The sequence below is a fragment of the Pezoporus flaviventris genome, unplaced genomic scaffold (genome assembly GCF_033815535.1).
Source record: "Pezoporus flaviventris isolate CSIRO_AGI_PZ_B2104156 unplaced genomic scaffold, CSIRO_AGI_Pfla_v1 ptg000022l, whole genome shotgun sequence".
In the NCBI taxonomy this organism is placed as follows: Eukaryota; Metazoa; Chordata; class Aves; order Psittaciformes; family Psittacidae; genus Pezoporus; species Pezoporus flaviventris.
This window is the reverse complement of record NW_026892570.1, coordinates 7,400,704-7,472,792: the sequence shown is the minus strand read 5'-3', so window position 1 is coordinate 7,472,792 and position 72,089 is coordinate 7,400,704. Positions and strand designations below refer to the sequence as shown.

General features: G+C 39.4%; 1 protein-coding gene across 1 annotated transcript; it reads left to right on the top strand.

The window, feature by feature from the left end:
• Positions 1-24,166: 24,166 nt before the first annotated feature.
• SPTLC1 (serine palmitoyltransferase long chain base subunit 1) lies at positions 24,167-62,080 on the top strand. The gene is given in 16 exon segments (XM_061456368.1): positions 24,167-24,244; positions 27,242-27,319; positions 27,321-27,350; positions 35,565-35,659; positions 39,455-39,548; positions 40,003-40,075; positions 44,128-44,260; positions 45,961-46,090; positions 47,761-47,850; positions 48,893-49,000; positions 50,384-50,479; positions 50,578-50,674; positions 55,236-55,290; positions 59,157-59,274; positions 60,164-60,237; positions 60,684-62,080. Coding segments are annotated over 16 exon segments (1,428 nt in total). The 5' UTR covers positions 24,167-24,181; the 3' UTR covers positions 60,778-62,080.
• Positions 62,081-72,089: the final 10,009 nt, after the last annotated feature.

The following is a 72,089-nucleotide window of genomic DNA, read 5'->3' as shown; positions in this document are numbered from 1 at the left end:
GCACTCTTTGTACCTCAATACCGTAGTCACATTGAAAACATCATATTCATCATTTGTATGCAAAACTATACTGTGACCCTACATATAAATCTCATGTATGCACAGAATGTAAGTAATAATTAGGACTGAAGTTGAACACCTGCAGTCTCTTATACCATTCTGCAGCAATACCTCCAGCTGTATGCAAATTATGCCAATGGACCTGGAGGAGTAGTCCTCTTAAACCATTGCCTGCATAAGTTTTGCTGCTAACATGGTGCCAGCTCCATACATTTTAAGAAGTTCTCCCCTGCCCTTAAACAGAGAATCAGCTAGCTTTCTAATGAAGACTGGTTCAGGTTCAGAAAAGGCCTTTGTAGATATGTAATCTGACAGCTTGCATAAACACAGTCCATTGAACTTCCATTCATTAGGTCCTGCATTGAATTTACTAGGAAAAAAAAAAAGACACACAATCTTATTGTTAACATTGCTACAACTTCTTGAGACAGTCAATTGCCTAGAAAGTCCATGTGAGCAGTGTGTGTTGAGTTTTTTTTTCACAGGGAAGGGAAGTAATAGAAAAATTTTCACCTGAGCCAATGAAGTGCTTAAGTAAAACTTATTTTTAGGAGAAAGTCATTAATATATTATGTGATGAATTCTGTCCTTTTTCATCAATCAGCATCCTTCAGGTGTTGTAACTGAGGCAAAAAACGGGTCCTGCTACTTACCTCTTTTATATATTTGTAGCAGGCAACTAAGGGAACTATTCTGCTCTATCAAGAATTCTCCCACTTTCTGTTTCCACTTCCCACAAACACTGCAGTAAAAAAAAAAAATAGTAAGTAGGCCAGATTTCCATCTATTAAAACATGGTTTATCTGGAATGTCTCCCTAGTGGCTGACATAAACCTTTTGGGTTTGCAGACTTCTTACCAAGGTCAGCAGCTGGCTGATAGCCTCAGAGTTTTTGAGATGCTGAAACCTGAAGTCACAAGAGTTGGGGCAACTAAAATACCTAGTGTTTTGCTTAACATCTTGGGAGACTGGCAAAACCAAACAAAAAAAAAAACAAGGAAAAATCTGGGGGAGACAAGTAGTTGCATCGCTCCTCTTTCCTCCTGCCTCCCACTATAATTTCTGGACAATCCATGTCACTTTCTATTGCTAACTTACAATTTGGGGAACTATTTCACCATTAAAAATTCTGAGTCATCTTTGCTGAAACAGGGCTATAACATAATAGTGACACACTTTGGGAATAACTTGATGTAGCATTTAACCCACAATTTCATGTGGTTTGGGTAGGATAAATAAGGGATAGAAGACAGCCTTTACAGTATTTTAGGCTCTGGATTGTACATAAAACAGTACTTACAATACTACGCACTGCTCGTGGGAAAGGACATGTGTGGTTTAGCTAATCATCCTGACTTCATTCTGTTTAGGAAAAGAGCTTGACTCATCAGTACAAGATGTTCAAGACTGAGATGGTTTTAATAGTTACTGCCTATGTAGACTTGCTAGAAATAATGAGTTTCTCACAGATTTTTTAACAAAATTCACAGTATTCTGATGGCATATTTTGTGAGGTCCATGCAGTAATTGCTTGCAAAAACAGAGATAACAGACTCACCGACAAATTTTAATTTTCATCTCAGAGGTACAAAGGCTAATTAAATGCTGCTGTGAGACAAGATTCAATTTCAGCCAAGTATCCTTTCAAAACCAATATAGGATGGAAGGCTGCCAAACAAAATGCATGTATTTGGCACCCAAGAAAGGAGGAGGTCCTCCAGGTTAACAATGCAGTAAAACCATACTTTCTCAAAGGAATAGGCTAGAGGATGCAAGAACGATGGTATCACTTTTTCTGTAATAGCTGACAAGCTACTAAAAACCAAGACAACCAGTCCCGCTCTAATCAGTTCTTAGTTCCTCTGGTAGACATGAAGGCTCTAACATGTCTTCAAGTTCACTCTGTCCTTCACAGACCAATTTAACATTAAAACCTGATTTTGGACCATACATTTCTAAAAATCAAAAAACCACCAACAAACCAAAACCAGAGCCTGGAAACAGAAACCATAATCCAGGGCTTCTCACAATCATTTTTAGATAAGAGTCATAATCCTTCTTGTGCTTTCTTTTGGTAAGAAAACAATTTTTCTTCTTGCTTAATGGAGTACCAGACAAGGTGAAAGAAGCCTCTGTATTTGCTTGTCCTGGTTATTTTGACCTTCCAGGAACTATAGAGATGGATTTGGTCCTGAATCTCTTATTTCTTCATGACAGCTTTCACTAACACCCCATTCTAGTGAGGGCAAGCAGCACCAGCAACCTATAGCAGTTTCACTGCTATTGAGTTGGCAGACTCACAAAATCATAGAATCACAGAATAGTTTGGGTTGGAAGGGACCGTCAAAAGTCACCTAGTTCAACCCCCCTGACATCTTCAACTAGATCAAGTTGCCCAGAACCACATCCAGCCTGGCCTTGAATGTCTTCAGGGATGGGGCATCCACCACCTCTCTGGCAACCTGTTTCAGTATTTTACCGTCCTCATTTTAAAGAATCTTCTCCTCACATCCAGCCTGAATCTCCCCTCTTTTAGTTTAAAATTATTACCCTTGTCCTATCGCAACAGGCCCTGCTGTAAAGTTTCTCTCCATCTTTCTTATAGAACCCTTGTAAGTGGTAAAAGTCTTCCCAGAGTCTTCTCCAAACTGAACAACCCCAACTTCCTCAGCCTTTCAATCCGCTTCCCCACTGATGGCCACAATGTATGTCCTGGTTTGGTGTATACTTCAGGGCTTGTTGCTATGCTTGGCTTCATGCATTTGCTGCCTGTTCTTACCATAGGAGGTAAATAAGACTAGGAAGATGTAGGTTTTTTACAGTTATGAAGTTCTGAGGGGTGTGGACCTCACCATCGCCATGGTAGAAGACATGCCTGCATTCAGCAGGGCTGACCCTCGTTTGCCATAAACTGTTAAATAATCTCAAAGCAGGTGTAACACACCAGGTTCACTTCAACACACCACCTGAGCCATTGGGACTGGTGCATTTCTTGAATATATGTTCTAATTTTAAACCACTCGACTGTGACAGCATCCAAGTGAGGGTGCCTTTTCACTTACACAGCATTCAGACGAAGCAGGCTCTGGATTTTAGTGTTAATTGTACTTAAGACTTATTTTAAATGTAATAAAGAGCTAAGGAATATAGCCATGGATTCTCAAAATAGCCCTAAAACTTCAACTCTCTGGTTCAAGTGAGCTCAATTCTAACGGAATAAGGATTTTTCTTCTTTTCCCAGGTTTGTATGAATGAAACATAATCATGAATTATTTACACTGCATAAGTATAAATCATTTTATTAGTAAAGGACATTAACACTTTTTTGATTTTTTCTTTTTAACCTTTAGGGCCTAAGCACAAGTTTATCATGACTTTTCTGTCACTGAACTGTGTAGGGGATTGCCCTTCCTCTGACGTCTCTTCTGGATCAGGACACCCAGGAAAGGCAAAGCAGAACTGGCCCTGAGACATGTAGAGGTAAGGGAGGTGTCTAGAAGAAGAAAAAACCTTTCAACTTCTGAAGTTATGAGTGAACAGCAGTAGGCAGAAGGGGTTTTATTTCATGCAGTCTTTTACTACTTTTAAAAATGTTACGCATTTCTTCAAAAGCACCATTACACAATACTAGATACTGTAAATCATGTGTATTTAACAAGTGATAAAAAGAACAGAGAGGTTCTATAGACAAATTAGACTGGAATTGTTTGAAGGGAAGTTCACAGCACTTTTTAAGTATCTCACTGGATTAAAAATAAATCTTCTATTAGGTTCAAAGGAAAAAGACATGATAAGTTCATTAGCTCTACATGGAGTACCAAATAACTTCAACACTATGCAATTGTTTAAGATGCATGAAAAAACAATGGGCTAGATTCTATTTTCAGCAAAGAATGTGTATCATTTTAAGCTCACATAAACAAGTAAATGGTGAAGTGTGCTAAGAATATGACTGCTGGTAATGACAGATAACACTACTTATTTAAGTCTATTTGAAACTATCCCAGATGGAAATATTTTAGAAATATTGCCTAGCAAGCCTGCTGTTAATCTTGAAAAAAAAACACTGTAAAAATATACCGGTATGTCAGATAAAGAAAACTACAATTTTCTTTTTGTATGCTATGAATACAAGAAAGTTTGCAGAAAATCTGTCATCTGTGGGGATTTTTCTTCTCACCCTTAAAAAAAAAGAGGTTTATTTCAACGTACTTAAACATCTATGATGTAAAGAGAGAATAATGATCTTTCTTCTGCTAGCTCTTTAAATCGCAGAATTCAAATATTGTGTAGTCAATGTTGAATATCTGTGCTGCTTCTTTAGCATGTGAATTCCTCCAAGTCATATGATGCATCTCCCCAGAGAAGTAAAATTACCTGCATTTCTCTGAGAGTTAAATGAGACTGAGACACTCAGAAGTATGTAGTTCTGCTGAGAATCAAGCCTCAGTCTCTTGAGTTCAAGGCTAATGCGTTAATAGTTCCACAGCAATTAAAAGCACTATAACATATACAACATAATTTCTATCTAAGAGCAACGTAAGGTTAAAAAACCCACCATCGTCAATACTGTATCAACATATTGCACTGTATTTATATGCATACCAACATTCTCTATGCTTGTGGACTTAAGGCCTTCAAAGAAGGGCCAGCAAAAAAGGCTAGCATCCTTACTTAAATTCCTACTGGCATCCTCCCCGGTTTAGGAGGTGACAATCTTTGACCAACCCAAAGAATCTGCATAAATCATATCAACTAAAGTCTATAAATTCTGATTAAATTTGATCATCTCCAACACATTTTTCCTAGTTAATATATTGCATTGCCAGTGTGTCTCTGTAATTTGACATTTTAACAGCAGGAATGTTTCAAGATGTCTTGGTTTAATTTTCTTAGTGTTAGTTACTGTTTGAAGATACTCCTGAAGACTACTGTTCCATGAAGAAATCCAGGGTTATAATTTTTAAATTTTGCTGTTATGAGGAGGCTCACACTATACTGTTTCACACCATGTCCTAAGTGTGTGTCCTAATCATATGTCCTAAGACAGAAGGACAAAGTCAATGTTGACATATTCCTAGAAATGTTCTGCACATAGAAAAAGCAGGGATATTAGAAAGAATCAGAAATTTTTCAAGATTGTTCTCAGCTGGAACTAGGTCACTGGATGATAGCTCTTGATTAACACTTAAAAGTTTAAAATAGCCTCTACTATTTTTTCCCTAAATCTCAAAGATAATTCTGGAATAGCAAGTGGTGGCACTACAGGAAGAAATCAGACTTTCCTGTAATGAGTAGAAGCTTATGACTACAGACTGATTTTTCCAAAATCTGTGGTTTTCTGTGCTCAGATTTCCATTCTAAGCTCATCTCAGGATGAAAAATGAACTAAGAAGGACAGACAGAAGTGGCAGATGGAGTAGAAGGAAGAGCAGAAAGAACTCCAGCTTACTTCAAAATTTACTGCACGTTTTGGTTCACTTGCCCTGAACCACTGCATCTCAGTACATAGCATCACTTTGCGTAACAACCTACCTTGGAATAAGTTGCAAACATGAATATCTAAATAGTCCGTTAGTCTAGGCTGACATTGCTCTATCAAATGGCAGGTGATGTATTTTGACTTCTGGCAGCCTTAAAAAAAAAAAAAAAAAAAAGAAGCAACATTGCACTTCACATAACAAGACTGAACCATATCCAGTGATTCATTCTTGCCTCCTTTCTGAACTGATAAAGTGAATTGGATCTCACCAGTCTGCACTGTTACACATGGTAACCTCCAACTCTACTTAAAATGCTATTAGGGTATCATGTAAGCCATGATATTTAAATAGTGTTGATAGAGTTGCTATTTCTTGCACAGCAGCCAGCAACCTCTATTTTACTGGGCAGTAGAGAGATATACCTTTTGTTCTCAGGCATCTTGTTCTCCAGTAGCAAGTGGATATCCCAAAGGCAAGAATAGAGAGGGTATGGTTTAGAATATGGATGTGGTACAGCACATCCATATATGGATGAATATATAGAATATATGCTAGAATATATGAGTTACATAACCTTTTATGGTTGAATTTTTTTCAAGGACATATATTTGAATTCTTTTTCCTAGTCATGTTTCACACATCTCAGTTTAATTTCATTTCCTATAGTAGCTTCAGCCAAAACATACAGGCAAGAATGTGGAAGAATATGTTCATCCATTTTCTTTAGTTTAATAAGATTAAGTGAAACAAATGTTTCTCTCAATGCCCTCACAGAATTTATCTGCCACATAGCTCATGGATGACTAAAATTTAACTTGAAATGTTTGTGGCTCTTACTATTCAAGCCACACCTCACAAACAGCTGCACAACGGAAATATGGGCTATGCCCTCTGTGTACTTAGAATCTATAAGACAATGATAACTGAGATCATGAGGGATTTAAAACATTCTCTGCTGGTGATACAGATATTTTTCAAATCTTCAAAGCTATAATACTGCTTTTATCAAAAGTATGTGTGTTTGTGTTGACAGAACATAAAGAAGAAACTTGAATAGAAGAACACTTCACTGCTGAAATCCCTCAAGCAGTCTGTTGTGTGTGATCACAGGATATTCAAGGACTGTTCCTAACCCAGTTAACAAACTGCACATGAAGAATATGTATTATCTGTATAGAATAATAAAGGGATACATCAATATTGACCTATGAAAACTTGGTTGCTACATTGACCATGCCTGTTTGTGTCCTTGTTCGGCAACACCTTTTTACTTTTTCCCCATGGTGTGCTAGCAAAGCAAGAAAAATACCTTGAAGTTTCTAATGCTGTTTTTGATATCTATTAACTGTCTTATTGCATTAAGGGATGCAATAGGTGTAAAAATATTTGCCTCACAGTAAAATCTGGTCTAATCTAATCAACTGGTCTAATTTGAACAACTATTGATTTTAATGTACTTTGGCTTATACCACAATTTTGTGGTGTATTTGGACAAGATACGGGGTTTCTGAGCTTCCCTTTTCTGGCTTTGCAAAGCTTTGTTCCTTTTAGATAGTCAGAAATCTCGAAACTGTAATATGAAACCTCTCCCTCCCCCCATACATACTTTGCAATACCTCAATAGCCAAGAGGTGTTTCCAGGTTGCTTCTAAATACAGCTTGATGGAATGTCCAAGTAAAGGAAGGTTGATTTAAGGGAGTGAAACATTTAGAAATGAGACATAAAGTAATTTGAGCTGGTAATTTTCCATCAGTTCATATGACATCTACCAGGGTAGTGTATTTAAAACAGTATGAATGAATGTTCTGTTCTTTCCTGAATGTCAGGTTAACATGAAGAAAGCTGCAGAGTTCTGCTGAGGTCCTCAAAAAGGTAATTTTCTGAAAGAAACAACTTATAATAATCAGGGAAGAGTCTGAAGTCCATATGAGACAGTCATACAGGCATATTACTAGGTGATTGTATTGGAAAGTTTTATCCACAGGATGCTATTTCCAGCCCTTTGACATGTCTGGTGAGGATACACTACACTTTATAGTGCAAATCTGCTCTCTAGCGGCAAAAACTTACCACACCAATTTCACAGAAAAATTCTGATGTTACGAGGTAAATTCGTTGTTCTTTTGCAAGTGTAGGTAATAAGAAAAAAAAACCAAAACACTCTTAATTAATTAAATAAAACTTTGAGTGACTGAAGCTACAAGTATGTAACTCTGTTAAGAGCTGATAATTCTACTGATAATTCTACTGATAATTTCTCTGGCAGTACCAGATCAATGTTTTGTAATATAGACTTCAAATATTCTTGAGGTAGGCTGGGTAATCATAAGATGAGATCTAACAAAAAAAAAACCCAAACTTTTACTGCTGGTGTGCAATGTGCAGTGTTTTATCAAGTTCGAATCAGCAAGCTTGAAAGCTTGCAAGACTGGGATGTCAACTCTTTATGCACATGCATGTTATTACTTGTCACTAATATTTCTTTCCCTTTGAGCTAGGAAGCTAGCCATAGAAATAGGAGATAGCAATGTCATTAGATCATTCTAATCATTTCCCTGTTACATCTTTCCTTGCATAACTTTTCAGAAGAGACTTCAAGAAAGACTGGGAAGAAATATTGCACAGTTGAATTTACAGTCTATTCATTTCACTTTGGAGACTTGTAAACCACATTTTTAGCTCCTGAAATCATGACTGTGTTTAGATTAGGCTGAATAGCACAATTCATTCTAGCCTTTCAGCTACTTCATTCTTCATTTTAGTAACTCACACATAAGCAGGTGTTCGCTTATGAACATTAGTAGATTAAACCACAGAATAGCTAAATTGGCCATTAGTCCCCTGTGTCAGTACTTGGCTGAAACACATACACGGGTTGAGGCATGAACTGCCAGTTTCCAGTCCAGGAAGTAAAAGTTACCTGAAACTGGCTATTTTAACATGCAGATGTTCAGCAGCACCTATGTGTGCATTCTCAAGCAAGGGCACAGCAAGGAGTGTGATGACCAGTTCTGCTATAGCCTCCAACATACCTGATACTTACAAATATCTTGCCAGGATAAGATCTGAGTTTTATGAAGACTTAAGAGGATTTAAGTGACTTGAGAAATATTTTGAGTTCTCCTGCCAATGCATTTGTATGATATTTGGTGGAATTCGGTAAAAGATTAAGAAGAGTGGAAAGAGAGAGGATTAACACACAAAATGAGGTTACACTTCATGAAAAACAGATCCTACTTCAAGAGTATGCTGACTTTCTTAACTGCCAGCCTTCAAACCTGGGAAGATCCTAGAATCATAGAATAGTCAGGGTTGGAAAGGACCTTAAGATCATCTAGTTCCAACTCCCCTGCCATGGGCAGGGACACCTCACACTAAACCATGTCACCCAAGGCTCTGTCCAGCCTGGCCTTGAACACTGCCAGAGATGGAGCATTCACAACTTCCTTGGGCAACCCATTCCAGTGCCTCACCACCCTCATAGTAAAGAACTTCTTCCTTATATCCAATCTAAACTTCCCCTGTTTTAAGTTCTAACCCGCTACCCTTTGTCCTATCATTACAGTCTGTAATGAAGAGGCCCTCTCCACTGCAGTGGAGGTTTTTTTGAAGTCCCAACTCTGGATTTTCAAGACAGAAGCTCATTTGGATGTGCAAATGCACACAGCTGCAGAACCTGCGCACTTGCCATGCACTTGCCAGTCAAGAGTATCTATAAATAGCTAATCCTTTAGCACTTTCCCCATGCAATGTTTTTGAACTGCAGTAGTGCACAATGATTCCTCGTTGTGAGCTGGCTCTTCTTATACTGTAACTAGGCAACAGCCCTATCTAAAATCCAGCTGACCCTTGCCCCAAACTGCTAGCAATCTAAGGGGCTGAATATAATTAAAAGAGTGTGGGAGCCAGGCAGACTACTCTGCATAAGGGAAGCCTTCACAGTGTAGCAGCTGCCTAACTCACAAAAATGTTCTACGCTGGCACAGTGCAGAGGATGATCTCCTGCAGTATTTAGAGAGGGCAATAAGGTTGTTCTGTGTTTGTATAAAGCTTCTTGCATTTCGCAGTACTTGCAGATTCCTGTTATAACCAGGTTGCTGTACAAACTTAAAGTTCTGTGCGAAGGAGACAAATATTTTGTTTTCTTTGCAGAAAAAATAAAGTAGTTATGGGAGTGCCTGGTGAAGCAAGCCTCCAGTTCTGTAAGAACAGAACACCTTGTTGCTCTGTCCCAGGCATGGCTCAGATGAGCACTTTAGAAGTTTCTATTAGTATTTCTACTCAGAGTATTACTCTACAGCATGAAAAAAAAAAAAAATATGCAGTATAAATTCAAACTTAGCTTGGCTCAAGATTATGCTACAATGTCAAGGGATACCATTTCCACTTAACTTAAATCCAGACATATTTACATCAAGACGGATGTCAAATTTGAAAACACAAGTTTTTTAGGAAGAAAAAGAAAAAAGATTATTTCCTATAAGTCAGTGCTACAAAACAAACAGTCCAGATAACTTACCTGGATTTTCCAATTGGACTACTCAGGTAGGTTAAGGTGATAAGGAAACAGGTGCACCTGCTGTTCCCTGGCTGATCTGTACGTATAGATGTGGTAAGTGTAAAGGAAATCTCATACTTTGTTCTCATAAGGCGACTATATAGCTCAATTCCAATGTCACACCACCATTTTTTTTTAAGCAAGGGCTGTTGCATCTGCTCACACATGCTGATAGTGGGCTATTACTACTTTACATTGTTCCTTTTGCACGATATTGTTCAAAAGCACTCGTATAACCATAAAAGACTTATATAAGCATAAAAGACTGTCCCTAGCTAAACCAGTCCAAAGTCAACACACTGTTAAGTCACTCCTTCACAGCTGTAGTTTCCAACAATTATGACATCATTACTGATATAACCTCATGCTTTTAGGAAGCATTACGTCAGACTTACTTGCACCATTTCTAAAAGACTTATAAAAATAGAGGCAAAGCAGTGTTGCTCAGCGCATAACTAACTGCAGAAATTGCTCAAAGCATCCTTTGCTAATGATTTGCAGAAGGTCAAAGAGAAAAGTAATTAGTGTGCTGGAAGAGATACATATATGCAAACTGAGCTTTTATCTTGAGAGCAAACTGTCATGAGACATTTGTATTAAACCTGGGAGGGTGACAGGTGATCATCAAAAAGCCGAAAAAATGAAGACTGCAGGAGGGAGGGAAGGCCTTGTGGTTAAGATAACATGGCTCACAGCAGGACAGTCAGGAATGAATTACTAGACACAGGAAGAATGTAGGGCAGCATGTCAGATACACGAATGATATTTTTCCAGTGAAATGCTGTCAGCATTTAATCCTTTCTGGCTTGTCTTTCCTCAGTTCTTTCTATTTTTTAAATGTTTACCATCTTAATAAGAAAATACAAAGTATCTTTCATAAGAATGCAAAACTGTTTTGACATGAAAACTGAGCCTCGATTTAGATGATAGCTTGATTTTCATTCTGATCTCCACTCATTACCAAAACTTAAATCTGGCAACTGCAATTTTTCCCCCCACTATTCCTCACGTAAATGATTTTTTAACTAATTTCTTAACTTGAATGTGGATCAATAGTGCTAAAAGGAAAAATATCACAACTCTACTGCTCCTGCCTCTCCCCCAAAAAAATCAATAAAACCCAAGAAAAATCTTTATATGAAATTTAAATATGTTGAAAAGCTAAGAAGTGTTTGTGGGCCAACTTCTATGACTTCAATACATTAAAATTAAAACAGGTAATGAATGGATTATTCTTCACATATTAAGCTCTCCCTTCAACAGTCTATTTCCCTACAACCTCAGCATAAAGGCTGCCTGCAACACTGATGTCTCTTTCCATTTCAGCACCTTGCAACCCCTCTCAGAAATCACCTGGAGAGGACCACCTTTCTATTGTTTGTGTGCTCTCACTCAGCACCTATCCCCACAGTGTCTACGGTCCTGCTATCACTTAAAACAGCATGGCTAACATCTGCCATATGTTGTTTGTACTCTCATCCTTCCCCCAGGGAGGAAACGTGCCATAAAGAGTTCTGTTTTCAAGAGGATTTGCTTTTTTTGTTGGGTTGGGTTGGGTTTGGGGGTTAGGCTTTTTTTTTTAATTATTTATTTTGTTTCATTTTGTTTTGTTTTGTAGCAGGTGTGGAAAATTAACTTATCTGAGCTTTGGCCCACAAAAAGGGAAATTCATTCAGACTCAGCCTGACAAACATTGCTGAGTCAGCAATGTTCCCTTTGTGGGCGGCAGAACACACCTCAAAAGCCGCCTGAGCACAACTGCAGTATTACCCTGTGCGTGGCAGATTGTCTTATCCCCACCCACAGAAGCATCAGAGATCAAACCCCAGTGCCCTGAGTTTCATGTGGAAATCCAGAGACGCAATCACCTCAGTATTACAAGTACTTGGTGACACCGCACCAAACAGTGTCATGTTCAATTTTTGAGAAGTAATAAGGTTAAGATCTATGCAGTGTTTGCAGTAGCCTTATTTTGTGGTATCTGCAACTTTGTTCAACTGAACTTACTTACAGAGGAAATTTACTTAATTAGAGCTGTCATCTAGCAAGATAAACATCTCGAGATGAGGGCCTGTGTGATGTCCTGCAGCTTCTCCTACACTGTTTTGTGTTCTGTTGGTTTTGATGTGTTTTTTTTTTTTGTTAGTTTGTTTGGTTTTTTTTTTGTTTGTTTGTTTGTTTGGGTTTTTTTTTAACAAACAACAAAAAGCCAAAACCAAACAGAGCCAGCCCCTATTGTTCAGAGCACTGGTACCATTTTCACATTTTTTCTGATCCATGTGATTATTTTATTTAACCTCTTAGCCCTCCCAAACAGCAAACACCATAAAAAAAAGATAAATATATGTCTGAAAGAAGTTTCATCGACTGACTAATGACCAACACCACAGTACAGATTTTGGAAATGGAAAACTAACATAACTGTGTCATCTGAAAACTATACAACTAATATAACTACAAAAAGAAGAGGTGCTAAGAATGAATAATGCATTGTTTTTCCAATGAAATATCACTGAACAGTCTTAAGAAAAGTTTGTCAGTATTACTATAGCCTTCTACCCATTGATATATTCACTAGGGACTGGCTCAAGACTATTAACCAATCCTATGCAAGTTGCACATACTTTAAAAATAATTTAATTGCAATGAGACCACTCCACATCAGACCCAAACTGATAACTTGTGGTCCTACTGTTTATTCGCAGTGCACAACTGTTTCATGTAGGAGATTTTTAGGGTTGGCCTAGCACCATGCTTTGCTAGATGAAAGGGCTGTCAGGACTTTTAGGGACTGCAACATAACTGTCCCTTCAAACAGCTGCTTAAGCATCTGGGGGGTGGGGGGGCAAGCCTTTCCTACAGCTCTGAGGTGAACAAATCAAGAATTAAAAAAATATTTTCCAGCTATCCCATCTGGCCTTGCTGTTTCCTAACGTGCACACACATATACACAAACAAGCACACACACACACAGAGAAATCCTCAGATCTTTCCTGGAGTCTGGCATAAATGCATAAGGTAAGTATAGCAGTCTCTGTTATTTTTACTCTCCTACAACACTATTACATGAACTGCAGCGTGAAGTGGCTTCAGTGTATTGCCTCTTGCTGGCAGCAGATGTCCCCTTGTGCCCATCACCTCGCATTTGTAAAAAGGCTAGCAGCTGCGAAATTACATGAACATCTGCTGAGCAGCAGACTTATTTTTACTTCACTTATTTCCACAAAGGTCTAGGCATATGTAAAATATGTTGCTTCTATGTTTTTGTAAATGGAAGACTGAAAGATCAAGAGAAAATATCAAAATTTTGTGAATCTTAATTCAGGTTTTAGTTTACACTTTCAAACGAAGAAAATTAGGATGATTATTCTTAGCTAAATTTGCCAGTTTAACACAAAAATCATTAGGCAGTCCATAAATACGCTCCACTGAGAATTCTTGTCTGGGACTTGAAAGTATTTCCTCTTTAACACAGAACTTGGTTTATGTAATTGAGCACCTAAATACCCATTTTCAGAGCCTGTTTTTGGCAGGTTAGAGATCTATATAAGAAAGCAAGTAAAATAATTGGATTTTTTTTTTATTTGATATCTTGTGCCTTTCTGAGGGCAGCAGAATTAATTTCTGGGTGTGCACAACTTTAAGTAAGCATAAATTCACAGCTTTGGATACTAGAACATTACAGCTCCTCTAAGCTAATGGGAACAGGAGTAATCCCCTTGAATCACTGACAGCAGACACCCACTGTTAGCTGTCAGTGCTACTTTAGTGGAGTTACAGAAACAACACCACTCATCAAGAATTTCTTTGGTGGTGGGGTCTCAAGATCTAACCCGCAACAATATTCTTTCAAACCCTGCAATAGTTAAGACTTCTGTAGTCTTAGGACCAACAATGTGGTACAGAAGCTTTGCACAAGTTTCTCTATGAGGCAATACAAGTGTGGTTAAAGGGGGAAAAAAGGCCTTGTTTCTGTAGCTAGCCACACTTGTCCAATTTTGGTTAAAATTTTTAATGGAAAAATTACTTGGAAAATGTACTGTAATTTTGCAAATGTTTTTTTACACATTTGTTTCTCCATATGGAATAATGAAATGTGTCTGGGAATGCTGGTACCACAAATTCAAATTCTTATTGTCTCACTTACTTCCTGATGAGATCCATACACAAAAAGCCTTGCAATATGAAATGACTGTAAAAACTTCTGTTGCACAAGCCACCCATTTCACGGTAAGATTGTTGGGCAATTTAACAGTATATGATTCTCATTTCACCAGCTGTGCTTGGAGCTGAAGAAAACACAGGTAACTTTACAGCATCACAAAACTGAACACAGAAATCCTAGGAACTACTTCAGTAGAAATGCTGCAGAATCTACCTAATGGTTTCCTTTTCTTTCCATATAAATACAGACATGACTCAAAGAATCAGACCAAGACTTCTTACCTCCCAGATGCAAAGGAACCAAGATTTGCTTAGAGGTACATCTAAATATTCTCAAGATTTCGTTTGGTGGTTTTTTTTCCTTTAGACAAAAATTAAATGTGTTATAAGTGAAAAACACAGCAAACCTACCAGGACAGAAAGAGATTGGATTACTTCCTGGTTTTGACATGAGTCATCGGAGCTGATAAAGTTAATCAGCTTCTTTGAACAGAAATGTACCAAAAAGTTTCCTTTTCAAGAATGAAGCATTTATGAGACTTTTCTCCAGATTTCACCCGCTTCCCTAAAGAATCGACTATTTGCATTTGCATCAATCAGTGGTATCTGTTATTCATACTTGTCAGAGAAAGTAAGCTCTCATCTCACATTCTCCTCTATTTGATACCTGTCTAGAAGTCAACATGCTTGTCCTTTCCTGGATCATGGGAAAACAAACCAGAATCTTTGGAGAGCTGTTTCATTGTGTTATTATGTTTAAGCAAAGACCAACTGATTTTAAGCTGCTTTATCATCTTACACATCATTTAAAACTAGTGCCATGGTTTAAAATAATCAGTCAGAATATAACCCAGCAGTACAGAAATAAAAATCACCAAGACGAAATTGCAACTGAAAACTGGCTTGCTTGTTTTCTAAGCCAAAATGGTACAAGCTAGGCAAGCTCTTGTCCACTGCATTTCTCAGAAGACTTTTAAGACATCGGCTGTCCTACTTTCAGTATGAATTCTAAAGTGAAACAATGGTATAAATGGGAATTTATATTTAAAATAGCCTATCATTATAGCTGCAAAATTGCTGACATTCCCTTCAAGAGGAGGGAAAAATACTATCAGGATAATCAGGGATAATTAGCAGAATATTTAGATGGAGCACAAGGTAAGTTGTGCCAGTGTCTGTCACCTGAAACTGCGCGCTAGCTTCAGCAGTGATGTAAACATACGCAGCAGAATTGTCCTCCAGTGCAAACATCTTACAGAAGAAAAAGCTACAAAACCAGTGTTTCATGATGCACTGGGAAATTCTGAAAATCCTCAAAACCCAACTTGCACATTACTTTGATTCCAGCAGACTTTCACTTAGATTTTCAGAGGTCTCAGAAGGATCACAATCTGTCTTGAAAAGCCACCCATTGACAACGACTCTGTTGTTATCTCAATTCCCTGTTAAATCCTACAGTTCAGGTCCCTCTGGCAGGTATATCTAAACAAAGAATTTACTTTGTTTGGGAAAAGTGTGTGGAGGGGTTCTCAGCCACTATATATCCTGGCATTATTATTTTATCCCATGTATTTTATCTTTTAGATGTTAACTGCTTACAGTTAGTTTTGTGAAACATCTGGGGTGACTATGGATGCTTAATGGAGAAGATAGTTTGTATTCCACTAGTTTGCTATGAAACACAGTTGAATAAGGAACCACGTTTTTACTCAGGCCTTACTTAGGTAAAATCATACAGTTTAAGAGCCAGGTAAGAATTTCAGAGCTTGAAAGAGCATTGCTTTATGAATTAAAAAATGTTTTAAGCTGCATCTGTTCTGAATTTGCAGCAGTTATGTCGCAACTCTCTGACTAGCAAACATATGCAAGGTGTTGCCTGCCAGACTTCACTAGCTTTGTCAACACATGCACACATGTTTTACCTATAACCACAAAGAATTTCAACTTGTGTTCTGGTACGTGTAACATGGATCTGTAAACAATTTGGTGCCTTTCTGTGCCTCAGCAGATCAGCAAGAACGATGAATTGGCAAAGGACTACTTTATGTTTTTCTGGTTGAAATTTAGTTGCTTCTTTTACATGCAGTTTTTCAAAATACTTTCAAGGGAGCAAACTCCATGCTGAAAACCATGTATGAAAATGCTGAAGTTACCATAACTTTTCAAACTTCTCTCTGACAACACCATCTGAAGTCTCTTGTTTCTAAACTCAAGTGTGCTGGTAAGAGTTTCCCAATCACATGCTGCAGACTACAGTTATCATTTTAATGCAGAGCCACATGAACAGCAATGGAGCTAAACTGAAGAAAAAAACAGAAAAAGCCCCACCAGCATGTGTAGGTGTCACAGAGTCAATGAATGCATTAGTAATCAATGCTTGCTACAGTCAGCACAATGGAATTTCTGAGAACACTGAATATTCTGCAGACCTTAGTGAAGAAAACCAGTCATTAAAGAGGAAAAACAAAGATTATATTCTTATAGACAGTTCAAACTGCTCTCAAAGCTCCTGGAATTGGTTTCTGGAGATTTACAGCTGGCTTAAACCTTGAAATAAACTTTCAGCCTTAGAATGCTAAGACAGCATGCATACTACAATACATTTATGCCCTGTGGTGTTACACAGATGTAAGAAGCTACCAGAAACTAAGTCACATGCACCACAGTAGAAGTACGATCAAGAGATGCTTTTGCTTTCACCAAAATCTGCAACTATCTGCTGTCATTCCATTTTGCCTTAGGACAACAAAAACAACCACTGCTCAGAGCACTACTTTATCCCAGTTGTGATCTGAGTTCTGTGTTATTTTTCTGGAGGCCTGAAAAAGTTCAATAGTTCTTTCTCACCTTTCATCAGAAAGATTTACTGACAATTAACTGTAGAAGAATGAGGAAAATAATCTCTCCTTAATCTTTAAATATGATATGTTACCTGAATGGATTAAACATGCATTCAAATTTAATACTAGGAACTGGATATGTGACACTTGATCCAAAGCAAATTCACTGAAGCTGGTGCTAGAATACAGGTATCTATTGTATCTCTCTGTATCAACACAATAAAATTGCCATTTTAATCTTAAAAAAGCAACTTTCACAATGTTCACTGCATCTGGATCACATGTGTCCTGGGTTCAGCAGTAGCAGTCATTTTTTCTCCTTCTTAGTACCTGGTGCAGCTCTGTGTTTTGACTTTTGGCCTGGGAATAGAGCTGATAACACTGATGTTTTCGTCTGACCAAGGACTTTCTGAGCCTCATGCTCTGCCAGGGAGGAGGGGAAGCCGGGAGGAAGCAGAGACAGGACACCTGACCCAAGCTAGCCAAAGAGGTATTCCATACCACAGCACGTCATGCCCAGGAGGTAACCGGGAGCTACCCAGAAGGACAGGGAGTTGGACAAGGTATCGGTCGGTGCTTGGTTGGGCTGGGGGGGACGCATTATCAGTCGGCGGGTGGTGAGGTGTTGTATTCTCTTCCCTTGTTATTTCCTTTATCATTATTATTATTGGTGGTAGCAGTAGTGATTTGTGTTATACCTTAGCTACTAAACTGTTCTTATCTCAACCCATGGGAGTTGCATTCTTTTTGATTCTCCTCTCCATCCCTCCGGGAGGAGGGGGAGGGAAAGAAGGAGGGGGGAGTGAGTGAACGAGCTGCCTGACTGGGTTTAAACCACAACAATGCTAAACCTGAAATTTTGGTGAGCACTTATAGTCACAGTCCAGTGCAGGGAAGAGCTTATCTCTGATACTGACACAATCTTTCACAGGGTCTGCTGAACATCTCTTGTGAAACTGAAGTAGGATGTAGACCCCTACCTGTAACATCATGACTGTGTAATTGCCTAATTATCTGCCTATTCTTTGCAGACAAATGAAATCTACAATGCACATTGTGCCATTTTCAAAAAACAGACTGAATAATCTTACTTCAAAAGATTCCAGTATCTAACTAGAACAACCAAATTTTCACCTCCACCTAGGTCTCAAAGCATACTGGTACCCCCACAGCATTAAATCGGCAGCTTCATGCTCATTTACTTTTTCTTATGGATCCTATTTCTTTGAGGCATGCAATTGCAACTATGTGAAGTTTTCCTTAGTCATCACAGAACTGGGACTATCATCTGCTGCCAATTCCACTTTATGGAAACTTTGGTGCTTAGCCCAGTGCTGCCAAGCCTGCCCTGGGAACAGGACTGAAAAGAAGTGTAAGAAGGAGAGAGACTGCTGTGCCTACATTCATCTCTGTGCTAAGTTAGCTTTTTTTTCCAAAGGTCCACCATTGGCTGAATATGCTTTAAAAAGAGGACCCTGGCCACTCATACACAGTTACAACCGCCACTGACTTCAAAGAGTTGAGGTCAAATTCGGTCCCAGTGTATGCCAGTAAAACATCGTGTCATTTCAACTTCATGCCACTTTGGCACAACAGGTGTGCAGGGTGCCATGATACAGTTTGGAATAGCTAGAATGCACTGCTCCTCTGAGCAGTAGGTACCCTTACTCTTACACAAAGCTTGTGTTAAAGGTTGCAATTTCCAGGTGTTCCCCAGGCAGATCTATGAAAGGATTCTGCTGATAAAGTTAATTCAGAGCTAATTTACTACAGAACTAGGATTAAACACATTTCCAAGATGCAATGGTACATGGCTTGAGATAATGCTAAATTTATCCTGTGCTCCATTTGTTTTGTGAACGCCTCTGCATATCAGGCAGATTATGGAACCTGATATTCAAGTTCTTCTTGGCACTTGTACACTACTCTCGCAACGTCTTTCTGCTTCCCACTAGGAGCTGAGACACAATTTTGTATTAAATACTACATTAGTATTGTATTAGTATTAAATTTCCAACTGACTTTGGACATTCTCTGTGCTTGCTGACAGCATCATCCTGGTTTAGCATCAGGTTTCAAGATAACAAGAACTAAAAAAAGGTAACTGGTACTATCCAGCTATTCTCCTTGCCAGTACAGGACTGCATTCTCAACACATTTACTTTTTGATTGTTTTTTGAGGATAACCACAGAACCAAGTTACAACTAGGCATGCTACAAATGCAATAATACAAGCTAAGTTTTCACCACCCAGAACACCAAATCATAGTTAGGGTTGGAAAGGCCCTTAAGATCATCTAGTTCCAACCCCCCTGCCATACCCAGGGACACCTCACATTCAACCATGTCGCCCAAGGCCCTCTCCAACCTGACCTTGAACACTGCTATGCATGAAGCATTTACCACTCCTTTGGGTAACCAGTTCCAGTGCCTCACCACCCTCACAGTAAAGAACTTCTTCCTTATATCTAAGCTGAACTTCCCCTGTTTAACTTTAAACCCCTTGTCCTATCATTACAGTCCCTAATGAAGAGTCCCTCCCCAACATCCTTGCAGGCCCCCTTCAGATACTGGAAGGCTGCAATGAGGTCTCCACGCAGCCTTCTCTTCTCCAGGCTGAACAGACCCAACTTCCTCAGCCTGCCTTCATATAGGAGGTGCTCCAGTCTCCTTATCCTCATGGCCCTCCTCTGGACTTGCCCCAGCAGCTCCATGTCCTTCTGTTGAGGACACCAGAAGTGCACACAGTCCTCCAAGTGGGGTCTCACAAGAGCAGAGTAGAGGGGCAGGATCATCTCCTTCGACTGGCTGGTCACGCTGCTTTTGATGCAGCCCAGGACACGGTTGGCTTTCTGTGCTGTGAGTGCACACTGAAGCTGGCTCATGTTGAGTTTCTTCATCAACCAACACCCCCAAGTCCTTCTCTGCAGGGCTGCCCTGAATCTCTTCTCTGCCCAACCTGTAGCAGTCCCTGGGATTGCCCTGACCTACAATTCCAGTTCATTGTCGGTGTTAGACCTGGCACTTGGCTTGCTTGAAATTCATGATGTTGTCATTGGCCCACCTATCAAGAGTGTCAAAGTCCCTCTGGATGGCATCCCTTCCCTCCAGTGTATCAGCTGAACCACACAGCTTGGTGTCATTGGCAGAGTTGCTAAGGGTGCACTCAACCCTACTCAGTGGACTCAATACCCATGTCTCTGACAAAGATTTTGAACAGCATCAGTCCCAACACCGACCACCCCTGAAGGACTTGTCATCCATCTCCAGCTGGACATTAAGCCGTTGATCGCAACTCTGTGTGTGCGATTCCTCATGCACTGAGTGGTTCATCCACAAAATTGATGTCTCTCCAATTTAGAGACAAGGATGTCATGTGGGACAGTGTTGAACGCTTTGCACAAGTCCAGGTAGATGCCATCAAGTGCTCTACCCCTGTCTATCAGTTCCGCAGCCCCGTCATAGAAGGCCACCAAATTGGTCAGGCAGGATTTGCCCTTGTTGAAGCCATGTTTGCTGTCACCAACCACGTCGTTGTTTTTCATGTGCCATAGCATGGTTTTCAGGAGAATCTGCTCCATGATCCTGCCAGGCACAGAGGTGAGACTGGCTGGTCTGTAGTTGTCTGGGTCTTCCATTTTCTCCTTCTTGAATAGCGGGTTGTATTTCCCTTTCTCTAGTTGTTGGGAACATCACCTGACTGCCAAGATTTTTCAAATATAGTGGACAGTGGCTTAGCAAATTTATCCACCAGCTCCTTCAGGACCCGCAGGTGGATTTCATCAGGTCCTATGGACTTGTGCACATTCACATTCCTAAGATGATCTTTAACCTGATCCTCTCCTACGGTGGGCCTAAGGTCTTCATTCTTACAGTCCCTGCATTTGTCTCCCAAGGCTTGAGTGGCATAGTTGGAGCAATTGCTGTTGAAGACTGAGGCAAAGAAGCCACTGAGAACCTCAGCCTTCTCCAAATCCAAGGTAGCCAGTGCTCCTGTTTTCTTCCAGAGAGGGCCCGTATTATCCCTAGTGTTTCTTTTGGTAGCAACATACCTATAGAAGCCCTTCCCGATATCCTTGACATCCCTGACCAGACTCAGTTTCAACTGGGCCTTAGCTTTTCCTGACCTGAACCTTAGCTTTCTGGACAATGTCCCTGTATTCCCCTCAGGCTACGTGACCCTGCTTCCATCTCCTATAAACTTTCTTTTTCCTTCTCAGTTTTCTCAGCAGTTCCTCATCCATCCATGGAAGCCTCCCGAGCTTCCTACCCCATTTCATTCTGGTCAGGATACAACATTCCTGAGCTTGGAGCGGGTGATCCTTGAATATCGACCAGCATTCCTGGGCCCCCTTCCCTCTGGGCTTCATCTCATGGAACCTTACTGAGCAGGTTCCAGAAGAAGCCAAAGTCTGCTCTCTTGAAGTACAGGGCAGTGAGCTCACTGCATGCTCTTCTCACTGCTCTGAGGATCTCAGACTCCACCATTTTGTGATCACTGCATCCAAGGCTGACCTGGAGCATCACATTCCTCACCAGCCCCTCCCTGTTGGTGAGCACAAGGTCAAGCATTCAAGCATGGCACCTCTCTTTGTTGGCTCATCCAGCAATTGCAAAAGGAAGTTGTCCTCCACACAAATGTGGAACCTCCCGGATTGCTTGTGCCGTGATGTACTCTCCCTCCAACAGATACCAGTGTGATTGAAGTCCTCCCTGAGGACAACAGCCTGAGAGCATGAGGCTGCTCCTATCTGACTATAGAGGGCTTCATCCACACTCTCCTCCTGATCAGTGGTCCGTAGCAGATCTCCACAGTAATGTCCCCCATCACAGTTCTCCCTTTGATCCTAAGGCACAGGCTCCCAGTTGGCCCATCACCCATCCCTAGGCAGAGTCCCATACTCTCCAGCATATCATTGACTTAAATAACTACAACCCTCCCCTTCTGCCTGGTCCATCTTTCCTAAAAAGCCTACAACCTTCCTTTCCACCATCCCAATCATAAGAGCCATCCCAATCATAAGAGCCATCCCAAAATGTTTCCATAATGCCAGTGATAACATACCCCTGTAGACATGCACACACGTGGGTCGGTGAGGAAGGTCCAGAATAAGAGCAGAGGAAGAATCCTGTGAGACTGCAGCATATGAGGAGAAGACAAAATTTTATGCTTTCAGAGCAGGAATTTCCATAAGCCACTATGTCCAAACTTTTGTCAGGACTTTAACTTCAGAGATAGACTCGAAAAGTTTCTCCTTTCCCCTTTCTTCCTAGCCAAAAACTGTCATTGCAAAGGACATCTCCCCTCACCTCCCCTCTTTTTTTTGCTGTCAGAAGTATAGCAGCCTTAAGCAATTAGCAGCAAACCTTGTGTTGGAACAATGAAACTGCTGAACAATAGGGACAGGCTCATTATTTTGAGAGACCCAGCCTATGATAATCTAGGCAAGGAACGCCAATTTACTGCCAGAAGAACTGCTGGTTAGTACGTTACTAACGTCACTGCATTTCGAGCTTGAAACAAAGTGTTTCACAAAATCAGTTTCTTAGTCCCCCAATCACACACATACACTGGGAGTTAGAATCTGATGCTGAGAGCAGCGGTGTAACTTAATCTGTGGCCCAAGACAACTAGTATGGCTCACTCTTCTGGGGACAATCTAGGACTGGGATGCATACCAGACACATTCTTGGAGGCTGGCAGTAGCCATTTCCCAAGAGTCCAAGACTCCTCTAGCATGATGCAATGGCCACAGAAGTATTAACAGTGAACAGACCAATCTTCATGCAGCTTAAACAAAGGGGACATTTATTGTCTCTGTTTTGACTTTTCAGATAGCCTCAAGCCACATTTTTTCTCTTTACTGTGCAGAGCCTGAAATTTGACAAGTGTGTCATGAAGTACAGAAACTTGTGTAGAAGATTAACTATTACACATTTCAGTCAGTGTGACAGTCAAGTTCACTGTTTTTTAATCATCTCCTGCTGTAAAACTATAGTGATTGCTTGTAGGTAGCCACAGCACTCAAGATTTTTGCTATCATCCGTTTAATCAACTGCTGTCCCAGGTTCAACTGCTCTGAACATGGTAAAGACTAGTGACTGAAGCCCCAAAGGGTGCAGTTCCATGGTGCAATGCAGAGGGACTTGGTCACTTCCCCATGCTCAGGTGCATCTGGGCAAGGTCTTCACCCTTACACTTTCTCTTAATGGGGTTTCTCTTCCCAACAGTGCTCTGCTTTTACAGCTGCTCACTTTGGCAGGACTCTTAGAGCTGTAACTTCTCATTTGAATTTACTCATTATTTCCACTACACTTTGGTTTTGCTTTTGCCATTTAATTCATTGGCTAAGTATCTGAACAACTCTTTCTTACAGCAATGAAGTCACTGCTTATGGGCACAGGGCAGCAACTGTACTAGAGACAGCAGAGGTATCGAAGAACAGGAACTGCCCTTGGCAGCTCCACCCTGGGGCAGCATGGGGCCCAAGGAGCCTATGGGTGTAGAGAAAGTGATGCCAAGATTACATCAGCACATCCAACAAACAGGACTGGAGTGCAATTACTCGAAAGGAAGTTGTAGTGAGGTGGCAGTTGGTCTCTTCTCAAAAAAAAACAAGCAATAGGACAAGAGGTAATGGGCTCAAACTGTTCTAGGGGAAATTTAGATTGGAGAGAGGGTGAACAGGCATTGGAATGGGCAGCCCAGGGAAATGGTGGAAACTCCATCCCTCGTAGTGTTGAAAAACCAGTGTAGGCGAGTCCCTTAGTGACATGGTTTAGTGGTGAACTTGGTACTCTTGGGTAAAGGTTGCACTTGATCCTCCTCTGTGGTGCCAGTTCGCCACCCACCACCGCGGGCCGCCGACAGGGCCGTAAAAGCACCAGGCCCGGACCCAGCTCCGCTCTCGGACCCTTCCCGGAAGGTCCGCTTCCGGGCCCTTCCGCCGCCTGCCCCGCCACGCCGGAGGGGGCGCTCTCCCGCGGCCATGGCCCTGCCTCTCCGCCCCTGAAGCCGGTGTACGGCAGTGGCGACGCTCGGTCGGGGGAGGAGGCGGAAGTGGGAATCGCGGCGATGGCGGCAGCTGGCATGGGGCAGCAGTGGGTGTTAGTGGAGATGGTGCAGGCCTTCTACGAGGTGCGGCCTGGGGAGCGGGACCGAGGTGCTGTCCGAGCGGCGGTGCGGGCGGCTGGGGCGGCCGAGGCGGCCGAGGCGGCCGAGGCGGCTGAGGCGGCCGGGGCGGCCGAGGCGGCCGAGGCGGCCGGGGCAGGGGGTCCCCGGCTCAGGAAGTTGGCAGGCACTCGCCGCCGAGATAGGATGGAGTGAAGGTGGTGTCGCCGCCGCCTCCCGGAGGACGGGGCCCTCAGTCGCCCAGTGGCTGCCGGAGCTTGGGCGATTCGTGTGAGGGCGCCCTGTCCCTGGGCCGCTGGTTTCGGGTGCTGGGAGCAGGATGTAGAGCCGGACCAGCCGCGGGGCCGGTAACCGGTGGGGCTGGCGCTGTGTTGGGTGGAGGCACTCAGGGTGGTGCCGTCCCTCGCTGCACTGAGCCGGGATCTGGCTGGGCATCACTGCCGCGTCTGTAGGGCTTCACGGGCAAAATAGTGAATATGTATGTGTGCAGCGTGCTTGTATATTGAAAAAAAAAAAAAAGATGTTTTTCTCGTTTGTAGAGCTACATTTAAGGTGTATACCACAGCATTAAGCCTTAATAAGATTCACTGTGAATATAATAAGATCAGGGTTTGTGACTTTTAAGTGTTATTTAGAAAAGTAAGAAACAACTTTTAAATGTTTGTGCTTAGGTTGTCTGCTGGAGGGGATCACCATGGCATGTTTCATAGAATCATAGAGTGGTTTGGGTTGGAAGGGAACTTACAGGTCATATAGTTCCACAGCCCTGGCATGGGCAGGGACATCTTCCACTAGACCAGGGTGCTCAATGACCCATCCAGCCTGGCCTTGAACACTGCCAGGGATGAGGCAGCCTCAGCTTCCCTGGGCAACCTGTTCCAGTGCCTCACCACCCTCACAGTGAAGGAAAAAATAAGTTTGTATCCAGGCTTTGTTTCATGACATTAAAAATTTTGTCCTGGTGATAGACTGTGTTCTTATATAAAGTCTGCTTCCCTCCTTTCCTTTGGCAAAGGTTGATACATTTTAAATAATTTATACTGCAGTTTGCAGTACAAACATAGAAGTGCTTAGCATAGTCTAAACTGCTGAATTCAGAAAAACCGTAGACACTGAAAAGCATGGGCAGGTAGTTTGTGTGGACTTCTACTGCTACTATACTGTTTGTTCTTTAGATGCCATGGTATGTGTCAGGTTGGACAGAGCCTTGGGCAATACGGTGTAGTGTGAGGCATCCCTGCCCATGGCAGGGGGTTGGAATTAAATGATAGAATCATAGAATAGTTAGGGTTGGAAAGGACCTTCATCTATTTCCAGATGAAGGATCATCTAGTTCCAACCCCCCTGCCACGGGCAGGGACACCTCACACTAAACCATATCACCCAAGGCCTCGTCCAACCTGGTCTTGAGCACTGCCAGGGATGGAGCATTTACCACTCCTTTGGGTAACCTGTTCCAGTGCCTCACCACCCTCAGAGTAAAGAATTTCCTCCTTATATCCAGTCTAAACTTCCCCTGTTTAAGTTTGAATCCATTACCCTTTGTCCTATCACTACAGTCCCTAATGAAGAGTCCCTCCCCAGCATCCTTATAGGCCCCCTTCAAATACTTGGAAGGCTGCTCTGAGGTCTCCACGCAGCCTTCTCTTCTCTAGGCTGAACAGCTCCAACTTTCTCAGCCTATCTTCACACGGGAGATGCTCCAGTCCCCTGGTCAGCCTCGTGGCCCTTATCCCAACTTGTTCCAACAGTTCCATATCCTTTTTCTTTTGAGGACACCAGAACTGTACACAGTACTCCAAGTGAGGTCTCACAAGAGCAGAGTAGAGGGTCAGGATCACCTCCTTCGACCTGCTGGTCACGCTCCTTTTGATCTTAAGGTCCTTTCCAACCCAAACCATTCTATGATACTATGTTTATATATGTCTATTGTTAATATGCTTGGTGAGCTGAAATGTACTCTGCAAATGGTAATATTTTTGTAATTTTGTTTTTATTTTTTTAGTTTGATATGTCATAGAACTGGTTTCAAAATCTTGTGTTCAATTTCCCTTAGTTTTTGGATGTGTGGTTCATTCCACTTCCTTTGTTGGCAGGTCAGATCCTACCTGAGAATGCTGGTGAGTGGGAGCTCTTCCCTTGAGTTGAAGAGGAAGTACACTAGTGTGTGTGCGTTTTAAGTTTTTTAAAAGTAGTAGATATCCGAAGTGTAGGCAGGAGCTTTTCTGAGATGGAATAACTTAACCCATCATTAAAATTATGTGGCAAGTGCTGATGCTGTAATTCCACATTTACTTCAAATGAGCTGTGCTGCCAGAGGAAACTGACTTTCCTACCTCCAAGCACCTAAAGAGGCTGACTTTAAGTTGGATCAGCTCTCTGTTCTGGTTTGCTGTATATATTCCTCAATCTTGTGTCCATGCAGAGGGTAAATGACACAGAAGTAAAACTGCTTCTGGTGACTGGGTTGGGTTATGCCTGTTCAAAGTGCCTGTGAAACAGGCCATGGACAGCCCATAGACCAAAATGGGCTATGCAGACAGGATTAGGTTTCTTTGAAAATAATTATAGCTCTGCAGCTGGTGGACTATGAGTTGTAAAAATGTAGGCTTGAAGTGAGTGTATATAGATGACACACACCTTCAAGCTCTTCAGGAGACTTCTGCTTGTTGTGAAAGCTTTCTGCTTTCACAGATACTTGTGCAAACCGTACTGCCTTTATTCCCAGTATTCAGTTGTGTGCATGTGTGGAACTGAAGCCACTTGTCAATTTAGTGTGCCTTGTTTATTAGCAACAGAATAAATCCATTGAAACTCAACAGCTACAAGTACTAGTTGCAAGGCAGTCCATTTTCATATAGCTTTTGCTGGTTTAGAAATACATATCAGTTGATCACCTTTGTTTTTTTTCTGAGTCGTCTAGTAGAGACAAAACTGTTGCATAGTGTCACACTGATTCAGATAGAATTCTGTGTAGACTTATTTTTGTGCTTTTATTTTCAGGCTCCTACTTACCATCTCATTTTAGAAGGAATTCTGATTCTATGGATAATCAGACTTCTTTTCTCCAAGACATACAAGCCTTCAAGAGCGATCTGATTTAACACCTAAGGTATAAATACTTTTCCTAGAGAAATATTTTATAGCTGTCAATACATTTGGTTGTTGAACCCCTCCTGCATCACAAAATGTGATTTCTTTTTCTTAGGATTTCAAAGGATAAGCTTGCTTTGTACTAAGAAACTACTTATTGCTTAAACACTTCAGTTCATGCTTTTAAAGTGGGACTATGTTTGAGAGTCTGAGAAATACAAAAGAACTGATGTGAACGTAACTGCTAAGCTGTGAAAAACTGACATTAGTTCTTCTTAATGAATGGCTTTGTTTAAAAATGAAAGCTATACTAAAAAAATCCCCCACCAAATAAAATGAACTGAAAGAGTGTAGAGAGCAGGAAAATGATCAGTCTACACACATGGTATCTGTGAGTAACAAAACTGAGAATTTGAAGTGTTAAGTGGGTTCCAAAACATTTTTCATTTATTAGCAATTTTCTTCTTTTGCAATGCCGTTGACTGACATTTCTTCCTGACTTCTGGCTGGAGACTATCAGGAAAGAATAGAGTTTGGTTTGGAGATCTCCCTGGACTATTTTGTCAGAGACATTGTCTGTAATTGTGCACGCTGTATAATGTCAGAGGATGCCATTGGATATATTTAAAGTATTATAGGATGAAGTCTCTGAATGTGAAAATAAAAAGGACATGAGCAGGGACATGCTTATTTTTCTCAGCCAAAGAGGAAGATGGAAGCAGTGTTTTCCATAGGAGGAGCTCTATTTGGAAGAGCCTGTCTTGTCTACAGGTAGTTTATTGAAAGTAACCATAAATACAACACCAAAGTGAAAGCGTGAATAAGACTTTTACAGTTCGTGGACTTAAGCAGACTGACACATTAGAGGTTTTGGAGTGATCCCACCTCTTACTCTGTAGTGTAGGTGATAGCTGGGAAAAGAGTTAATTTATTTTGTGTAGAGAAATAGCTGTGTGGGGAATTAAAAAACCCCAAAACTACAACCAAACAACAACAAAAAGAAAAACATGACAAAACAACTAACCTGAATCTTCACTAAAAATTTACAGATAGCTGATACTGGTCTGTGTTGTGGGTTAATCCCAAGTAGGCAGCTAATCGCCGTTCAGCTGCTTGCGCACTGTCTCTTCCACACCCATGGGACAGGAAGAGAGGAGAGGAAGAGTAAAGGCAAAAAAAGTTGTGAGTGAAGATAAGATTGTTCAATAAGCAAAGGGGAAATGGGAGAAGAGAGAAAGAAGACAAGTGATGCTAAAGCAATTGCTCACCATATCCCATGGGTGTACCAATACCCAGCCAGTTCCTGAGCAAAAGATGTCTAACTTCCCTAAACCTCCTCTTTTCCCTTTTATTGCTGAGCATGAGATGGTATGGTATGGAATATCTGTTTGGTTAGTTTGGGTCATCTGCCTAGTTGTGTCCCCTCCCAACCTCTTATGCACCCCCCAGTCTATTCACTGTGGGGGCAGAGTGAGACACAGAAGATCTTAACACTGTGCACTGTTCAGCATGTTATCTACATTAGCATGTTATCAGGATTGTTTTGGTCACAGACCTGAAACACAGTGCTACATGAGCTGCTAATTAAAAAAAAAAAAAAAAGTAACGCCATCCCAGCCAAACGCAGTACAGGCTGTTTCATACTGTATGGTATGCCACACAGCCAGGCTTCTGCGTGTGTGTTGAGCTGCGTGTAGTAACATGCCAGTTGTTCAGCAAGGAGGCTGCTGATTTGCCTTCTGGTTGGTTCTTGTTTGATTCATGCTGTGTTGTTCAGTCTTTGGCGCAGCAGAAAGGAATTCTAGGTTGCTCTGATACAGGCACTGGAGATAGGCCAGCTCAGGAGGTGGAGCTCAGGTTACCTTTATGTCAGCCACTTGTGTAATGATACTTTGATATCAGCATAATAAATACTACAGAGGAATACCACTAGTGCACAGACATTTTAATATGGTATGTCATGCCTAGTCTGTCCTGGGGAAGCATAGGTAGATGATACATTGTGCAACCTAGTGTACTTAGGAGTCATACTTCTAAAATAGTGAAGAAATCTGCCCCAAAGGTGGCTTCTGGGTTTAGTCAAACATGTAGCAAGAGAACTATGAAATCTAGTACAGGAATCAGCTTTTAACTGACTGTGTCATCCCTTAACAACAGTGTTTGTAGGTAGTCCTACTGGTTCTTTTCCAAAGTAATGAAATCTGCCAAATCATTAACTAAAAACATGTCTGTAAGTTCCTGATGGTTGGGATTTTGGGAAGTACAGGTAAGTCTGTGGCCAGACAAGGTGCTGGACATAGAAGTTCCTGTGGGCTTTTAGCCCAAAATAAAATCTATAGGCAAGTGGCAAAGTGCCACTGAGGACTGGAGCAGGCTCTGGGTAATTGCATGACATCATGTAGCTACAAGCTCATTCTCCAGCCAACAACCATTTGTCTGAAAGGAGAGTGCCCTTCCAATGTATATGTCTTTCACTCTGTATATAGTAAATGTTACTGAGCTTTTATCTCAAAATAGCTGAAGTCCTACTAGGAGCCATGTTTTAACCATTTGTAGGTGGGAGGAATAGTTGTTGTCTTTGGTTTTAGAATTTTCACTGCAGAGTAGCATGAGAACTATTTTATTAGAGTGGTATTAGGAGGATGGAAAGTTCCTGTCAGAGACAAATGTTTGATTCGGGGCTAAGAAATACTGTAGGTGACAATTGTTTTCTCTTGCAGGAGCAGCATTCAGATTGATCTGATGTTGTTCTGCAGGGATGAGCAGGTGTAGTCTGTTCTTGCAAAGGTTTTCAGTTATTTTGAGCAAAGACTCCCTATGTAGGTGAAGATTCTCTTAAGTATGAGCATAGTTTGAAAACTCAAGCCACAGTTTGGGCCTATTTATGCCATGCTGATACATGATTCTGTAAATACCATGAAATTAAAGACCCGTTATTTGAGGACCAGCAGATAAAAAAAAATGCTAACTTCTGGATCATGAAATACATGCATGCATGACATGACAGTGGTTGAAAACACTAGTGCTAGCTAAGAACTGTTTTCATGAATATAATTGCTACCTTTTCTTAAAAACCATGGTCAACAAAGCAATTGATTTTAGTAATTCAGGTTAGATGTGTTTATACCCAAATATTTCTCTTATCAAAGGTATCTGGTGTTTAAAAAGTACAAACCACAAAAAATGAAATACAACCACCCAAATTCATTTTATTTAAATGTATACATGTGTGTATATTTAGCTAAACACATTATTTATATGTATGCACAAATGTATTAAGTGTGTTATAAAAGGTACATATAAACATTTTATATCTCATATGTCCCAGAGTATTGTCTATTAATACAATTTGGTGGCTATTTAGGAGAAAAAGATTAAAATGCTGTCACAAATGTGGAGTTGCTGTACAAAAAGCCTGCTTCTGCTCTGGCCCTTTGGTCAAAGGGAGATGGTCACATTTACCCTGACAAGTCAGCAGGACAGGCCAGTCTGCTGAGATATTTGGTGACTAAAAGGGGTGTGGACTGTCACATCTGCAGCGTGGATGGCAGTTTTAGGTTGAGATGAGTACTCATTTTAATCACCAATATCTCCAATCCCCCACCATAATGAAAGAACTTCTGTCACAGAAGCTTTTGGTAGACGACTGTCCTAAGTACTTGTGGAAAGAGCCAAGGCATAGAATCATAGAATAGTTAGGGTTGGAAAGGACCTTAAGATCATCTAATCCAACCCCCCTGCCATGGGCAGGGACACCTCACACTAAACCATATCACCCAAGGCCTCGTCCAACCTGGTCTTGAACACTGCCAGGGATGGAGCATTCACAGCCTCCCTGGGCAACCTATTCCAGTGCCTCACCACCCTAACAGGAAAGAATTTCCTCCTTATACCCAATCTAAACTTCCCTGTTTAAGTTTGAACCCGTTACCCCTTGTCCTATCACTACAGTCCCTAGTGAAGAGTCCCTCCCCAGCATCCTTGTAGGCCCCCTTCAGATACTGGAAGGCTGCTATGAAGTCTCTACGCAGCCTTCTCTTCTCCAGGCTGAATAGACCCAGCTTTCTCAGCCTGTCTTCATATGGGAGGTGCTCCAGTCCCCTGATCATCCTCGTGGCCCTCCTCTGGACTTGTTCCAACAGTTCCATGTCCTTTTTCTGTTGAGGACACCAGAACTGCACACAATACTCCAGGTGAGGTCTCACCAGAGCAGAGTAGAGGGGCAGGATCACGTCCTTGGACCTACTGGTCACGCTCCTTTTGATGCAGCCCAGGATACGGTTGGCTTTCTGGGCTGCAAGCGCATACTGCCTGCTCATGTTCATTTTCTCATAAACCAACACCCCCAAGTCTTTCTCCGCAGGGCTGCTCTCAATCTCTTCTCTGCCCAACCTGTAGCTGTGCTTGGGATTGCCCCAACCCAGGTGTAGGACCTTGCACTTGGCATGGTTAAACTTCATGAGGTTGGCATCAGCCCACTTCACAAGCATGTCAGGGTCCCTCTGGATGGCATTCCTACCCTCCAGTGTATCAACTGAACCACACAGCTTGGTGTCATCGGCAAACTTGCTGAGGGCGCACTCAATCCCACTGTCCATGTCGGCGATGAAGATGTTAAACAAGACCGGTCCCAACACTGATCCCTGTGGGACTCAACTTGTTACTGGTCTCCAGCAGGACATTGAGCCATTGACCACAACTCTTTGCGTGTGGCCATCCAGCCAGTTCTTTATCCACCGAGTGGTCCAACCATCAAATTGATGTCTCTCCAATTTAGAGACAAGGATGTCGTGTGGGACAGTGTCGAAGGCTTTACACAAGTCCAGGTAGATGACATCAACTGCTCTACCCCTGTCCATCAGTTCTGTAGCCCCATCATAGAAGGCCACCAAATTGGTCAGGCAGGATTTCCCCTTAGTGAAGCCATGCTGGCTGTCACCAAGCACCTTGTTGTTTGTCATGTGCCTTAGCATGCCTTCCAGGAGAATCTGCTCCATGAACATGCAGTTGTTTGTTGTTTTTATTCCTACATCTGTCGTAAAGCAAAATGCTAAGTAATGGATGAGAATGAACGTGATCTAGAATTAGTGATACAGCATTGTTTGAAGCAAGGATTAGTCTTCTGTATTTTTGTGTTGAGAAAAATAAAATCAGGATACTGCCGCATCTCATCTGTGGTTTGTCACCTATGCAGTTAGTGTGCTGCAGACATTTCAAAGGGCAAATTGGAAACTTCTTGCAACTTAATATAACTGGGGAAGCGAAGTACTAATTATGAATTGCTCATTGTCTTCATGTTCACAGATTTTGACTGCAGTTGTACTATGCTAATTTATTTTAGTTACAGTGTCCTATAAATACTGTTTTTCTTTCTGCTAGATTCCACACAGAAAGATTTTAATTGAATTTGTGTGTCAGTTCCTAAGCTGCTTGGTGATATTTCTTTTTACTCTTAGTTCAAAAAATTAGATTTAAATGAGAAATCTAAGTATGTGCTTGCAGAGCTTCAGTTCTGCCTTCTCTGAAGAGAAGAATAGGTATATTATGTTGAATGCTTTGCCTTTGAACCATGTGGTATAAAAGCTGCTCAAATATTATTTGCCTTCAAGTCCTAAATAGAAGAAACACTATGCTTGTAAGTCCTTTCCCTTTAGGCATTTGATGTCATTTAATGCCTTTCTTATGTCCTTTCAGAACTGACAGGCTGCACCACTTCTCACCTGATTTGCTCTGCTTCCTTACTAAAAAGCCAGCAACAACCAAAACAACCAACCAACAAAAAACCTCAGCATCCTCCCAAAAAATCAGCCAAACAAACAAAAACCCCAAGGCTCCCCAAACCAACAAAACCCCAAACTCTGAGCTCTAAAATGAACACAAAACTGCTGATAACAAGCTACACCATACATCAGGACTTTAGGGCCTTTTGACACCAGCTGTTACACGAGCAGAGTGAAGGCTGCATGAGCATACATACATCCTGCTTTCTGTTTTTTCAGAAGTCTCTTTGAACCCTTGTGAAGAGGGCTAAGCTGCTGCTGGGCAACTGTAATTCAAGATATGGTTTCCTGGTAGCATCAGCCAGTCGAGGTTGGGACTACTTTGCTGTAGGACCTAGTTCAGCTATATATCCATTCTGCTTTTCCTGAGTTAGTTTTCATCTGGTTAATTTTTCTGAGGAAGGTTATTGTCTGCTTTTGTAACTACCAATACCTAAACAAGGAACAGAAGTGTGTTTGTGGTTGAGAGCACTGTACTGTAGCAGCTGCTGGTTTGCAGTGCTGTGAGTCAGCACATTTGGTTTTAAATTGTCTGTGGTATTTTTTTCCAAATAGCAGTACAGTATAAAAATGCACCCTAGTACCTGTTCTGAGATGAGGATGGAACTGCCACTCTGTGTTGGATTAATGGAGTTCAGCATACAGGGTTGTGGTTCTAACTCTGAGATTAACCTGAACTTGGATAATGCTTTTGCACCATTTTGGTACTGTTTTCACATGTTAATTGTCATAGGTTATATCATCTGGTAGCCTTCTCCCTTAGGGTTCTTGAGGTATTTGCTGGGTCATGTCAAACACTAGGTCTGAAAAGAGAATGTAGTAATTAATAATAGTTGATAGTATTTATTACTGGTTTATTCTCTGGTGCTGAGTTACCTATTTGGATTTTTTTTTTTTTTAATTGAAGCATTAAATTCTGCTGCCATGCTTTGGGTAGCTCTAGTACAGGGTGAATTAATAAACCCCCCTACTTTAATGCTTTCCTTAATTTGTGGTACAGCATTTCAGTGCATACATAGCTGTGTGCAAGGCTCCAAATGGGGTCTGTGCTATGGTGATTAAAGAAACTAAGCACTTTTTCTAACATAAATGTAGCCACTTCAAAATATTGAGTATATTCAGTTCTGTTGCACATATTAATGGCATTTTATTTCCTTTAAAACCTATGCCACATGGGTTACATTTCAGTAAGAAATCTAACATAGGGAAGTTAAATAAAAAGGTATTTAAACTACATCTGCAAAATATTAGAAACACAAGTGACTATGCTCACATAAGAAGGATCTTTTCTGAAATAGACAGCTATTAAAATTTCCATTTGAGTTTTGAAATAGACCCTTGTGGAGCTCCTGGAATATTAATTAGTATTCTGGAATTACCTAGGAACGAAGTTATTCATTAGTTTAGTGAAAGGAAACTGATGAAAATGCAGGAGACTGTGTTGTATGTAGTTTCTTTTTGGTTGTATCTTAATTTGGTTTTGTTTGTCAGAGGCTTTGAAAATTGTATTTTAAATAAAGGAAAAATACTGCTGTGGTGTTTTTGAAAATTCATTTCAGAATTTATATTTTAATATTGAAATAATTAGCCTTATATTCTACTGCTTTTGTACATAATAGAGAAACATAAACCATTTGTAGTTATATCATTCAAAGTTAGTGTGTCTACAAATATGTTAGCAGGTGTGTTTTGCTGTGCTAGTAAATAATGCTTCAGGAAAGTTCTGCTTTCATGGTATGAAGGATGATTCTGGTGATTTGCCTGAGTGGTTCCTAATATATGTGAAACTAATCTAACGCACCTGTTATGCTGGTCTACTGCATGTCCTTTGGAAAATGAGTCTAACTGAGGTTTTTCAAATAGTTAAAGCACTTTAAAAATAAATGTGCATTCAGTATTCCTCCATGGTTAGGAGGAGGGCATGTGGTTTAGAAGCTCTTACTGCCATTTCTTGATCATTTGACAGTTTTTCTGCACTGTGTCCTGCTCACGTATGTGTTACTTTGCTAAGTATTTTAATGCCACACTTGCTTTAAACAGCACTGTCAAAGACTTGAGAATATAAAGTGAAGCCATTTATATTCACTTATTATGTACTTTGTATTCAGTTACATAAACTTTAGAGGAGATTTGTAATAATAGATTGAATGATACAGTATTGATTAAAATTTGGCAGGGATACCAAGTTAGTATATCTTCTCTTGATTATAATATGATGAGATCTTTAATGCACAGGCACAGCTGGGCTATCTTTCTTTATATTTCCCTCCTTTTGAAGAATTTGGAGCCCCTCAGCTGAACGTATTGAGATAGTATCAATTCTTAGTATCTCAGAAAGGTGACACATATTAGGATACATAATTTCTGATACAACTATTACCAGCTGTTTATTAGTGCATGATGTCTCTTCTAATGGGAATCTTTCTGAGAAGTATTCCTTTTCTCCTGCTCAGGAAAAAGAAGAGTTGATTGAAGAATGGCAGCCAGAGCCTCTTGTACCTCCTGTGCCAAAAGATCACCCAGCTCTCAACTACAACATTGTTTCAGGGTAAATGTAACCAAAATAAATTCTGGGTTTTATTTTAACTCGGATACGTAACGTCCATATTTTTAAGCATATTTCTTAGTAAGCATTTCCATATTTTTAAATCCTTTCATAAATGAGCTTCATTTTTAGATAGCAGAATGAATTTGCCACTGAAGAGGTGCTTGCTTTTGCAACATTATCAAGACTATCTTATTAAGAAAGTATTTCTTACTTTAAATGTTAGGGTTTGCCTTGGGGTGGGTTTTTTTTTGTTGGTTGGTTGGTTGGTTGGGTTGGTGTTTTTTTTGTATTGAGAGTGGAGTGGGAACACTTTGTCTTCATTGTGGGTCTGTATTGTGTGTTAGTAATTTATTTCATTCTTTCTGAATATGTAGACTTAGACATCCAATAGTGGTTACCACCTTTGTATTAGGGGTTGGGGAGGAAAAACACTCATCACAAATCACTACAGAAGAAACTGATTTTGCAGCTAGCCACTTGACACTTCATGAAAAGTTGTTCCTCTTTGGACTATCAGAAGTGGAGATGATTATGTTGCTTTGTGAGGAAATGATGGTTCAGTATTCCTTGTGTGTTACAAGGCTTTTAAAATGTATAAAGACTTAGGCAAGAGTCACAGTATTTCAGAGATTGCTTTAAAATTTCTTCCACAGGCTTCAGATTTGTCAGTAACTTTTACAATATAAGCATTCTTAATATCCTTCTAGTGACCCAATAATTTAAAATAAGTCAGTGACAGAGCACAATTATTTGCTGTCATAGGGAACTCCATTTTGATGGTTCTGTCACCATAGAAAAGTGTGCCTCAGAAAAGAGATGTCTCTTTTAATCAACTGTGATGTGAATAATCCTTTATTGTTCAGAATTTTGAAACAAGCTCTACTGTGGACTTAAGAAAAGTGTTGCGTGTTTAAAAAAACCCTGAACAAATAGTCATAGTGCATAGCATGGTTTGGCCTGGAAGGGATATCAAAGATGATCTCATTCCAACCCTCCTGCCATGGGCAGGGACACCTTCCGTCTCTTGGGTTTTTTTTGCAAGGTGCTCACCAGCAGCATTTATTTGGTTTTCAGAGAGTCTCAGTGCTTACCAGAGGGGTTTGTTCCATTTCAGGGTGTTACGTTTCTTATGAGGCGTGATGCTGGTTTGGGGTACTTGTGAATTTGGAGAAGGTTTGTCTTGTTTCGGGCAGTGTCTTCCACTCGAGGTTTTGCTCCATTTTTGTGGTATGCCGCTGCTCATAAGTGGCAACTACCTTACATCATCCCTTACATGTGTACATACAACTAGCATCTGACTTGGTGACTGTGTGACCACCCAAAGCAGCCCTGAAAGCATAAACCTAGTGTTGCCTTGAAAATGAAGCTATAATTTCCCCCTTTCTTAAGGAAGTTGTGAGCTTTCCTACGACTGACAGCACTGTTGTGAGCAGGCACCTTCCTCTCATTTTTAGCAATAATAGACTCAGTTCTGTCCTGCTGCCTCAGAAAGGGCAAGGTCCTACATCTTGATGAGGCAAGCCCAGGCACAGCTACAGATTGGGTGGAGAAGTGATTCAGAGCAGCCCTGCAGAGAAGGAGTTGGGGGTATTAGCTAATGAGAAACTGAACATGAGCCAGCTTCAGTGTGCACTCGCAGCACAGAAACCACCCATATCCTGGGCTGCATCAAAAGCAGCGTGACCAGCCAGTCAAAGGAGATGATCCTGCCCCTCTACTCTGCTCTTGTGAGACCCCACTTAGAGCGCTGTGTGCACTTCTGGTGTCCTCAACAGAAGGACATGGAGCTGCTGGGACAAGTCCAGAGGAGGGCCATGAGGATAAGGAGACTGGAGCACCTCCTATATGAAGGCAGGCTGAGGAAGTTGGGTCTGTTCAGCCTGGAGAAGAGAAGGCTGCGTGGAGACCTCATAGCAGCCTTCCAGTATCTGAAGGGGGCCTGCAAGGATGTTGGGGAGGGACTCTTCATTAGGGACTGTAATGATAGGACAAGGGGTAATGGGTTTGAAGTTAAACAGGGGAAGTTCAGCTTAAATATAAGGAAGAAGTTCTTTACTGTGAGGGTGGTGAGGCAGTGGAATGCGTTGCCCAAGGAAGTGGTAAATGTTCCATCCCTGGTAGTGTTTAGGATCAGGTTGGACGGAGTTCTGAGCACATGGTTTAGTGTGAGGTGTCCCTGGGTATGGCAGGGGGGTTGGAACTATCTGATCTTAAGGTCCCTTCCAACCCTAACCATTCTATGCTTTTATGGTATGTGCCAAAATCTGTAGGTGTAGGCCTGCTCTTCTGAATATTTACAAGCCACATAATAGGACTTCTAACATTTGGTACAGCTTGTTGATGAGCAAGACCGAGGAACAGATCCAGGTTTGTTTTAATGACAGTTTCCCAAGACAGTAGCATATGTGTAATGCTACTACTGTGCAGGAGATGTGCTACAGTAATGCAGGATTGCTCCTATATGGGGTCAGGTTCAACTTGTGTCAGTTTAATGTCATGGAATGGCAGTGTTGAACATGCACAGCACATGTACTCCTTTAGTAGAAAGCTTTCCAAAGCAGTTTAGTAAGCTTTGCAATTGATTGGATAAAGTAACGTGTTTTATTTTTCAAGGGAACAGATCTAAAAACTTTGAGGGTTTTTTAGGTGAAGTTCAGGCAGTTCAGTGTTTTTGTTAATTTGTAATGTGTATCTTGGACTTTAGAGTTTACTTGCTTTGCACACCAAATGTAGCTATTGAAATACTGTCAGCAGCCAGGTTTGGAGCAGCTGTGCGCAGACATTTGAGCAGCCTTGCTTTATTTTGATTGCGAAAACTGCTCAGTGCTCAGTGCTAGTTTCCGCATTGGAAAAGCTTGTTGAGATTTCTGAGTTTGAGGAATAATATAGGACTTCAACTGTAATATTTGACTATACATACAGAAATGGGCAGATGTGAAGTTTTATCTTTGATTTACCTTTGAGACTTCTTTGCACTGAGTCATTATTAAAACTTCTAATTTTGTAGTATTGAAGTATATAACTGCTTTTAAGATAGATGAGATGCTTGCCATAATAGCTGTTTTTATCTTAGATTTTTAATAACTGCTTATCTAAATCATAATCTTTTGGGGTAGAAAATTTCTCTGCCCTTTGCTTCATATACATCATGCACTCGTTCATTTGTGAATATTGTGTTTTCAGACTTTGTGTTTCTTGATTACATGAATTATTCAAACTGTTATGGGTTAAACAGAATTGGAAACTTGAGATGACAATATGAAACTTGATAAGACAATACTTTTGCCTGCTGACAGCTACTATTTGTATTTCAGGAGCTGTGTTCAGTATAAGATTGGTGGTGTGGGTTCTGTGACAAAAACATCAGTTTTAAATTAATTTTTATCATGGAATTAAGTAGGAACTAAATTTCCTTTTTTATTTGTAGTTTTTCTTCTTTAAAATAGATTCCACTTTGCTTCTAAAGGAGAAGCTTTATATATCTCTTAATATATCTTTTCAGTATATATCTTCTGTAATCATCCTTTCAATAAAGAATCCCAAAACTAAGCATCTCGGGAAGGTGTTTATGGTTTATTTAAATACAGGAATAAATTTTTTGCTGAGTATAGTAGTATATTTGTGACTTGGCAAGGAACTTATATACTGACTGGCAGCTGCAAAGGAAGAAGTGTGAAGAGGGTATCTTGACAAAGCTGTGTGCTGTTTACAGTTGAAAAATGAAACTAGTGTACTGTTTGACTGTTCATGAAAATGGTAACAGTTCATAACAAAAGGTCTGTAATTTTTTTTCAGTCCTCCCACCCATATAATCACTGTTAATGGCAAGGAATGTATAAACTTTGCATCATTCAACTTTCTTGGACTTTTGGATAATGAAAAGGTTAAGGTGAGTTCTTCCAGTTACTGTATTTGTGCAGTTATTCCTCTTATACTTTGTGTGTTATCTTGAAATTAAGAGTGACTTCAGAAAGCACCAACTTTGTCAAGGAAGTATTCTTGTAAAGCAGCAAGGAGGATCATATACGTTTTAATTTTGTTCTAGTCAAGTTTGTCTTTTTACTGAAATTTCATCTGTCCTTTCTTCACAGTAACCAATTATCAAGTAAGATTAGTATCTAATGTCCTTAATCATTAGAATGCACTTGTCTAAAGTAGTTTTGATGTGAAATTAATTCACAGAATTCTGTTCGTTGTTATACTTTATGTAAAGCATGTCATATTACATGATGATTGGTATAAAATATGTGATAATTGGTATAAAATTCTCACTATGAAGTGTACAGAAGAGTTGGAAATTTAGTTTAGGAATAAGTATGTCATATAATTTTTTTCTTTCAAAGACTGCAGCCCAGGCATCTCTGAAGAAATACGGTGTTGGCACTTGTGGACCTAGAGGATTCTATGGTACTTTTGGTGAGTAACTTTCTCTAATCTGACAGTGTTCAGACTGTTTGGTAAGTCAGCCAAAATAGCCCTGTATATAAGCAGCAGATAATTTCTATTGCTGTGAATAACAGTTACCCTCTAACACACTTTTTACTGTAATTGTTAAGGATTGGTAGTGTTTATTATTAGTAGCTTTGTTTCTTATTCATTTTATGAGTTTCACTTACTTTTTGTAATGCTGGTGTTGGAAAATTGTGAAGTTAAATATAAACTGGTTTAGTTCTGGTCACCAAAGTAGAAAGGGAAAATAAACATACTAGAATTTAATCATGCATGGTGAATTTAAGTGTAAATTAATAGTTTTCTAAGTAGACCACAAGAGGGCAGTCTGATTTCTATGATAAAAATTATAGTTAAGTTTATCTAATGCTGTGGTTAGAATGAAGTTTTCCTTTGCTGATAACTTTTAAGTTGTAATTAAGAGATTTTATGACACAAACAGGTGTTACTAAGGGTTTTTTCATTCTTTTAAGAAGTATAAGTTGTTAAATATCAGATTCTAGAAATAGTTCATTACAGGCATTTGGTATTTTGAAATACTGTATGGAAACCAAAAAGTAATATATGAATAGTTGCACAGTTGTAGGCTAAAACCATCAACTCATCATCTTGTGGACTTTCTGATCTTCCCAGAGGAGATGGAATTCACAGTGTGTTTGTGCTCAAATGATTTCCCAGATGTAGCTTTCTATAGCCTTGACTTGAAATCAAAACTAACTTGAACTTTTCTCAGTCAAGCTAGTCTTTTAAGTGATCAACCAGGAACTCTACCTGTTTCGATTTGTTAGAAGTTTATATATCAGAGCAAAGTTGAATCTTTGATACCAATCTTGCAGATTGTTCATTAGCATAAAACTACTACTCATTTCTAAAGCAGGTTCTGGTTGCCCCTTATTACTAGAGAGCTTTCAGGAACTGATCAGTTTCACAATGATCTGTTGGAATTCCTCCAAAATGCACTAACAAGCTCAAAGAAACTTGTGGACTAATGCCTCCTGTGTTTTGAGTTCAGGCTGGTTTTAAGTTTTATTAAACTTTGCTTCCTTCTAATAATTACTCAAAACAGACCGGTTAAATTTTCTTGTCTGTTAAGTGAGAGATTATTTGTGGTGTTTTCTGCCGCCTTTGAAGGTCTAATCCTAAGATCCAAACTGTATAGCTTTTGCATTGCGTTCATTGGCTTTTGAATTTTTGGGGTAAAAGCTCCATTTCACAAAGAAGGTCATATAATCTGTGGTATTGCTGCATGACATCACTAGTGAAGAAAGCAATTCTCCAAGTGGAGAACTGGTTGAAAATTGACAAACACCTGCTGTTCTTGGATCCCAAACTGCCCTCCTGTTCTCCCTTGAGTTTGAACATTGAGTATTGCAGCATTGTGAGTCTCTGATAAGCACTTCTTACATCAGTAATGTTGTATGCCTCAAACTTTTCACACAAATTTTCATGTGCTGTGACTTTAGTAAATGAGTTATGTTCAGAGCTATGTAGTTTCCTCTTACTTAACTATAGAGATTTTAACTGAGAATTGTCGAATGTTGTCACTCAGTTATCCTACCCCCTTTTAGGGGCTGATATATCAATATTGGAGATGTCTTTCTTTGGAAGCATTAGGTACCATCTTATAATTTATTTTGTATGGAGACTTGATTCTTCATATCTCTGCCTGTTTGAAGGGATTTTGTAGCTTTAGTAAGTCCCTACCAAGACATTTTTGTTTTATGCTGTATCCCTTGAAAACGGTATGCCTTTATCCTGTGATAAGCTTGAAATTCTAGTATATTCACACGTAACTGAATCTTAAAAGTTATTTTCTCCATGATGACAACTGAGGAGTGTATCGCTGTTTTGATGGTGGGGGTTTTTTAAGGCTATTGTTGGTTGCCTAACAGCCACAATTTCAGTACTACTGTGAAGACTGGGACTGGCTACCTGATAAAATATTTAAATTATGATGTGGAATTTGGTCTCGGTTCTGGTTTCTTGCTTTGGATTTGCATGTGAGCACATGTTGGGCACTGAACTGGTATTCATAAAGTTGTTGATAATAATAGCTTTATTAAGGTTTCCTAAGTATGTAGAAAGCTGTTCCAATCATATTTTCCTCTGTGCAAATGTACTCTAGGTAGTGTTTTTGGCTTTCACTTAAAGCTAAGCTAACTCAAATGTTGTAACCAGACAAAGCAAATCACTGCAATAAAGACTAGGAGAGTGAGGCAGTACTTTTTTTTTTGTCACAGTGGAATGGTAGTGAAGCTTTAATTCTGTGAAGCTTAATACTGTCTTAAGCTTTTCAACCTCACAATTATATGAAGCATTCATTACCTTATGTAATGATGTATCAAATTTGTGTATGCTGTATGTCAATTCTGAATGTAAATATTTTTGCCCTTGGCAAAAATTACTAGACTTGCAAATTTGTTTTTTTTGCATAACACAGATCTGATTATATTTGTTAACTGATTGTTATTGACAGTATCTCGTCTGCCTACTGTTCTTACCTAGACCTTGCTCATTGTAGTGCTGGTTGCTGCTGTGTGAAGTTCAGTGAGACTCAGGTTTTCATTTAACTGCAGTGATCTCATAATATTTTTTTTTTTTTTTAATTAAAGGATGTACATGGTCTTTTACATGCAAACAAAACATTTTTCTCCATTAGGTACCACTAGATAGCAAAAGGAAACTTTTCAACTAATAAGTGATTAAACTTTTTGTTTCCATTTAAAACTAGTGGAAAACCAAATAATTTGTTTTCGTTCCTTTTATTTTTGATGCTCAGGTAAACACTAGGAAAGGATTGTTGAAGATTTATAGCTTGCAGTCTCTGGATAAAATTGCTATTGACTGCAATTGGGAGACTGTTGTTTGAAGACATACCTTTTGGTTTTATTGTATAAATACATGAATTGGGTAGATGTGCTTTTTTGGGGAAAGGTTATGCTAAATGTTTTGAGTATGGCAAAGTTAAGTTTTTTACAAAGCTCTTTCTTCCTACACCCTTGCTGTTGGTACCTGGATAGAAATAGCAGCATTGATGTAACTGCCTCATAGGCTATTGAAGAATCTGTATTTTTAACTGATATTGCCTCATCTGATTTTAGTTCCAGTGTACTTTCAATAACTCCAGGAAGGTAATTTTGCCAATGATGATGTTTCAACATACTAAGGACCCCCACTTGCCTTTTAGTCTTATTTCCATTTGACAAAAGGCATAATTCTGACTAACATTTGCTAGCAGAAGCAGGTAGTGGCAAGAGAGATACATAATTAAATTAACAGTTGACCTGATACAGGTTATTTTGCTTAGGCAGAGTACTTAATGCTGTGGTCACCTTTCTGCAGGAACAATCCACTCGCTCTGTGGTATTGCCCTTCTTAATCTTTTGATTTAGTGGTATTTTGTCTCTAACATGGATCACTGACTGACTTAGTTTGGAAAATGCTTGTGTGTGTAATTGTGTCAATTTATCTTAAGCGTGAGTAATCCCTGGCATGCAGATGGTGACCTTTCAGTTGGCTGAAGTGCCTTCAGGAGATGGTATGTGATTGTAGCCTAACAAGAGCAGTTTTCTGTTATAATTATAGATGTGCTATATACAGTGGAAATACCAGCTTGGAAGAACTGACAGTCTGCCAACAGGACCTCATTAATTGCTGTAAATTACATGGCTATTTGTTGTCTGACTGTAGGAACTGTGCTCCCTAGTCACAGTACAGCAACACTGCATCATTTACCTGTGGTCTAATCCTAAATAGATTTTAATTGCCGTGGCATAAGAACATGAGAACCATATTACGTAAATATTTTAAAATCTATCAAAGCTTCTGATCAATACCAGATTACTTGTCAGTTCAAGGCTGGATTGATTGCAGCTGGTTTGGGGAAGTTACTTGATATAATACTCTTCCTACAAATAAACATTCTGTTTGCTTCTGTTGAATGATTGCTGAAAGCAATGATAATTTTTCTGATATGAAAGCAAGTAAACTATCTCAGATATTTTCAATTTTTCACCCAGATGTGCACTTGGAATTAGAAGAACGACTAGCAAAATTCATGAGGACAGAGGAAGCTATTATATACTCTTATGGATTTGCAACAATTGCTAGTGCTATTCCTGCATATTCAAAAAGAGGGGACATTGTGTTTGTGTAAGTATGATTTTCTACTTGGGAAATTCCAGATTAAGGAGTTTTTCCTTAAATTTTTCTTTTTCATTATTGTTAGTCATATTAACTATTTAAAAAATAATGCTGATTTTGACAAAGTATTTCGCTGTACAATGCTCCAGTATTTCTTCTTTGCCAAATACTCTGAATCAAATCAGTTACTGTTTTTATCGTGGAAGAACATGGGAACTCAACTGAAAAAAACAAAACCACAAACTTGTGCATGCAGAAACTGACAGAAGTCTTGTATCTAGGGGTTTTTTTTTTCAAGAAACTGTTTGGTTTCTCTCCTGTTCACTGCTGGCTTTTAACCATTCTTGCGGGACAGTTGTTCCACTCATGCATATTTGCAACAGATTAGTTCGATAAGTATTGGTACATATTAACATTTTTAACAAAAGAATAGCCATGCAGGGTCAAATTAAGGAATCAGAAAGCCTGGTAGCTGGACACTGAGAACTAGAGTCAGAATTTGTCTAAGGAAGATTAGAAACCTAGGGAGAAACAATGTAACAATACTCAAAACTTTCTGAGCCAGAAAAGGAGGGTTTGCATTCAGCGGTAGTAAGTGGATTTTTCTTAAGCCTTCCTGTTCTTTCAGTATGTTTGTAAATCTAATATTCACTGTGCTTTATGACATGTACCTTCACAGTTACCTTGAACATTTTATGAAAAAATATATAGAAATACCTGTTTTGAACATAACACTTACTCATTTCAGTTGATTCATTTGATTTTTAGACTGAATTGATGCAACTTATCCATGGAGGGAGTGAGTGGCTATGTGGGGCTTAGCTGCCTGCTGGGGTTAAGCCACAACACACTGATAATTTTCTCTTTGCCTGCCAAAATCTTTTTCAGTGCTCTCTTTTTCCAAGTGTAAGGTTTGCAGCCTATTTGACTTCCTTATAGAAGTTCTTTCATAACTTCTATCATAGTTTTTGGTCATCTTTGGGCATTTTCCAGATCAGTTTTATTGAGATGAACGGCCAGGATTTTGCTCACTATTCAAGGATGCCAGTGTACAATTTCAGCTTTACAGTGACAAAAGATCCCTCCATATTTAAAAGCAGCTTGGTTGAATACTGCACTTAGCATGTGCAGGAGGTTTGATTTACGTGACACTTTTAAAAGATTACTTAAATTTAAGCAGTTGTGAAATTGCATGCCCCATCATTTTCAGAGTTTTGCTTTTCCAATACTTAAAAATAGCAGTTTTTTGAACAATGAGTTAGTAATTCCCAAAGCATATTAAAAAGCAGCTTTTCAGTATGTGGAGGACCACTATAAATGTTATAGGCACATCTTTGCACTTTTTTCTAAGACCCAAAGTAAATTGAGTGAGATGTTTCTGGTATGATTACCATGGTACTGTAGCTGATCCATGGAATGCTGTGCTCAGGTAGACTGCTGTCACATACAAACAAAAGGACCAGTGTACACTTAAAAAAACCCCAAACTGTTGGCTTGCTTTTAGTGTCTGTAGTACTTAGGTTGAAAAGTTTTGAAAATGAGTTTTCAAAATGTAAATAAAATACGATTCTTCAATGTGATTTTATGAATAAACCTAATTTACAGCTGAATACAGTTATCTGCTCAAAAGCAGGACAGTCCTTATAGACAGCTTTCTTTGAATAATTGTTAAACCAATGCAAACTTAAAAGGGCTTGTTGTATTTACAGAGATGAAGCTGCTTGCTTTGCTATTCAGAAGGGATTACAAGCATCTCGTAGTAACATCAAGTTATTTAAGCATAATGATATGGCTGACCTTGAGCGACTGTTGAAAGAACAAGAGACTGAAGATCAAAAGGTACCATTCCTTTGAAGAAATATTTGTACTCTTTTGTGCCACACCCCCCCATTTTTTAACTGAGTTATGTAATTCAGTGGATGCAATGCTTGTAGGCAGTTATTTAGTTTTCATAAATCTCTATTGAGGAATTAATATTGCTTATGTAAATAAGATAGGGGGTTTTTTTTAATTTTATTTTATTTATTTGCATTTGTCTGCCTATCCAGTGGAAGTGAGCAGTTGTGGAATATCTTTATGTGCAGATATACTGTTAAATACTATTACCAGTTCAAATGCCACACTATAAAATCAACACAAAAGTGGCTAGTCCTAACCCTTTCATTTAGAGAATCAACATGATTTATTTTATTTTTTTTTCCCCTGACTTAAATTCTTCCCCTGTCTTGCATTCAACTCTTAAGATTTTCTCTCTCTTGAAACATTTGGGTCAGTTTGGCTAGCTTCTCATTCTGACAGTAGTACGAAAGGGTATCTGAAAGCAGCTAATGAATTTTAAAAGAATTGTCACTATGGGCCTTGCTTGCAGTATGCTGGAAAATTAACAGACAATTGGAAGAAAGCTGATGCTGTGCTAATATTCAAAAAGTAAAGTAGATAGACTGCATAATTATAAGCCAGTCAGCATAACATCAGTCTAAATCAGTAATGGATCTGATTAATATTAAATATATAGACAACATACTAGTTAACATACCTTCATGGAAAATACATGTTGTCTTATATGAGTTTTTAGATGTGGCTGACAGACTAGTGATGCAATTTGTGTAACATGTTTGATTTGTTAGAGCAGAGTGCTTTGATTTAGCTACACGGTTAAAGTTTCTTATTGTAATTAGCTGAATGTGAATATAAAGCTGGTAGCCAAGAGCTTAATATAGACCATGTGTGTTTAACTAAGACTAGGAGGAGTAGATGTTACCACTAGAGTTCATCCAACTTGTGGAATGGACTGTGCCTGGTTTTTTTGCCTGTCACTCGGAAATGTCAAATAGATGTTCTCTGAATCTTTTTACAAGAACTAAAAGAGGTAAGAAGCATAAAAATATCCTTGATCAGAAGATATCAGTAATTTTAAAGTAAATGTCAGGGGAATAGCATTTTAGAACAACAAAACTCCAGTCATACCACTGAAGTTTAGACAGAAACCAGTACAGGATATTCTTACAGTCTACACTGGCTAGACATCAGAGAAGGAGATTGTAACTTGAATGTTATGAATATTTTTGGATTGTGTTTTCTGAAGGCACTACTACAGAGCTTTGTGCTGCATTGAGGATCCTGGTGCACTTGTTGAAAATCCTTCTAAATGCTCAGGCTAATGATGAATATAATAGGAACCAAGATTTATTAGTAGTTGTTATATAGTTGTATTGTTTGTATTTTATTCATAAAGTTCAAATGAATTGGTTCTGATCTGTTGCAAAACAAGACATCATAAATCTCTTGCAAGAGTCAAAAATTTTATTACAAAATAAACTAGACAAATGAGGCATTTCAAGTTTTGTTACGAATGATAAATGCTAAGTTTAAACTAAAGTAAATGCTTACTTGAAAAAGAGACAGTATCTTCCTTCCCTTTCATTCCTCTCTTTCCCTATCAAAAAATCTTCAGTGCTTTTCATGTTAGTAACAGTTGATATGAACTGAAACCTTATCTTTTTCTCAAGAATCCTCGTAAGGCCCGTGTAACTCGAAGGTTTATTGTAGTGGAAGGATTGTATATGAACACAGGAGATATTTGCCCTCTTCCAGAATTGGTAAGTGGTTTCAGCTTGCCTTTAAAACTCTATGTTTGAAAACATGCAGCTAATGGAATAGTATTTGCGTGTAGCTAAGCCTACTATGAAAAGCTCTGCATGCAGGATTTTTTTTGTTTACCTTTTCATTTCCTCAAACATTCATGAATGAAATGATGATCCCAAGTCCTGCATTGTTTTGAAACTTCTGATCAGGATTCGGATTCTGATGGTATACCTGATGGCATATTAGTGAGACTTGCAAATGAGCTGTCATTTTGTGCTGGCTATGTTCTAGTAGATAATGGGAAAAATGCTATGGAGCTGTTGGAGCAAGTCCAGAGGAGGGTCACAAGGATGATAAAGGGGCTGAAGCACCTCCCATGTGAAAATAGGCTGAGAAAGTTGGGGGCTGTTCAGCCTGGAGAAGAGAAGGCTGCATGGAGACCTCATAGCAGCCTTCCAGTATCTGAAGGGCGCCTACAAGGATGTTGGGGAGGCACTCTTCATTAGGGACTGTAGTGATAAGACAAGGGGTAATGGGTTTAAAGTTAAACAGGGGAAGTTCAGCTTAGATATAAAGAAGAAGTTCTTTACGGTGAGGGTGGTGAGGCAGTGGAATGCATTGCCCAAGGAAGTTGTGTATTCTTCATCCCTGGCAGTGTTCAAGGCCAGGTTGGGCAGAGCTGTGGGTGACATGTTTTTAGTGTGAGGTGTCCCTGCCCATGGCAAGGGGGTTGGAACTAGATGATCTTAAGGTCCTTTCCAACCCAAAGTATTCTATAATTCTTTGATCATCTTGAAAGTACTTGATAGCCTACTTTAAAAAAAAAAAAAAAAAAAAGGGTATAGGAACATTTATGAAATTTGCTCTGGTCTTACATTCTGGGAGAATTTTGAAGGCTTTTAAAGTGCCTTCATGACAGAATACAACTCTAGAGCTGACATTTTTGCAGTCTGCAGGATACTGTACTTGTCTGTCTTTACCTTATCTCCCCCACCAATTTTGTTACTGAATTCTGATTGGCTTGACTTGTATTTTATATCACTTGCTCTGTTTTAGGTAAAATTGAAGTATAAATACAAAGTTAGAATATTTTTGGAGGAAAGCCTTTCGTTTGGAGTCCTTGGAGAACATGGAAGAGGAATTACTGAACACTTTGGAATAAATGTAAGTGCCTTTTTTGTGAGTTGTATTATGAACACGACACTTGTACAGAAACAACTTACACAATTGATTTCTTGTGCCTGTGCATTACGATAGAAATTTAGACATAGTTTTCTTTATCAGTCTTAAAGCATTCAGGTCTTTGCACTTTTGTTTCACTTGCTTACATGGAATAATTTTATTTATCTTTTGTGAGGTAGATAACTAAAGGATTTTTACAGTGTGTAATTTTATCTCTCTTTGGGACACTCGATGGGATGATGATTGCAGTATTATCCAGCTACTTACACGTAAAAGTGTCATGCTACAAAGAAATATTTGGGGACTAGGAGTAGGTCAGAAGAGTATCAGTGTATAGCCAGCCTACTTTGCTCTACTGCCCTTTACTCCAGTGGGGAAAAAAATGTGATAAAGCTTTTAACGGTCCTTTCAAAGGCACTGCTTCAATACTTTACCTACAGATTAAGCTAGACTATTTTTCCAAGAGCATACCATTTATGGTGTTGATTCAGCTGAGGAGTACTTTGGAAATCCGAAACAGTACCCTTGTGGTCATTGGTTACCACAGCTACCTGAGCTGTGGAAGGATGAAGTGCTCTTCTGTTTGCCAATGTCTTAGCGTGGAGCATCTCTCACTACCTTCTAACAGTGTCTTGAGTTCAGCTTGGAAGTGAAATATCAAATTCTGAGGAATTCATTCCATCTTTCCCTATCTCCAACTGTTTTCACTTTAAGTATCTTAATACTAAATGTGGAAAAGAGGGAGAGCTTTAGAAAAGGAAAGAAACAATATTGCTGTGATGCTTGCCAAGTACTATCTGATTAATTGGCTTACGTGTTAAATTAATTTACAAGAATTTACAAGCATAATCTTTCAGTTTTGTCTGCTCAAAATGGGGATGCATAACAGTGGTCATGAGTGTGCATTACAGAGCCTGGCAAAAAATGTTTGCAACCAACAAGTGAAATAAGACAGTTGTGTCTGTAAGGTTCAAACTCTGATTTAACTAGGCTTATGCTCAGTCTTAATCACATTCTAACTCCTACTGACTACAACGAGACTACTTACATTCTTAAACGGCACTGTCACACTGAGTGGTTTGAGGAATTCTCAGCCGTATCTGTATATTTTTTCTGTTTGTGTACTTCACATTGAAATGCCTGGAAAAGAGTGATCCTATTAAAATTATCTACAGATTCGTAAATTTCAATTTCTAAAGTTCTTTTGGTTTGCTTAAAATTATTTCAAATGTAGTTTTATTTTAATATGTGATATTAAAATTATCTTCTCTAGTATTCATGATAATATGAGACAAGATACCCCTTTACTAGATTTATCTTATAGTCCTCATGTAATCATTAATAACTTCTTGATTTAACTGGCAGATCGATGATATAGATCTTATTAGTGCAAACATGGAAAATTCACTGGCTTCTATTGGAGGATTTTGCTGCGGACGATCTTTTATTATTGACCATCAGGTAAGCCAAGCCTTAATTTTAAAGCATTATCTATACTGATGTAAACAAAAAAAGTAAATTCTTTTTTCCTCTTCCTCTCTCCCCTCCCCTTCCTTCAGCGATTGTCTGGTCAAGGCTACTGCTTCTCTGCATCCCTACCTCCTTTGTTAGCTGCAGCTGCTATTGAGGCTCTGAACATTATGGAAGATAATCCAGGTACTTAATTCAGGAAAAATCTTATTCTTCAGTCTTCTTTCAGTCATAATTAATAACTCATATTTTTCCCTGGGCTGATTCCTTAGCCTCTTATTCTTTTAAGTTCTCTCTCTTTTCCAGCTGATTAATTTTACATGCATGGTTTTTATTTTTTCTTCATATAATTTCCCATCCTACTTTTCTTCAGTGTTCAGTGCCCTTATCTTCTTTTAGCTGAAAATGAGCAAGATACTTGGGGCTAGGAGGGACAGAGATGGGTTTCACTAAGCAAATAGGATATTACTGGTGCTGCCAGGAAAAAGTGGCAAGTCGTAGTAGTAGGGGACTCTACACTGAAAGGGACAGAAGCACTTGTCTGTCGGCCTGACCGGGTCTCAAGGGAGGTGGGTTGCCTACCAGGGGCATGGATCAGGGATGTGGCAGAGAGGCTGCTCTGGTAGGTCCCACGGACTATTACCCACTTCTGGTGATACATGTGGGTGCTAGGGATATAGATAGTAGTAGTCTGGGGAACATAAAGAAGGACTACAGAGCCCTGGGTGAGGTGGTTAGGGGCTCTGGAGCTTAGATAGTCTTTTCGTCAATTCTCCAGGATACAGGGGAGGACCTAAAAAAAGCTAGGAGGATTAACCAGGTTAATAAATGGTTAAAAGGGTGGTGTCACAGTCAGGGGTTTGGGTGCCTTGAACACAGGACCCAAGTTTGTAGGCCAGGTTTACTGGGGGCTGGTGGAGCTGGTCTGATAAAGAAGGGAAAGAGCAGTTTTGGTAGGAGGCTTGCCAGACTGGTCAAGGAGGCTTTAAACTAGATGTGTTGGGGGAGGGGGGCATCATTCCATTCCAACACACCCAGTCAGTTGCCAGCACCTATAATAAATGTTTGGAGCACTGTAGAGATATCCCAGCTGCTCCAGCCAATGAGCCGGCTTCAGTTGGAGCTCGGCTCAGATGCCTCTATACAAATGCCCGTAGCATGGGGAACAAACAAGAGGAATTAGAGATGTGTGCACGTCTACGGGGGTATGATATAACAGGCATCACAGAAACATGGTGGGATGGCTCCTATGACTGGAGTGTTGGAATGGAAGGTTACAGATTTTTTAGAAAAGACAGGCCTGGCAGGCGGGGAGGGGGGGTTGCCCTTTATGTTAGGGATAGGCTGGAGAGTATGGAACTGTGTCTGGGGACAGGTGAGCAGTGGGTCAGGGTTAAAGGGAGAACAGCTATGGGGGACGTTACTGTGGGGATCTGTTACAGACCGTCTGATCAAGGAGAACCTGCGGATGAAGCATTCTATAGACAGGTAGGAAAAGCCTCACGCTCACAGGCCCTTGTTCTCATGGGTAACTTCAGCCACCCTGATATCTGTTGGAAGGACGGTACGGGCCGGCACAAGCAATCCAGGAGGTTCCTCGATTGTGTAGAAGACAACTTCCTTCTGCAAGTAATAGAGGAGCCGACAAGGAGAGGTGCCATGCTTGACCTCATGCTCACCAACAGGGAAGGGCTGGTTGGGAATGTGATGCTCCAGGGCAGCCTTGGATGCAGCGATCATGAGATGGTCGAATTTGAGATCCTCAGGACAGTGAGAAGAGCGTGCAGCAAGCTCACTGCCCTGGACTTCCAAGACAGCAGACTGCGGCCTCTTCATGAACCTGCTTAGTAAGGTTCCATGGGATATAGCCCCAGAGGGCAGGGGGGCCCAAGTCTCTTGGTTGATATTCAAGGATCACCTGCTACAAGCTCAGGAGTGTTGCATCCCAACTAGAAGGAAGTGCAGCAGGAGAGACAGGAGACCTCCTTGGATGGATAAGGAGCTGCTGAGGAAAATTCAAATGAAAAAAGAGGCTAAAAGAGGCTTATAATAAGTGGAAGCAAGGACAGATGGCCTGGGAAGAGTACAGGAATGTTGTCTGGGAAGCTAGGGACCAGGTTAGGAAAGCTAAGGCCCAGTTAGAATTAAACTTGGCTAGGGGTATTAAGGATAACAGGAAGGGATTCTACAGGTACATAGCAAATAAAAAACAGACTAGGGAGAACGCAGGCCCCCTCAGGAAGGTCTCAGGAGAACTGGCTAGCCTGGATTTGGAGAAGGCTGAGGTTCTGAATGACTTCTTTGCCTCGGTCTTCACTGGCAAAGGCTCTGACCACACCACGCAAGTCTTAGAAGGCAGATGCAGGGACTGTGAGAATGAAGACGTTGCACCCACAGTAGGAGAGGATCTGGTTCGAGACCCATCTTAAAAATGTGAATGTGCACAAGTCCATGGGACCTGATGAGATCCATCTGCAGGTCCTGAAGGAGCTGGCAAATGAAGTTGCTAAGCCACTGGCCATCATATTTGAGAAATCATGGCAGTCAGGTGAAGATCCCGATGACTGGAAAAAGGGAAATATAACCCCCATTTTCAAGAAGGGGAAAATGGATGACCCGGGGAATTACAGACCAGTCAGTCTCACCTCTGTGCCTGGCAAAATCTTGGAGCAGATTCTCCTGGAAGGCATGCTAAGGCACATGAAAAACAACAAGGTGCTTGGTGACAGCCAGCATGGCTTCACTAAGGGGAAATCCTGCCTGACCAATATGGTGGCCTTCTATGATGGGGCTACAGAACTGATGGACGGGGGTAGAGCAGTTGATGTCATCTACCTGGACTTGTGTAAAGCCTTCGACACTGTCCCACACAACATCCTTGTCTCTAAATTGGAGAGACATCAATTTGATGGATGGACCACTCGGTGGATAAAGAACTGGCTAGATGGCCGCACACAAAGAGTTGTGGTCAATGGCTCAGTGTCCAGGTGGAGACCAGTAACGAGTGGTATCCCACAGGGATCGGTGTTGGGCCTGGTCTTGTTTAACATCTTTGTCGCTGACATGGACAGTGGGATTGAGTGCGCCCTCAGCAAGTTTGCCGATGACACCAAGCTGTGTGGTTCAGTTGATATGCTGGAGGGAAGGAATGCCATCCAGAGGGACCTTGACACGCTTATGAGGTGGGCTGATGCCAAGCTCATGAAGTTTAACCATGCCAAGTGCAAGGACCTACACCTGGGTCAGAGCAATCCCAGGCACAGCTAAGGTTGGGCAGAGAAGAGATTCAGAGCAGCCCTGCAGAGAAGGACTTGGGGGTGTTGGTTGATGAGAAAATGAACATGAGCTGGCTTCAGTGTGCGCTTGCAGCCCAGAAAGCCAACCGTATCCTGGGCTGCATCAAAAGGAGCGTGACCAGCAGGTCGAAGGAGGTGATCCTGACCCTCTACTCTGCTCTGGTGATACCTCATCTGGAGTATTGTGTGCAGTTCTGGTGTCCTCAACAGAAAAAGGACATGGAACTGTTGGAACAAGTCCAGAGGAGGGCCACGAGGATGATCAGGGGACTGGAGCACCTCCCGTATGAAGACAGGCTGAGGAAGTTGGGGCTGTTGAGCCTGGAGAAGAGAAGGCTGCATGGAGACCTCATAGCAGCCTTCCAGTATCTGAAGGGGGCCTATAGGGATGGTGGGGAGGGACTCTTCATTAGGGACTGTAGTGATAGGACAAGGGGTAACGGGTTCAAACTTAAACAGGGGAAGTTTAGATTGGATATAAGGAGGAAATTCTTTTCTGTTAGGGTGGTGAGGCACTGGAATGGGTTGCCCAGGGAGGTTGTGAATGCTTCATCCCTGGCAGTGTTCAAGACCAGGTTGGATGAGGCCTTGGGTGATGTGGTTTAGTGTGACATGTCCCTGCCCATGGCAGGGGGGTTGGAACTAGATGATCTTAAGGTCCTTTCCAACCCTAACTATTCTATGATTCTCTGATTCTATTATAATTCTGCTTTATAGACTAGTGATATTCTTCTTTGAGAGCAAATTCCCTCGAGACAAACCAAGGTATGGAAGGTTAAAGATAAATGAATGGCAATATATTTCCATATAATTCACCTTCATTAGCATCGACAGGTTGTAGCACATCTGCAGAGAGATGCAGTACTTAATTTGTCACAAATAAATAAAATCTACAGGGTAGCCCACGCTAATCCTCTGAATTAAACAAAAGCAAGAAAAAAGAGTAAGTTAGAGGACTGTTAGCTGTAGTGATGGGTCAACCTTTAATAAGGAGCAGAACCAAAGTTTGCAGATCCAGGAGTCAAAGTTTCCTGTTGATAATTCTGCAGTGACTTGGTGAAAGGACCAGAGACGGCATGCCTGCAGATATTTTATAGATACAAGTAAATTGGACCTGGCATTTCAATCGCATTACCAAGTGTTTGTGTCATCCTTTCCATATGATCATGAACCAGTGCAGCTGGAGTAATGAGATAAAGGGAAGTACGCATTTCTCACATCTTAAAAGCGTGTCATTTCCTGGCAGACATGGGAGTCGGAAACATGTGAAGAGTTGTGAAGAGACTTAGTACTTCAGTCGATATGTGTCTCTTAGTTTTCCTTCCAAATGCTTTTTCTTGAAGTCTTAGACTTACAGAAATATAAAGTAAAAAACGAGATCTCTAAGCTTTTTCTTTTTTTCTTTTTTTTTTTGTTTGGTTTCGTTTTTTGGTTTGTTTTCATGTGTGTAGATATTTTTCAGACTCTCCGGACTAAATGTGAACGAATTCACAAAGCTTTACAAGGGTAAGTGTGTTATTTTGGGTTGGGTTTTTTGTTGGTGGGATTTTGTTGTTTGGTTTGGTTTGGTTTTGTTTTTTTTTTTGTTTTGGGGTTGTTTTTTTTTTTTGGCTGTTGTTGATTTTGACCAGGCCTTCATAATACCAACTTTTTAAAGAACTCTCTTTGACCAAATCTTTTTCTGGTTTTACAGATACTTGGACTGGGATATGTACACTAAATTATATATATATATTAAAGGAAGAAAATAACCCTTTTCCAGTTGTCTCTGTTATGTTACTAACAAGTGTCCAAATTTTAAAAATCCCTTTACAGATGAAATCAGATTACATCTTCACGTTAGTGAGGATGATTGGAAGCCATTACACATTTAAGTCTTCAGAAGAATGGGATATAGCTTTCAATGGCATGAAGTGTTGATAACCATTTTGAAAAAAAAAAAGTCCAAGTAAAAGCATTTTCAATATAGCTTAGCAGATACTCTTTCAGACAACTCAGTGTACCTTGCAGTCACCTTTTAACACAATATTGTTCTTGCATATAAAAGTAGACTGTTAAATAGTAATAGAAGTATCCATAGTTCTGGGGGCACATAGAAGATTGCTAGCATTTATCTGAAAAATAAGGATTCTGTTTAAAATTTACTAACACTATCCTCTCTTAAAATATGTCTATATTGAGTAATTGCTTTTTTCTGTCAGGTTTTGATACTAAAAAGATATAGAAATTACTGTGACTTTTCAACAACTGTTTAATAGGTATGTTAGCTGGTATGTTACAATTTTCAACAGTTTTCTGTTACATATTACAGAAATGAATGACATCTAAACATATGTAAAATCTGTAATGCATGATTGATTGTACTAGCTGGTTTTTTGTGGCATTAGTAACTTAGTTATTCAGTGTAAGTTGCTCGTTACTTCAAATAAGCGATATCCTGCTTAGCTGGCATTTTATGTTAGAACTTTAGCTATATTTGACTTCTTTGGAATAATCCTACTATAACTAATCCTTGTTTCCTTTGGCGGTGTTGTGTTTCAACATGGTTTTAAAATACATGGGCTTTCAGGTCAAAAATACCCAGATGCTTCTATGCTTGAAATTTAAAATTTTGGAGCAACGTAAAAACTGTTAGTGTCTTTTCTTTCTAGTAATGAAATGTTATGATTGAGCTCAAAGGAGAAAATTTGTAACATCCTTCTCTAACTTGTTTCTAGGTATCATTTTGCAAATATGCTTAAAATACAGGGAAAGAATGTAAGGAAAAATTATCAACCTTTTACTTGTTAATATTCACTGCAAAACAGAAGCAAATAAGCCATGGCTGGTAGTTTCCTGTGCTGTGACTGATAACTTTTTTTCACTTAAATTCAGTGATTAGTATAATCACAAATCGACAAGTAGGCAAGATGCCTGAGTGTCTGTAATAGGAATTTTGTATTCTTGCCTTATGAAAAACGGTGTGGTAATATAGGTGTCAAAAAAAAAAAAAAAGTGCTTCTAGGTCATACTGGGAAAGAATTTGAAAGATTTAACAATACCAGGGAACTGGGAAGCCCTGTAACAGAAAAACTATCCTAACAATTGCATAAAGCAATATTATAGGGAAGATTTGAATTAGTATTTTCAGGGTCCAGTGTGTTTTTGTTAATAAAACCACACTAGAAAAAGTGTGTGATGGTTTGAAGAGGAGGCAGAGTTTTCGGAAAAGCTTTCTTCAGTGCTGTGATGTTAAGTGTACTCATCTTCCTTGCCTAACTATGACTGCTGCTTGATTCCAGTTCTTTATGGTACAGATATCATTTCTTATTGTCTATGGCAGTTTGTAAAGCATAAGAAAAGGCAGTAAGAAATGGGATAATTAACACAAATTGGGAATTTTCCTAACTTTCTTAACAACCTTTAGATAAAGTAGATTTCAGTTGTGTATTTAAGAAATATCTAGTCTCAGAAAGTAGAAATGAAAAAGCACTGTTGTGGGAAGACATAATTTTGTGGACTTTTTAAAAAGCATGACAAGAGCAAGAAGTACCCCTTCAGCAGTTCATTACTTACTATGTATCCTACACCTGGCTGAGAATTTTCCAACAAAGCAGGTTTTTATTGAGGAAAAGTGGATTTAATTTAAAGATTTTTTGCTATCAGAGAAACTTGGTTTTTTGGTTTGTTTTTTTTTTTTTCAATGAGACCTTGTTCTAGATTTCTGTTAGGAAAACTGACAAGTGTTTATGGTGTTCCAAGCAGCATGGTTACACAGGGTTTCCTACTGCCAGGAGCTTGGACTGCCACACAATTCTGAAGCCCAGCCTTGTAGCTGGGATGAGGAAGATGCTCCCCAAGGCTACTTCAGTACTGGTATGTTAATGTTGGGAAGCATTCCTAGACACTGGATCTCAATTGTCTGCTCTCCGAAATTATTGGAGTGATCTGTGGCATAGGTTTGGCCCAGGCCAAACAGTGCTCTTTGAAAGGACTCCTGGATACAGTTCAAGAGTTGGTGTGAGCCAGGAGCTGTTCACACTATTCAGTTTGGATGTGGGCACCCTGATGCGAAGGCTCACATTTTAGAAGTATGGATGTGAATCATTCCAAACCCATTCACCACACAGCCAGAAAACAGTTCAAGGCATATTTAATTTATTAATATAAAACTAGCCTTAAAAGAAACATTGGAGTTCTGGAGGCTAGTTTTGTTCCTTTGTTACTTCAAATCAGCTCTTCCAGATATTTCTTTTTGTGTAGGAGTTGTATTTGGTTAATTTGCAAGTGCAGGGGAACAGCACCAGAATATTTGCAGTTTTGTGCCTGAAGAAGAAAATCAGTTTGATTTGTCTTTCTGAAATGAACTGTGAATTGAAATATCATTGCAGAAATAATACAAGATGCTTTCCATGCTAAAGTATGATTTTATTTTTTTCTAGGTTATAATTGATTCAGTGTGTCTCTAGTGCCAGTTTTCTCTCCTCCAGGCTCCAGTTCTGGCATTTATGGATTTAACATCTCTTCTGCTGACTGAGTCTTGAACTTTGTAAAAATAGAAAACTTACTTGAAAATCAGGGTATATACTTAAAATGAGTGTGAGGCAAGCTCATCAAAATCAGGAAATCAAAATCACATCTGATGGTAGACATGCGTTTATGGGACCTGTGAACACTGGAGACCAGAGGTCTTTCTTGGGTATTGGATACAGCTTTTTGGAGGGGAATAACACAGTCCTGAATCAGAACAGTGACAATCAAATGTCAGTCATTCAGCCAGATTCTAGGAACCCAGTTATCAACTGTCCTTATGTACAGATTTGGGAACAATTCTAGTAATATAACTAGTTTTAGGGGAGCTTCTGACTAAATGACAAACAATGTTGTAAATATTTTCTTACAGGAAATAATTAAAAATCATAAATATTGGGAAAAAAAAACCAAAAAGAAAATCCCACCTTGTTTCTATTTGTGACAGAAGTGGGTAAAAAGAGTTACTATTATTTATTTTCTTAATATAGATTCCAGAGACTTTACTTAACTAGCTGTGTTTTTATCAGCAACATACAAGCCTCACACTAACATTTCTCCTGCCTCAGGATCCTTTAAAATTTCTGAATCATTAATCCTTTTTGCAAAAGGAGTCACTATTGTTACATAAACTTGCTGAAGCTACATTTAGTAAACTCCTTAGTAAAGATGTTCCCTTGATAAGCTTTGTTGTCTTTACCTATTGCAAACTGAAACGCATATGTGCTTTACCTGCATCAGTATTACTGAAGTGAAATATCCCTCTCTTCTCACTCACCAGCTACTACCTAGAACACTTACTACCTAGAACTTCAACATGTGCTCAAGAAAGGTATGCATTGAAGGCTTTTTGTTTGTTTTAGGATTTCTGGCTTAAAAGTAGTGGGAGAAACTTTTTCCCCAGCATTGCACTTACAGTTGGAAGAAAGCCATGGATCTCGGGAAAATGATGTCAAGTTACTCAAAAGAGTCGTGGATTATGTAAGTGTCCCCATAGAAAATAAAATATATTGTTGTATTTGAATGTAAACAATGCATATGAAGTGCATATGGGTAGAGAGGCTTGTTGGGTAACTTGCTGTAATGTCTTGCAGGGATGCTGCAAGAAACTCAGTTTGTTTACTGATTATAATGCTATATTAGAGACCATCTTCTAAAAATTTCATGCTGCAGATGTTTAGGTCTGTAGCACTGCATGAAAATATGTAATTAGACCTTTTATTTCACAAAATAATTATTTCCTGCTTTGTACTTCAAAACTCAAGTTCAATTTGCATATAAAACTTTTGCTTAGAAAACTTTTATGTTTCTGAGAATAAAGGCTATCATTTTAAGAGTTCTGGTGGAATGTTTTAACCATCTGAAGTCTAGTTTTCTGTAATTTTGTTTGTTTGAGTACATGAACTTGCTTTTTTCAGTGAAGAATATCATGTTTTATATATAGTATTTTTTTCATCTTCAGTACCCTCTTTCTCCCACGTGAAGGAGATGAAGGTAGTTGAGGAAGTTTTCTATTTCAGGTGGCAGGTAAACAAGATTACACAGCAAAAAACTCTGAAGTTGATTGCCTTGAAAACATGCTTAAATATGATTTAATAGCCTAGTTAATACAGCATTTTTGTCTGATTACTTGGAGCTGAAAGCTAAAGAAGCTGCACCCTAATACATTTTATGTGTTCATAATTCCATGTGTTTATGCTGTGTTAAATTTAGAGATGATTTTTCACAGACTTATAAACCTTCATTTAGGAAAGAACTTACAGTTATTGTGACACCAGACTCATAGAAATTAGTTATATGTATTTGGTTATCAAAAGACTGCAATCAGAAGTTCCCAGATTGACAATTGCTGTATCTTCTTTATTTGTAGTGCATGAATAGTGGTATTGCATTAACTCAGGCCTGCTATCTGGAGAAAGAAGAAAAATGTCTTCCTCCACCTAGGTTAGTAGAAAGTCAGTACATCATTTAATTTTATTGGATATGACTGTCTCTTTTCATACAATGAAAATGGGGTTTTGTTCAATAGCCTGGTTTGAATAGTTGGTCCTGTAAATATTTGGAAATGTTCCATTTTGAGGTATATTGTCAGTGACTGTTACAGGATCCTGATACCTTGAAATAAGTGTATCAAAACTACCAGGCACATTTCCATGATCTACACATGATCTGCAAGTAAAAAATATGATAATCACATATCTGTAGTGTGATGTAGTTAAAAAGAGGTAATCTGACCATTTCTGCTTAGACAAATGTGTTGTTTCTGGCTGAATTTGAATCCATAATAATTTCCCTAGAGAGAGTGGTCTTAATGTGTTAAAATTGGTACAAGAAAAATTCCGAAGGTGAACCAAGGAGTAAATTTTACTTTGTATGTTCTGTTTTTCTAGTATTCGAGTAGTGGTAACAGTGGAACAAACAGACCAAGAACTGGACAAAGCTGCATCACTTATTAAGGAAGCTGCACAGTCTGTATTGAATTAGACTGCTGGATTGGATTCCTCTTTCCCCAGTTTACCAGGTTGTAGTTTACACTGTGTAGGGACTTCCAGGTTTTTCCACTGATGGCCTTGAAATCTGTCTGAGTAACATGATTGTTCCAGAACAGTACAAATGCAGTGAGGGGAAGAATGCTGAATTTTTGAACCTGTGAATGACACAGTGTACTTGCAATTCGCTCTACCACTTACCAGCGTTTTTTCAAACGGAATATCACTGTTGCATACATGACTCTTTCATAAGTTGCATCTAAGAAGTTTTCAGTTAATTTCTTCAAACGCTTAAGTTTGAAGATTCAAAAATGTGTATAAATGTTGTTTTCTTCCAAAACATCTAAAATATATCTCCACATATCCTTAGAATTTAGGAACTTCAAACAAGTTTCAAGGAAATCCCCACACACACCCCCTAAAGATAGGCTGTTCCTAATACTGTCAAAAGGGAGTATGTAACACTTTAAGAGATGATTTTATGCTATGTTATGTCATTCATGATTAACTATAGAAGGAACTTAAATTCCATTTTTGTTTATATCTTTCTCTAACCATTTTTGTAAACCAGGTTTTAAGAATGCCTGGCCAGAGAATTCCATTGTCTAAATGGTAAATCCATATTAAATACTACTTTCTTTGTGCATTTCATATGTAATCATATGCATGTTTGATATTATGGGTGAGGTTTTTCATATGATTAACTTTAAAACATGTAACCTGAAAACTCTGAATTTTGAAATTCATGTAATTCCATTATAGTATGTTCAGTCAGGCGGACTTTGTGCTGTTCTTGAAGAGGAGTCATAAGCAGCATGAGGAATGAATGAAGATTTTGAAACAGCAACTCTGTACTAGTTTAGTCAAACTACTTTGAAGCACTATAATGGTGTGTGCCACATTTTGTTTCTGAGCAGCTATACCTTAGAGGGAAAGATAGATAGCCAATAAGAATTTAGATTGTAGAAAGATTACTGAAACACAGCTCAATGCATGCACTTAAAACCCCTACATAATTGGATAGTCATATATGGAGATTATGCTGTCCAGATTTTCAGGAAGCACAGATGGACATTACAGAGATGAACACATTACACCTATCAGAGGAAGCTGGTAAGGAAGAATTACAGTAAGCTGTACCGTCTTATAAAATAAAAATGATAGCTATGTAGTTCAGAATTTTGCTTTAAGAATGCCTGATCTGTCTTCTGGGTTGTTTTGTACTTACATGCCTTTTGGGTTGCTGCTACAGGACTGTTTTTGAGAAACATCTTTGTTTAAATAAAAAGTTAATCATGTTTGATTCAGATTTTTACTTATCATATAATTAGATTTTGTAGCATGATCAGCTGTATTTTTTTTGAATATTCTGTGTCAGATATGCACAGTCTGTGTTGCCTCCTTGAGTTTATAATGACTGTCCATACACTGGCTTCAAAACTTCTCAGCTTCATGCACTCAGATAAACCACCTAAAGCTGTGTTGGTGCACCATTGTGACTGTTGCTTGACTATTTGATATAGTCGAATCATTATCTACTACGCAGCACAGAGGAATGGTCACCGCAATGTGAAAGAGTATTCCTATTTCACTGACATTTGTGTTTTCTCTATTAACTGTGAGTAAAAGCTTGTGAGAAGCCAACAATTCCAAAGAGTAAAAACATGGGGAAGGAAGCTGATTCCCATTTCACAGACTGGAACTGAAGTGCAGAACAATCAACCTTCTCAAGACCATCAGAAATTAAGAGAAATGGAAATCAAAACCTATGACTATAGTTTGAGCTTGTAAGCCTTTTTTGAGTTGATAGTATAAACCTGAGTGTTCAAGTGAATCAAACCTTTGATGTGTAAGATGGGAATAAATGAGGTACTTTGATTCCAGTGCAGCATAATAAATGGGTTTGGAGTTCAAGTTAAACCTGTGAAGGTAATCAAATCACCAGTTATCATTGAAACACTAGGTTGCAGGATCTATATTCACTTCTTGCCTTTTTATTATTATTATTTTTAATTTTTTTTAAGCTGCCTACAAAATGGAACTTTCTTGTTGCATTTTTGAGAGTTGGCAACCATCTTTAGATACAGGGGTTTGTTTTGTTGTTTTTGTTTGGGGGTTGTTGGGGTTTTTTTTCAGTTTAAAGTGAAGTGATAATACCTAAATTTCCAGGAAGCAGAGTGGAATCTCTGGCAGTTTTGAAGCTCTGACTTCAAAGGTTCTGATGAAAGTAAAGTTCAGGTATGTTGCTGAGAGATACTATTAGCCAATTAATTTGGCACATAAACACAGCATTAAACCATTGGAAAAATGGCCTTTGTCCATTTTTGTTGTCCACAAGTGTATAGAGAAGCATTTAGATCACACTAAAGTGAGCACCTTATGATTGATAGCACCTGAAGTACTGTTGTAATGTGTGTTTTGCTGACAAGTTATATAAGTCTCTGTGAGAAATTAAGACACTTACGAGATGTAGCTGATGGAGAGATATATCCCTGGTCAGTTTAAGCATGTCTGGCCGCCGCCTTTTTTGTTTTCTAATAAATGTCTCTGACATGGCAAGCAGATGAATGGAAGTATGGCTGGGGGGGGGAAGGGGGGAGGGGAATCTTGGGATTTGGGAGACAGCACATGTTCTGGTTAAACTTTTGACATTAAAAAATAAGAAGCCTGTTAGGGTGCTGAAGTTTTCAGTGCTGTAGGGTGGTAAGTATATGATCCAGCCTGTTTTAATTGCTTTATAGTTATGTTTGGATGAAGAGGGACTTTTTCATCCATTTCTTCTGATGTGGGAGTGAAGCTGGGGTCTTAGTAAGTAAATGGAAGGCTATTTAGCAGGATGCTTTGTGGTGAATCAAACACATAAGGGCATTATCCTGTATTTCAAAGTTTCTGTTGAAAATAAGTGTATTCTTAATTCAACTAAATTATGTATTTTGTGCTGCCAAGTATTTGAAACAAAATTTCGGCTAAGTGTTTTCCCTAATTTCATCAGGATAATAAATTCTGATCAAAAATGATTATTTTTTTTTAAATGAAGATTAGTAGCTGGTAGTTGAGAAAGAACGCATTTTGACTGTAATGGGGTAGCCATTTGAAATTGTCCTGATAAAAGCAATTTTTTGCAATACGTAGTGACTGGGATGGACTGGAAAGAATTTATGCTTCGAAGGTATTTTGGATTGAAGAAACATGTCTTCATGATATATTCTTTTTAAAACAAAGATATATTTTCTTGGAATATTTAATGATAATTGATTGTTATTTGTGTAGGTTCATTGTTTTTATAGGAAAACCTACAGATGCCTTTTCTGTTTATTGTACTAATCATTTTTTTTGATAGAAGGTGAAGTGCATACGGAGAGTATTAAGAAAAAAAGAGGTATGGCTGAACAACTCTTTTTTTTTTTTTCTTATTACTTTTGAAATATAATCCCAGTCACTGCACAGAATGCTGTACTGTCTCTGTCACTCCATCTGGACTTTATTATTTTAAACAGGGTTGTGGAGTGTATGAAGTTGCTACTGCGAAAGTGTCTTGCATCTTAAGATGACTCAAGAAATGCATGAGCTGTAAATGCTGCTTAAAAAGAGGAAGTATTTAAAACTACCACAAAACATTTGTACATAAAACTATTTCAGTGTCCTAATAAAAGGAAATGTGTGGATAACATTTCTTACATTTTTATGTTCTTTGGCAATTTTCATGCTGATAAGGTGATGCACTTACACTGTCCTGCTGTTGATGAATTTTTCAGATCTTAGTTTCCTGTCCTGTGTGTGTGCTACGTCATTGCAAAATATTTATAGCAAGTTACATAAGCTGATAAATCAGTTGAGCTGCAGATCACTGGAAGTATCTGTCAGCGAGCTACTGTTCTCTCTACATGACCAATTTCTAATGCTCAAGTAGCAGATACATACGTAAAACTGCTGTTGGAAACTGGACACTGGGCGAGATACAATTTTGTTGTGACTCAGTGTAGAATTTCTGATGTATCAATGAACTCTTGATTCCAGATGAAATGTGCTCCAGCTTTGAAGGACCTTTATGGAAGAAAATACTGTAGTTTTGCCTACTGTGTTATATGGGTAATATTTCTCTGTTTATCCCTGCTATTAAAGGTGTTACCACCTGACTTTGCATGCTCTTTGGATAACTCTGAGCTGTATTTCCCAAGAGGTGATCCAGTGTTGGCAGAAACTAGTAAGTACTGGAGTCAGAGGTGAAATTTAAGTAGATTTGGAAATGTATAATCCACTGGGTAACTTTTTTTTCTGCAGTTTGAAAATGAAAATGTTTTGGGCCATTACTAACAGAGACGTGATCATTTCACTTGACACTTGTCAGACTGCACTGGGAGTATTGTGGTGCCTGCAATTCAAGAAAAACAAGAACAGACTGGAGAGTGTCTAAAGGAGGGCCACGTAGATGGAGAACCTGCCCTGAGGGGAAAGACCAATTCATGTCTCCTCTCCCTGGAAAAGAGTCGAGGGAACCTCATTATAGGTTTCCAGTAATTAAAGGGTATCTACAAAGAGGGTAGAGGTTTCCTACAAGGAGCCATATGGAGAAGGGACAAGAGGCACAACTTGCACCAGGAAGGGTTTCATCTTGATATAAAGAAATTTTTCACAGTGGAAGAACATTCAGTTGCTGGAAAACAACCTCCACAGTGATGTGGGGGAGTCCCAGCAGGCTTTCAAGACATGACTGGACAGCATTCTGGGTAGTCTCACCTAGGCTTCCTATCCCGTAAGAGATCGGACCAGGTGATCTTTTGAGGTCCCTTCCAACCTGGGCTGTTCTATTATTCTGTAGTTTTATGATTCTAAACTCAAGACAGGAACAGGCAGTAATTTTTGACACTTGACTATTCAAAATGTAGCTTCTTTTGGAGGAAGCCCTTTACTGATTACCTAAGAATGTCACAGTAGGTGCAGGAGGGAATGCAAGAGAAGGAATTTAAACTTGGCGCATTACAGTAAGTACGTGTTAGATTGGTGATAAAGACAGGATAAAAAATGTGGTGTAACACCAGTACTTCATGATAATCTGGGAGGTGGTTTTAACTTCCTGTCATTTTTCAGTGGTTTGGACTTTCTCTGTTCTGCATAACAAGATAATGAAATGGCTGTTCTGTACAATTAACTGCTGAAAGAGCAAATGCTAACTTTTTTTGTTTTAACTTTGGCCGGGATAATACTTCTTTATAAGCTAGCTGCTATCATGTTTATACTGAGTAAAGTTTTGTCTTTGTGTCAGTCATGAATGTGACCTTTAGTTACAGCATATAAACAGACTGCATTTTTAATGCATTTTAATACAAAATTACCTTTGTATGCAGCATTTAGGTTTAAAGTCTGTGAGTGTTTAAGTGGTCTTTAAAGTAGCTGATGCTATGGAATACTTGATGGTAACAATATTCCGATTTATGACTGGTTAGGTAGAATATTTTACTGGTGGAAGATGATACATCTCATTTTGATCCATCCTTAGATTATTTTTTTTTTTTTGTGGCCAAGCTACACACAAAGAATTGCTAGCAAGCAGTAGTCATTATTTGCAATAATAAGTTTCTTAAGTTTTTCTTGGATAAAAGAATGACATGGAAGAAGTTAAGCCATAGGTATGACAGTATGCAGCTTGTTTTACTGAAATTTGTCAATTTTCAGATTGCACTAATAAGCAAATTTTAGTTACTTGCTTATACATATGCTGTGTTGAGAAGAAGAATTTTAAAATGTTAAAGGATTTTAAAAGATTATAGATGTTTTAAATAGGTTGCTTTCTTGTTTCTTGAAGCTTTTGCTATTTCCTACACTTCTGTTTTCTGGATATCTTCCTGCATTTTCCTTTGTTTTTCAGGGTAGCCACCAAAAATACATGCATTTTTAGTTGCTAAAAAATTACTTTAGCAGTGAAAGTGTTTGGTATACAACAGACCTTGTTTTAGTGATTAAGTCCACATTTCCTATATTGCTGAGGCATATTGATGTTGTCTGACTGGTGGGAGGCAAGGAATGTGCAGAAAGTTGCATTAAATCGGGGGTTTAAAACGATGGCACAAATTAATTGGATTTATTAAGTGATGATTTCAGCGAAAATGTAATGACTCATTTTCAGTCTAGTTCCAGTGCTCATCTGTTCTTGATACATAGGTGAACACTGTGCATTTACAATACACATGTATTTGAGGTTTGAAGTGTAAGTTGAAATCTGTAGAAACGCATAAATGACTCAAGTGTCAATGACCACTTCTAAGTACAGAAGGCCAGTTTTGCCATTTTAGTAACTTTTTACTATTTGAAACCATAGAATTAAGTGTAGGTAAGGTATCACAGCTGCAGTACCAGACCTGCTGGAGTTGTAGATCAAAAATGGAAATACTGTCTGAATGCTGTGAGGTGCAAGATAGTAACAATTCTTACAGAGGTGGAATTTGCTAGTAGTTGGGTAGCTCTCATTTTGAGCACTAGACATTAAGGGCTCATTAAGGCTGATTAAGAGTAAGTTAAAAGAATGCAAAGTGTTGCAGTACAGCTCAGTGGAGAAAATGGACAGTAGGAGCTAGCTATCATTAGTAATGAAACTGGGTTACAGAAGTTAATTATCACCAGAATTTTTGCTCACCTGTTATTGGTTCACCCAAGTCTAGGGAGTAACAGTGCACGTTGGTGAATGGTGAGCTTGCTTCTTAGGACTGGAAATTGTTGCATGTCAGAAACTGTTTATGTTTTCCAGAAAAAAAAGTGATAGTGACTCATCTCACAGCAAAATTGCAAGCAACTGCGAAATCATATAGCAACTGAATGAATTTATATATAGTACTTGCAACTGAGGGGAAGAGTTCAATCTGTGATAGCAAAGGGAATTTATTATAGAGTGGTTTGGGTTGGAAGGGACCTTAAAGATCATCTAGTTCCAACCCCCTGACAAGGCAGGGACACCTTCCACTAGACCAGGTTGCTCAAAGCCCTATCCAGCCTGGCCTTGAACACTGCCAGGCATGAGGCAGCCACAGCTTTTCTGAACTTCTTCCTAATATTTATAGCTCTCTTCAGTTTAAAGCCATTCCTGCTTGTCCTGTTTCTACTTGCCCTTTAAAAAGTCCTTCTCCAGATTTCTTGTAGGCCCTCTTTAGGTACCGGAAGGCTGCTCTAAAGTCTCCCTGGAGTCTTCTCTTCTTCAGGCTGAGCAAGCCCAGATATCTCCACCTGTCTTCATAGGAGAGGTGCTCCAGCCCTCTGATCATCTTTGTGCCCTCTGGATTTGCTCCAACAGGTCCATGTTCTGTGGGCCCCAGAGTTGAATGCACATGTGGATTATGCATCCACACATCATTCTATAAATGAATTTATTTTGCTGGTCTGTAGCATTTTTCACAGCCAGGTGAAAAAAAACAAAAACAAAACCCAAACCCAAACCAGACAAAAATGCTCTTGATGGTTTGAAGCAGAGCTCAGGGATAGTATCAGATGGCAACGTTTGAACATGTTCAACTGTTTAAAATAAATAAATAGATAAATGAAAAGTTCAGCATATGTGTTCTGCTGTGGCCAAAGAGATTCTTTTTGCAGCCAGTGGGGTAGAAGAAAGTTGTAGCAAGCTAACTTATAGGTAAAGGAGTTCTTGTCATATCAGATGGCAAAATGGCAGCAATATTTGCCTTTGCGATAGTTTACTGTAGAACTGTTGGTAGGCAGCATGAAACGTGCACAATGCCCAATATGTTTAGTGTTTGACTATCTCACATGATGAATGAAGGGACTCAAACAACTTTATTTCCAGAAAACAAGAGTAGCCTCAGAAGAGTCGTAGGCTGCCAGTACACACTTCTTTGTGTGTGTTTATCATTCCTTAAGAGGTAGTATTTGAGGAGTCAAGTAGAGTAAAAGTACCTTGCTGTGGAAACACCCTGTTCTAGCTGCTGTGTCTTTGTTCAACGGAACATAGCCCAAAATGCCACTGATTAATCCTGCTCTTACTGTTCACAGACATCACAGCATTGCTTTTCCCAGGCATTATAGCAAAAAAGAGAAGTTGGAAACATCTGTTATTACAGATGACACTGGAACAGCAGCTTCTGGACCAATGGGTAACTTTAAGTGCTCATGGCGAAAGGGGGTTAATTTTAAGGATTTCTTGGAAGATCCAGGTGTGGGTCCTGTCTTCTCATTATCACCTTTCCTGTGGAATTATCCACTGCCTTGACATTACGAAATAATTCCTGAAGTTCATGCAAGACCAGGCTAGGTTTCTTAGCATAGGAGCATCATGCTGTCTTTCACAACAGCCTCAGGATGTATGAACTCCTTATTACTTGCAATTCTCTGCCTACTTATTGTTGCAAAGTGTTTTCAATATGGATTTTTTTCCAAGAGCTATGTGAAACTGTGTGATGTTCATGAGCAGTAATTAAGGGACATAATATACCCATGAAGACAGACTACATGAATTAACATAGAAGTACTTGAATTAAAAAACTTGTTTTCTTGACTGCTGAATAATTATGTTGATAATTCACACTTAGAGGCACTCAAATGTCTAAGCAATATGCTTGCCAGCTAGTATAAATATTTTGGTATGGTCATAGAATCATAGAATAGTTAGGGTTGGAAAGGACCTTAAGATCATCTAGTTCCAACCCCCCTGCCATGGGCAGGAATGCCTCACACTAGACCATGTTGCCCAAAGGTCTGTCCAACCTGGCTTTGAACACCATCAGGGATGGAGCATTTACCACTTCTCTGGGCAACCCATTCCATCACCTCACCACCCTTACAGTAAAAAACTTCCTTATATCCAATCTAAACTTCCCCTGTTTAAGTTTGAACCCGTTACCCCTTGTCCTATCACTACAGTCCCTAATGAAGAGTCCCTCCCCAGCATCCCTATAGGCCCCCTTCAGATACTGGAAGGCTGCTATGAGGTCTCCACGCAGCCTTCTCTTCTCCAGGCTGAATAGCCCCAACTTCTAAAATTACCGAATTTTGTACATCCTGCATCCACTTGAAATGTCTCAGATATTCAGAGTTGACTGGAATGGAAATACACGTTACTACCTTGATGTGGTTGTTATCCTTCCCATAGTACAGAACATTAGGGAAGGTGCTCTGCAGCAGAATGTTCCCTTTGTTAGAGGAAATATTTCACTACTTCTGGTACAAGTGTTGTAGGGTTTTTACAGTGTGTATGAGAGAGAAATATGCCTTTTTTTTTTCCTCACTTGTATCCCAAGATTTTCATATACCAATAAACACATATAATACAAATGACAGCCTGTGCAAAAACTTGTTTAGCTTTGAAGAAAGTTTAGTTAAAACTTCATCTACCATTTCTAAGAAAATGCTTTCTAAAGCCTTATGTGTGTGTGATTATATATACATATATATATAGTTTGTTTGTTTGTTTAGGGGTCTGCAAAAAGAAGCATATACTCATGCTGAAATTTCTGATTTCAAAGCTTGGTCTTAGGTATGTAGGTTTGCCAGAGAATTCCTCAGCAAGTGATTGCAGAGATCTAGCAGGCTGTCAGTTCAGTCGTATAGGAAAAGAGAAAATTTTAAAGCTAGTAATGAGATCACATGTTGGTTTATTCCTGTTTATGTTCACTTCAAATTACAGGGTTTGTGTTTACATTTCAAAAATGAACCAGTCTGCCTAACATTAACTTCTAATTTGTGTTAAAGCTTATTTTAAAGTGCTAATAAATACCAAGTTTTTCATTAGCATGGGAAAATCCTTAAAGTAAGGGAGTGTTTTGGCATTTTGTAAGAGATCTTGACTTTATTCTTGAATGTATGAGCACATCAAATGTGATAATGGGAAACATTCTACTTATACCTGTGTCATTATATTTAAAATTTGGATCTCGGATAGCTGTTTGTCTGGTATAGGAGTATTGCTGTCCAGAGTTTGCAAAGAGTAATAGGACGCATTGTGGCAGAACTGCATGAAACAATGATAATTTACGTGTTTGGGGTTTTTTATTAGGCAAACATTTTACTTGCTTCCAGTGTGAGGCAGATAAGCTCTCTGGCATCAGTACTAGAGAAAGCATTTAAATTGTGACGTATCTCAGGCAAGTTTGGTACGCCAGTTATGTGATGATAATACGACAAGTATGTAGAATACCTACCTCATGGAAGTGACAGTATTGGTTTCCACTGAAATCAGGGTTCCACTGAATATGTGTACTTCTGATACTTGCTCCATAAGGCAGCTAAGCTGGTGACCTCGGTGGGCGCATGACTCGTTTTGATCTGACTGTACACCCTTTTAGCCAGGCCAGTCACGTGTAACCCTAATACTGTAGGACTAGAGCATTTTTGTTGATATTCTGATCCTAATCCAGAAACTAGCTAAAACCAGTTGTGTTGAGTATTAATGTTACTTTTTACCATCAGAATACAAATGTGTCTAATTCTGATAGGGAGAATGGCTTAAAGCTAAAAGAGGTGAGATTCAGATCAGACATTAAGAAAAAATTCTTCACCGTGTGGTTGCTGAGACACTGGCAGAGGTTGCCCAGAGATGTTGTGGATGCCCCATCCCTGGCAGTGTTCAAGGCCATGCTGAATGGGCTTTGAGCAACCTGGTCTAGTGGAAAGTGGGTTGGAACCAGATGATCTTTAAGGTCTCTTCCAACTCTATGATTCTATGTGAGACATCTTGGCCAAATGGCCAGTGCTAATTTCTAAAGGTCTACCCAGCATGCTTTCCTTTCCTTGGGTTTTGGTCTATCTCAATTATTTATTGGTCCTAGTTGAAAGCTTTTCACTTAAGTAGGCAAAACTAGACATACTTTATGCGAATCATCAAAAGTTCCTGAGAATCTTCATGGATATGAGCAAATTGGTGTTGAATATTTTGTGAATCTGTTGGTATTAACTGCTGCATTGGTTGCCTTGAGAACTGTAATATAGGAGGCAACTGTAGTATAACAGCTAGATCAAGAAAGCAATACTTTTGCCCTCAGGCAGGTGGTTGTGGTTTTGACCCAATATAGCTTCTTTAATCATTTAGCTACACAGCAGATCTGAGAAGGCTCCAGATGGAGACTGAACCTACGACCCCCTGACATAAAAGCATCTATGATACCAATTACACCATCTGTTGGTCATAAAACCACATTCTCTATCTTTTCTTGGCTCTTGTGTTATACAAAAGCTGAAGGGTGATATTTGGAGCTGTTCTAGTTTATCCATGCAATTTAATGCAGAACACATTTTCACAGGGAGAACAAAGCACAATAGCACTAAAGTTCAATTTACATTCTCAGTCAGTGAAAACAAAAATGAAAATAA